Genomic DNA, 60,948 nt, shown 5'->3' with positions numbered 1-60,948 from the left:
CCTACCAATATGATCAGATGGCCGATATCTATGTCCGGGAAGTGGTGATACTGCACGAAGTGCCGAAGTCGATTGTGTCAGACCGTGATCCTCGGTTTACTTCGCACTTCTGGCAGAGTTTGCAGCAAGCTCTCGGTACGAAGTTACATCTGAGTACCGCATATCATCCTCAGACTGACGGGCAGTCGGAACGAACGATTCAGACACTGGAAGATATGTTGAGAGCTGTAGTGCTTGATTTTAGCACTAATTGGCAAGATGCATTGCCAATTTGCGAATTTTCGTACAACAACAGCTATCAGACAAGTATTGAGATGGCCCCATTTGAAGCGTTGTACGGAAAGAAATGCAGATCCCCATTGTATTGGGATGATATCTCTGAAATTCCTGAGACTGGACCTGACATGATCAGAGATATGACTGAGAAAGTAAAGTTGATTCAGAAGAAAATGAAGGCAGCTCAAGACCGACAAGCCAAATATGCCAACCTTCGACGACTGTGGGGACCCGGACGCTAATCATCTTTGGGATTTAAATTATCAATTAAGATAAAACAGGGTCTAAAAATTTTTCGTTTTAAGATATAACTGCGGAAGGTAATGGAATCTAAATACTATACATGTCTGTATAAATACATTTCAGTATTAAAGTACAACAAGCTAATTTCAGGTTCAACTACTAAAGTCCAGTAATAAAACCAAGTCTACTGTAAGTCCGGAATCACCACGCTACACTCGTCTTCTCTCATCATCATCTTGACCCTGATCCAGCCCCACCTGTTGTCATGCACACATACAAAACAAGACAACAGCCGGATAACTCCGATGAGAAATAAATCCCAGTATAAAACATGGTAAACATGTATATACATAAAATAATTCATGAAACATGCTGTCACGAATAAAATCAAAACATTAGATTTCATAAGCTATGAAATCTAATCACAACAAGCATGCACTTCAAATCAGCTAAACATGCATATAAACAATCTAAATCATACAAATATGCTATCATAACTGAAAGTAATAATGATGGGTCCCATGATCTAGGAGCCACATCCATATGAGCATGCAGTCCTAATCAAATCATGTCTAGACTCGACTCAACTATAACTCTAGGGATCCCGGGGTGAATAAGACGTCACTGGCTGTCACCTACCCAACCAATCGTGGTGCTGTACGTCTTATTCCTAGACTTCGGCCTGATCTGTATCTACATCTACAATAGGGGAGGTGATCTTACCCTAAGCTGAGATATCGCCGAACGTCTAGAGTCTGCCTGATCTCCAGACTGTCCTATCTTAATGCATGAATAACAATTTATCATCATAACATAATCATATAAAACATAACAAGAGTATAGTATGTGATTTAGTGGGCAACTCAACGCGATCTCAATTGAGTTGTTCTTCCCGGATATCACATGAATTATACCTTTATCTTCCCCGTCTGAGGAAGACGAAGTCTCGAAGTCCAGTCTGTCCATATCCGATCTGAAATGACAATAACAAATATACTGTATCAATGTATAATTCAATTCACAATCTGTTCTGGTCAATACTCGACTCAGTACATAATCTGATCAATATCTGAACAAAATACCATCTGATTCATATCAACAATCTCTCGATATAATCTAAATCATATCTGAATCTGATCAATCTAATTTAACTGATGTTTCAACGGTACAACAATACAGTCTTGTTACCCCCGTCAACCTCAACATCACAGATATAATATAAGAATTTATAATCAATATCGATACAACTCAAACTCTGAATGATAATACAATTCTGATACGAAACCTCAGTCCAATCGACTCTGAAAATCATAGCAATTATATAAACACTCTGTTTCTCAATCTGACTTCGATTCTATGATGTCTAACATGACCAGAACATCATATATGAATCCTATTCAATTCTGACAGCATCATAAATTCAAAACATGTCTAAACGTAATAAAAATTACGTCCAGATGTAGCCTGCTCTGACAGGAACACAGTACTGTGTTCGGAACCCTTTTCTCGATCTTCCCTTCCTCGATTTCTGAGGAATTCCAAAGGATACATACATATATATATATATATATATACATATACGATGCATGCAATGAGCCAAGTGGCTCCCTCTAGTTTTGCATGACTCGCGCTCGAGCGGTCAATCTTTACCGCTCGAGCGCGGAACCTTCTGTCCATGCTTCGGCGGTCTACACGCTGGCGCTCGAGCGGTAACTTTTTGCCGCTCGGGCGCCAGGCATTCTGTCCAAATTCTCCATTTATGATTCATTGGCGCTCGAGCGGTGCTTTTCTACCGCTCGGGCACCATAGGTTCTGTCCGAAATCTTGACTTGTTATGCACCAACGCCAGGCTTCCTGATTCACGTTTTATTTAGCCCCTGTGATATTTGCCAATCACAATTATGACAATTAATCAGCGTCTGATTACAATGATTTAATCTCGAGCATTACAACGACGACCATTGGTATTTGAGACAGGAGACCGAGTTTTCCTGAAGATTTCTCCTTTCAGAGGTGTTGTCAGATTTGGCAAGAAAGGGAAATTGTCTCCACGATATGTCGGTCCATACGAGATCCTCGAAAAGATAAGAGATCGTGCCTATCGACTCGCATTACCGCCTTCATTATCTGGAATACATGATGCATTTCATGTATCGATGCTGAGGAAATATCTCCTTGATGATTCTCACGTGATTCGGCCAGACGAGACCGAGCTGGATGAGACATTGAATTATGTCGAGAAACCGATCCGGATTATCGATCGTAAAGAAAAACAGCTCAGAACAAAGATGATTCCTCTTGTGAAAGTTCAATGGACTCGTCATGGCGTTGAAGAAGCCACTTGGGAGACTGAATCTGATATGAGGCAGGAATTCCCAGCATTATTTCACTGATTTAAATTTCGAATACATTTCTGTATATACTCCTTGTTGATATGATAGATTGCTTGTGATTTCGAGGACGAAATCGTATCTTAGGGGGGAGGAATGTAATGCCCGGAAATTTAATCCTAGTAATCGGTAATTATTGATTTATAATTTGATATGATTACAAAAGGATTAATCGGGACACGAAATAAGATTTTATAAGAAGGGCGTAAACGTTGGACAGAACTAGTGGCGCCCGAGCGGTAAGAAATGACCGCCCGAGCGCCAAAGTCCAATAGGAAAACATCTTGGACAGAAGATGTGGCACCCGAGCGGTAGTTTTTGACCGCCCGAGCGCCAAGGAGTAAGGGGGAGGCAGAGAGTTCCGCGCCCGAGCGGTAAGATATCACCGCCCGAGCGCCAGTGCGTGACCAGCCGAGTATTTGGACAGAATGTTCGGCGCCCGAGCGATAGTTTGTGACCGCTCGAGCGCCGCCTGAATTGGATAAAAGAGTGACGCGTATCATTAACCGAGCACCTGAGTATATATATATGTTAATCCCTTAGAATTCAGTAGAAATCGAGAAAGAAGCTCGGGGAAAATTCACCGAAAATCCTTACGCCTTTTCTGAGAAATCCGTCCGTCAGAATTGTAATTCGACTTCGGTACCGAGTTCCTAGCGACGTAGGCTACAACTGGACGTAAGTTTTGCTACATTTTGACATGCTTTGAAATTATGCTATTTTCAGAATTGAATAGGATTCATATATGATGTTCTTGATATGTTAGACATCATAGAATCGAAGTCAGATTGAGAAACGGACTGATTATGGAATTGTTAGGAATTGTTAGGGTATATTGATTTATACCGGACAGATTTGAATGGTGATTGGATTACGGATTGTATTGGATATGGGTTATGGATTGTAACTATTATCCGATGATATGGTATTGACGGGGGTACTGAAATTGTACCGTTATACCATTGATTTTGAATTAAATCCAAATTGATCAGATTGTTATTGATTTGAAAAGTATATTGATATGAGATTATTGATATTGTCATTGCCAGACAGGTTGTGAGTTCAGGACTTCGACTGAGCCAGAAACCGACGAAAGAAAGGTATAAGTCAATGTGGTATTGGGAGATCGACTTGAGTCGGTTTAGACTTGAGTTTCCCTAAATCACATACTTTATTTATTGCATTGACATCTGCATCAAACGGACTGATGTACTTGTTTTCTTGAATTATAGATGACAGGTATTAGACGAGTTATCTTGTGACAGAAGTGCCGGATAGTGGTGGTATCGCCACGGCACATTGCACGATGTCTCAAGATAGGATATTAGCAATAGTGCTATCGTCCATGACGGTTAGGTCAGGACACCGGATGTTTGGTTATATCGAGTAATAGGATTGGAATTCTTCTATTACGGAATTCGATATAGGAACACCATATTTGGTTATATCGAGTAATAGGAACAGAGTTCCCGCTATTACGGAATTCGATATAGGAACACCACATCTGGAAACCGGGATCTCTAGACTAGGATTGAGTCTAGTCTGAAACGTGGAGTCACGTATGTGTCGACAGGCTAAGATTGTTTATGTTTCAGATCTGGATACATATATCTGTTACCTGATTACATGCTTTATATTTGTTTATATGATTGCATGTTTCGTTGATTTATACTGTGATTAATTCTCACCGGAGTTATCCGGCTGTTGTCTTGTCTGTATGTGTACATGACAACAGGTGGGACAGGATCAGGGTCCAAGAGATGAGGAGAGATCGTGATAGAGTGGAGACTTCGGACTTGGATGTATATAGGGTTTTGACACTTGATATTTAGATGTTGAACCTTATTTTATTTTGAATGCATGCAGTACATGACTTGTATTGTATTTTATACTGATATGTATATTAGTTTGATTTCACTACATTCCGCATTTTAAAAAAAATTAGACCCTGTTTTATAAGTTGATTAATTAGTCCCAATGATGATTAAGAACTTGATTAGCGTCCGGGTCCCCACAAGTGAGCCAGCTTGGGTCGGCAGTAGTGGCACCCGAGGACCTCATTTACAGCACTTACCTCTTTATGCAAACATTTTTATCACTAGTTGGATATTCTTAAATTGTTATTTTTGCAAACAAATATTTCCTTCCGCTGCCATTTTTGAATATCAAACTTTGTTTATCGGTTTAGTTATGAATGAGACATTTTTATTATTTAAAAAGAAAATTTTTAATTTTCCGCAAATTTTCAAGCACAAATTTTCGGGCATTTACATAAAGTCTTCGCAATTAGCGCTTTATTCAGCGCTTTGAGGTCTTTGAGCCCCAGACTTCCATCATCTAAAGGTTTGCATACTGTAATCCAAGCAATCGGTGGGTGCTTCGTCCAGATTGAATGGATGGAGTCAATCACACAAGAAGGTACTGGCAGTATAGAAAGCCAGAAGCATTCAATCCCTTGGACAACTGATCGAATCAATTACAATTTTCCTGCATACGATAAAGAATGTCTGGCCAAGAATTAACCTTCCTCGCAATAGAATCAACAATTAAGTTGTATTCCGCTGCTTTCAACCGAGAGGCTGCTAAAGGAACCCCTAAGTATCTGAACGACATTGTACCACTGAAAAAACCTGATCCCCAAGATATCCTGCTTCACAACATCATACACACTAGCCAGAAAAATGTTAGATTTCTCTGCATTAATTCGAAGCCCTGCCATATCTCCAAAGTCAAGCAAACACTGCATAATCATAGAAACACTACACACATCTCCACGGGACAAGAGTAGCAAATCATCGGCATAAGCTAAATGAGTGATCTTAATATTCCCACATTTCGGGTGAAAACCAAAGGAAGGATACGTGGACATAAGCTTCAGGGATCTAGATAGTACCTCAAGGCATAGTGTGAACAACAACTGTGAAAGTGGATCCCCATGTCTCAACCCACACTTACCATTAAAGAAACCATGCATTTGGCCATTAACAACCACCGAATAAGACGCAGTTGTCACACACTCCAGAATCCAATCACGGAAAAAGCAAGGGAAGTTAAGAGAATAGTGTACCTCACGAAGGAAGTCCCAGTCACCTGTGTCATAAGCTTTCCGAATGTCTATCTTCAGCATACATCTAGGCATCCCACGCTTCCTAGCGTACTTCCTCAACAACTCTTGTGCCAGATGAATATTATCCACAATTGAGCGCCCTTTAATGAAGGCAGCTTGTGCTCCATCAACTAAGCCTCCCATCAGCTCACATAACTTGTTAAGAAGAATTTTGGAGATAATTTTGTAAAATACCGTACAACAAGAAATCGATCGGTAATCATAAACAGATGTTGCATTCGTTGTTTTTGGCACTAGAGCAATTGTGGAGTGGTTCCACTGTCAGAGCATGTCCAAATAATTAAATAAATTAAAGTGTTGAATTAATTAAATAACATTGGGTCTTGTAGAGTCCAATTAGAAATAATTATTCAACTAGTGAGCTTGAGTAAATTCAAGTAAAATTTAATTGGTCTCATATTTTTTTGGGACATTTAAATAAAAATCCATGGGCTTTGTAATTGTTACAAGCTTAAATAATATGCATGGGGAGGTGAAGAGTTGGGAGACAAATTTTTCAATAAACAAGGCATGTGTCTCACATGCACATTAATTTTTTCCAAGCACCAAGAAAATTTCTTCTCCCTCTTTTCTCCCTCATGTTGGCCGAAATTTTACTCCACATTCTCACTATTTTTGCTTTCTTCAATTGTTTAGGAAAGCCTACACTTTTCAAAGAAAAATCCTCTAATTTTTCTAGTGCAAAATTAGAGGGGATCTTCCTTGTTAGTGGTGGACATAATTTGAAGGAAAAAACTCATTTGAGCAACGTGTGTTCTTGGAAGCTTGTAGATTGGGCCAACCCTTCAAGAGCTAAGTTGTTTACAACTTGGTTGGAGCCAAACATCAATCCTTGTGATTGATAGGTAAAAATTCTTAGCACACTATGTATGAAATTTTTGTGTTCTTGTTATTTGCTACACACACTAGTGGATGCTCGGTTTTTCTTGCTTGAAAAATATGATTTTTCGAAAATTCCGTTGCGTATCCGGGCACCACGACCGATCTCCTTTCTCTAGGACCCTAAATCAAACCCACCAAGGCCTGAACCATGGCCTGGAACAACCTGTGCACTGCTGCCCTAACCCCTAAGCCCGTTTGAACCAAAACCGAGCCAAAACATGGAGTCCCGATCGGCCACCTACAAGGAATTGTTCCGAATCTAATCTTATCATCTAAACCCTCTTTAAACCTCTAGTAGATCATCTCCTCACCATCAAACAAGGCAGCCCCTTCATCCATGACAAAACGTGAGCCAAAAACAAGTTCTTTTTTTTTAAAAATATATTCATGAAAAAACCGTGTAAATCAATTTCATGATCAGAAAATCGATAATATGGCATGCAAGATCAACCAAATTTTCATAGTATGATGTGAATGATGAGAAACAATTTTTCAAGCGTGCCTTTGATCAAATGCTCAAAAAAATCCAACAACCGGGGCAAGGGACGAACACCGGAGAGACAGGACAATTCTACTACTTATTTCCCCTTGAAAACGAGGCAAGAATGCGGCTGGTGTGCGTGTGTTAGGGTGCGGCCGAGAGGGAGAGGGGGAGGCTAGGGTTTGGGGAGAAATAAAATGGAATGGTGATTTGGTAATGGGCCTAGGTTTTAAAATAAAAAGTAGAGATCTTGATCCAAAATCCTACTAAAACAAATTAGGCCCAATAACATGTATATAAAATATTTCTTTTGGTAAATTTTCAAAAATATTACCCGAACCCTCAAAAGTCCCCCATTTTGCTAAAAATCGACTACTGGTTTAAAATATGGCTTGATGTGTAAAAATATCCTAAAAATACTCATTTTCGAAAATCACCTAATAAATACATCATATATTAAATAATTAAAAATAATTATTTAATAAAAACATTTTCCTTAAACTGTCCTCGGTATCCATCCCTCATTCGAGCATTGAATACTGCAAAAGCCCTATCTTATGCAATCAAATAAACCATGTCATATGATCATAAAATCATGTTATAAACATACATTAAGTGCATTTAAACATTTAAATAAGCATATTTAATAATACCCTAGATTTACATGCAGTTAGGTTAAGTCGCTTGAATTTCTAGACCTTACATAAACTCTTTGAATTAACTGATTTATTGTATCTTCTTGAAAAAGCCTTCTTTGAATGAAACTGATAAAAGCAAAGCACACGCCAATAAGATATTATCTGATCATTGAAGGATCAATTCATGCTTAGAATTTCTATGTGAAATCTATGAAATTGAGAGTGATAAGTCTTACTGCTCATTTTGATTAAGATTGAAGTTTAGTAAGAGTTTAAGTTAGGAAGTGTTAAGTTTTGCTCAAGTAAGTCATTTAAAATTTCTTGTAATTACAAAAGTATTTTAGTGAAATCATTTTGTGAGGAAGAAGAGGTCAACATAGGAGTATTGAAGTCTCCAATCATCCAAAGACAAACTCGTGCCAATTTAATTTTCATTTTCCTTCTTCACCTCTCATTTGCTAACCAAAATGAGGTTTGATAAGTCATTTTGTTCGAACAGTTTCAATTAGTCTATTTTCGCGTAATACTAACTGTTGACTTACTGATAACCCAACAAACGAGGAATTAATTATTATGGATGTTGATCATTCAATTTGGGAGAAAATAATGAAGTTATGTTGTCCTCACGTGCGATGCGTCGTGTTTAACTATTTGTAGGAATGAAAGTGTGACACAGTCGAAAATTTGAAAGATATAATTAGCGCCAATGTTTTTAAAACTGAACCTATTCGAACAGAGCCGGTCCGGACTAAGTTTAATAACCACTGTTGTGGGGACACGGGCTCTAAATCAAATTATATCTGGGATTAAATGGATCTGTGAGAAAATATGGGTCAAATTTTCGCTTTTTAACATTAAATCAAATGTTATTACTAAGCATAATCTTTCTTTATTAATTTACCACACACATAATGTACAAACATGATAAACGTGTCTCGTCCTAATACATCAATTCAACTAGTGTATAGTTTAATACAAACCATAAATGCAAATACTACAAGTCTAGTAAGAGCCACTAGTCATCTTCTGCGCCCGTAGTCACCACGCTATCTCGTACTCATCTCTGTCGTGACCCAGATCCTGCCCCACCTGTTGTTATGCACACATACAGACATAACAACAGCCGGAAACTCCGGTGAGAACACATCCCAGTATAAAACATGTATACGTGCATATGCATAATAAAATCATAAAACACAATATCATGCATGTGATCTAAATCATAGGTTCCATAGTCTATGAAACCAACATATATAAGCATGCAATGCAAATCATCTCATGTCTTGACTCTACTCTAGGGATCCCGGGGTGAATAAGACGTCACTGTCTGTTACTTACCCTCCCAATCGGGGTAACTGTACGTCTTACTCCTAGACTTCGGTCGTGTCTGTATCGAATGTCTACAATCGGAGGAAGTCTGCTCCTATGCGTCGATACACCGAACGTCTAGTTTTGACAAATCTGTCAATGACTCTCCTATTTCAATGCTTGAATATAAATCTATAAACACATGAATTATACCTTCTTGTCGTACAATCTGTCGTAGTCGAAGTCTCGCTATCAAAGTTGCCAATACAAATCTGAAATGGCAATGTTGAATGTTCAGTATCAATCTCTATTCAATTCCACACATTCACAATCTAAAATCAATCTTGACGGTATAACGGCGTGTTCTCGCGGTACCAACCAATCCAAATCTCAACATTTATCAATGCATCATAATCTTTGATTCATAATCCATATATTCTACTCATTAGTATCACAAAATCTGTAGAAATTCCTATACACATATGCTGGAAATTCCTAGCAATAGCGTATGATACCCTATAATCATTCCGTTTACGGTTCTATGACATGTATAATCTCAAGAACATATAACCATAAACATATCACAATTTCTTCAACATCTAAACTTCAAACCATACTGGAATTTAAAGAAACTTACATCCTTTGATAGCCCTTGATGCAAGGAGCCCAAATCTCTACTTGGATCAAAGTTTAGATGTATATTTCTTGTACAAGCTCAAGTATAAAATAGAAGAATTCAAGTTCTTCTCTCGGTTCCTTCTGCTGGAATGGAAAGAGAATGAGTCAAGTTCGAACTATATATATATATATCATGCCATGTGCCAGCTGAAGAAAAGATGGTGGATTTCTCGCATGCAGCACCGCGGGTGCGGTCACTCTAGCACCGCGGGTGCGCTCAAGCTTCGGCATGCTTTTCATTTTTCAAAAATGACGACCGCGGGTGCGGTACATATCAGACCGCGGGTGCGGTAACACCACCGCGGGTGCGGTCCTTCTCGCACCGCGGGTGCGGTCTTGCTTCGAATAAAATTTCCTACCCTACTGGACATCGACCGCGGGTGCGATCCTGTTCTTACCGCAGGTGCGGTATTGCTTCGTAAAAATGTGCAACTTTCTGTCCATGCTACCGCGGGTGCGGTGTCTTCCCTTACCGCGGGTGCGGTGTGGTTTCGTCCTCACCTTATTCAAAACTCTCATTTCATGCCATGCATTCTCATATATTCCGAGTCTCACGTCAATGAAGATTAATAAATCAAATCTCAAGCCCTATATCATGCATACTCATATCTTCCGAGTGTTTTGTCAATGAAGACTATTAATCTCGAGCCTTACATTAACTGTCAAACTGGCCGAGGATCGGTCATAAAGTATGAACCAGTTAAAAACCAGTCTGCGCGGTTCAACTTTTTTTAAAAAAATTATTCGTTTCGAATTTGATCATTGTCTTATATTCAAAAAAAAAAAATTCTTATATTTTAAATTTTTTTTAGTTATATATATATATACCATGTGCTTGTTGGTTCTCAATGTAGGGATTAAACACATCTTAGAGGTAAACTATAGGGATTAAATATGTACTCAACAATATTGATACTTATCTACTCTCATGTAAAAACGGTTTTTATAACTAAATTCAATATTATTTTATGCACTAGAGTACAAAATCAAACTATTACAACTAATATGCATGTGTTAATGATTAAGGAATCTATGAAAATTGAGTTATAGATAAAAGGAATCATAGTGAGCACAAACCAGTGTCAGTGTTATTGGAAATCCAATCACTAAAACCACAGATATAATGAAAATATGAATTGCATAAAGATAACAATGAAGTAGGAAAACTAAGATATTGAAAGATATGATATAACTTTAGTTTTTATTAGCTATTGAGATAATGTCACAAAATATATATATATATATATATATATATATATATATATATATATATATATATATATAGTTACAAAATAGAAATTCAACACAATCTTAAAATTCTCTAGAAAAACTAACAAAATAATCATGAATTTTGTTTTAAACTACAAAAACTGTTGAATTACATAGTAAAACGTAATTACCGTGACTGAAATATTTGAGGAACAATTTATGATTGTCCCAAAAGTATAAAAAAAAAAAAAAAAAGGGTAAACACCTTAGAACATCGAATGCCACATTACCAAATTGAAAAATTAGACTGAATTGAGGAACTCAAGTAAAAGTTGTAGGACAGATCGATGGAAAAGAATTGAAAAAATAAAAAAGATAATAACAAAAAATGCGTAGACCATCGATGATCAGAATATATACAAACATTGAGATTGAATATGATGAGAAAATATTTATATTCATTCAGAGAAATAGGAAAATACCAAAAAAGAGTGGTAATAAAAAAAGTATATTAAAAGAGTTTTAAAGAGAAAATTAAAATCATACGATTTTTTTTAAAGCAAGTTACATACCGATGATATCGATACTAAAATACGCAATCATCATTTTCATTTATTGAATTTTCTAATTTTATTTTAATCAATTTATTCTGATGTGCAACACACGAACATTTTTTTAGTAATATAATATATATATATATATATATATATATATATATATATATATATATATATATATATAATGTATTGTAATTTCTTATAAGAAAATTTTGTACCTAACTTTGTATTTGAGTTCACAAGGTCAAGCTTACGAGTAAGTTCAAAAATCCATCTACGTACTTCCGAAAAATCGAGTGGTTTCAAAGTTTCCAATCAGTTTTCTTGCTAGCTAGAATCAAGATGAATCACATAATAGCAAACAAATTCAGATGTCAAAATTGCCTAAAGTAGTCAAATTATTGTAGTGGTGGTAATGAAATGTCTCTTTTTATTTTTATTTTAATGGCCATCCCTTATTTATGCTAAAACAAATCATTGGTTCACTCTTTTTTCCCTCCAAACCTCATTTTTATAACTGAATTAACTATCTTTTAAATTCACTACCGTTTTCCATTTCTAAATCACATTTACAACATTAATTTTCCCCAAAGCTTGAATAGCGAAGGGGAGAGGGTCTGATCAGTTGCCCTTCTCCGCTTCATTGTCTGTTCTTCTATCGTTTCGTGATATTTTTATAATTCAATATGGCGGACGATCGGAAGAAAAAGATCGCAGTTGTTAGTGTTTGTTCTTTAATCCTTGTTGCTATGGTCGTAGCTCTTACCATAGGCTTTGAAGATAACGATAAATCCGACGTCCAAGTTTCGGCCTCACAGAAGGCTATCAAAGCCATTTGCCAGTCCACAGATTATCAAGAAGCTTGCGTCAATTCCCTTGAATCCGCTGGGAACAACACCAGCGATCCCAAAAAGCTCATCGAGATAGGCTTCGAGGCCGCCATCAAGTACATGAACGAGGCAGCCGAGAATTCAACCCTTTTAGAAGAACTTGAGAGTGATCCTCGGGCAAAAGAGGCCCTCGAAAACTGTCGGGAACTTGCCAATCGTGCTGTTAATGACCTCAGGAGGTCCTACGCGAGGTTCGATGACATGGACTTCATTAATGTGGATGACGTACTCGCCGACTTGAAGGTATGGCTCAGTGGTGCCATCACATACCAAGAAACATGCCTCGATGGATTTGAAGACATCCCCGGGGATTCCGGACAGAAAATGAGGGAATTTTTGACTCAGTCTATGCAAATGAGCAGCAATGGCCTGGCCATGGTGGTAGACATCTCGTCAGTGCTCGATTCGATGGGTGTTCAAGGGTTCAGCACGAGTACTAGCCGCCGTCTCCTGTCGGAGGAACTTCCCGTGTTGGGACATGGTGACGAGCTTCCAGATTGGCTTGATTTCAATGGAAGGAAGCTACTCAATTCTTCACTCGATGAGATTAAACCCGACCTGGTTGTGGCCAAGGACGGGAGTGGTAAATATACGACCATTAACGAAGCTCTAGAATATGTACCTAAAAACAGTGATAAAAGGTTTGTTTTGTATATCAAAGAGGGAGTTTATGTAGAACAAGTGAAGATTAATAGCAGCATGACAAATGTGATGATCATTGGAGATGGCCCGATCAAAACTAAAATTACTGGGAATTTGAACTTCATTGATGGAACCAGCACTTACCACACAGCAACTGTTGGTATGTATTCTTCTCTGCTCTTGTACTATTTTCATGTTAATTGACAAAACTACCGTCTCGCGCTTTTCATGAACCCGATCTTTGATAGAATCCTGTTTTAACTTGGCATCAATAATGGGATTCCGTAATTTATTCGCAGCCGTACAAGGAGACAACTTCATCGCAAAAGACATCGGGTTCGAAAACTCAGCTGGTCCGGAGAAGCACCAAGCCGTGGCATTGCGAGTCAGCGCCGATAAAGTGATCTTCTACAACTGCCAAATGGATGGATACCAAGACACCCTCTATGCCCACACATACCGCCAGTTCTACCGAGATTGCGTGATCTCCGGCACCATTGACTTCATCTTCGGGGACAGCGCCGCTGTTTTCCAGGGCTGCACGTTGCTCGTCCGGAAACCACTCGACAATCAGCAAAATATCGTCACAGCACAAGGCCGAAAGGACCTACGTCAGCCGACAGGCCTCGTCCTACAGAACTGCTCGTTCGTGGCCGATGCAGCCTATCACCCCTTCAGGCACAAGCTCAAGTCTTACCTCGCCAGGCCCTGGAAAGAATACTCAAGAACCATTATCATGGAATCTTTCCTGGATGATTTGATCCAGCCTGAGGGATGGCTACCCTGGAATGGAGATTACGCCCTGAAAACACTTTTCTACACTGAATTCAACAACCGTGGCCCTGGGGCTGACAAATCGCATCGGGTGACCTGGCCTGGTGTTAAGGAACTTCCCGCAAGCAGGATTCGACGATTCACGGCTTCGAAGTTCATCGAGGGAAATAAATGGGTAAAGAAAAGCAAAGTCCCGTATGCTCCCGAGTTCATTTTCCCTTTGCCTAAGGATGATGACAATGTTAAATATTCGAAAGTGACACTCGAAGAAGTCAAGGATTTAGGCAAAAAAAAACATGACAAATCATCGTATGTGGCTAATAGCAACCCAAGCCCCAGCCCGAAAAAGGAGTCACATGATCATTTGGGTTCGGTTCCAGAATCGAGAATAGCAGCTCCTCCAACAGCAGACTCATATGCTACGGCTCCAGCTCCTAGCCCAGTTTCGCAACCTCAAAATAAGTCATTTTCTTCCCTGAAACTGTTGTTTTATAGGGGGCAGTAATTATTCTCAGGAATGGTGTTCTTATTTGTAGACACGTGATCATGTTTCCTCGTTCTGTTACTATGATTTCACAATAGGTGAAATTTGGAGTTTGTATTTTATGTTTATTTTTTCTTTTTAATTTCCCTAATGTCCAATTTTGATATTATTATTATTATTATGCTACGTTGGCATATTTGATCTCTTTTGCTTATTAAAATTAAGTAATTTTCGGTAGGCTATTGCTGCTAATTCAACTCATTGTATGAAAAAAATCTTTCTTTATCAAAAAATATTTCTCAAAAAAAAAACTTTCCAAAACATGAATATTAAAACTAATTACTGCATTAGTTTTTGAAAATTTTGATTTTTCGGTATTAAAAATTATAAAAAGATAAATAAGATACTAGTGAAAATGTTTAAGATACCAATTTTTGTTTAAGTGGTTGTATAAAAATCTCTAAAAATTATATATATAAATCATGGAATAAAACTTAAGAAAATATGATGTTAAATTTAAATAAAAAGATAAATTGTTTTCAAGACATTAATGATTTAAATTTAAAACCTATTGTTAATTTCCTAATATAGTGTCTAGCCTGAAAGCAATCAAAGAGATATATGTTTTTGGATTAACCACTTAGGAGTAAGTCTCTTGTGAAACGATATCATGAATCAATATTATTGGAATATTATAGGTTTCAGAGTTTGAAAAATTAATCTTAAAGAAACTGAAGAATTCAACTGATTGAACAGATGCAACTGAAGACTTCGGTTTGAGCTGAACTGAAAAACCTTATCAACTGAAGGTTTCGTAACTGATATGAGATCAGCTACTGATAGAGGTCATATTTACGTATTTTAATACATTGTGTGTGTCATAGTTTGCATCGTTTTGGATTACATGGGGTCTGCATTTTGTCTATGTTTTTCTTATTTTGTTACATTTGATCACCGCTTACTGAAGTTTTGTGAATGTGCAGAAAAATGGAGAAAAACAAATTAAAAGAGGACTAAGGGCAGAATGTATCACATTAGGGCGGTGAAACTTGACCGCCCCAGACCGAGTGCAGCAAGAAAACGAGTGCCAAGCAGAAGGTGTCGCGCTAGGGCGGTAAAACTTGATCGCCCCAGCGTGTGAGACTGAAGAAAAAAAATAACAAAAGACTTCGCGCTAGGGCGGTGAAACTTGAACGCCCCAGCGCGAGAGGTTGCGAAGCACACAGCAGGGCAGAAGACCTCGCGCTAGGGCGGTGAAACTTGATCGCCCCAGCGCGACTCAACATGGAAAGATTCCTATTTTATCTTTTCTTCAACTTGGAAGGTAGTGGGGGCTGAAAAAGAAAAGAGAGGCACGAAATTAAGGAGGATTCGAGACTTCATTGATAGCAGCCACAAGCTTTGGAGAGACTTTTGCACTTGGATTGAAGATTCGAGGATTTCCGTGTACCGTTCTTCGCGTTTTTCGTCAATTCTCGTATTTCTAATTCAGTTTTCATCTTTTAAACATTGTCGTGTTTATTTTCATTATGAATTCTAGTAGCTAACTTTTATAATTTGTTGGGATTTAAGGGGATCCTACCCCAAACTTTGTTTTAATTAATTTATATCTCAATAGTTGGTTTATTCTTGATTATACTATTGTTTTATCGTGTTGTTAGAGCGTAGCTAATTAACGTCTTTATATTGCGAGTGTAGTTCGAGAGAATAACTTGTGATAGGAACGAGTAGTATAATCCGTGGATCTACAATTTGCATAGATATATGAAATTGGATACGCGCCGATAGTCATAGTCCTGAGAGTCGAAAACTAGGGGATTTCATAGATCGACATGCAATTCACTCTTGATAAATAATTAAAGACATTTAATTACTTCATTGAGTAGAATTAGTTTGGCATAACTCGAGAGAGCGTGCTCAATTGAATAGGAAATCCTGTCGGAAGCATATAATCACTATCGAACGAAGTAATTAAGTAACGAGGGGTAGGTGAACCGATATTCCGACAAACTCATTTCTCATTGAATTTTACTCAACCATTTTAGATATTAATTCTCATTATTTACTTATTGAATCATTTTATTTGCATGTTTAATTAAGTACAGTAGTAATAATCAACCAATCAATTTTCGTTGCTAAAGATTTAATAACTGAAAATAATAATTGTTAAATACAGTCTTCAGTGGAACGATACTCGTACTCACGTACATTATACTATTACTTGACATCGTGCACTTGCGATAAATTTTGAGCTTACAAAACCATATTTTTATTAAGGGTTTAACAGTGCAAGTTTTGCTCGATCAAGTTTTTGGCGCCGTTGCCGGGGACTGTTAATCTACAATTTTACTTTTAGTTATTTTCTTTAGCATTATTTTACTTCTCTTGAGCTAACACTCCATATTTTATTCCAGATATCTTGTCTAGTTCATGCCAAAGTCACTTGACGTGGAGCTTGAGTTTGACCCTGAAATTGAAAGAACTTTCCGAAGGCGAAGACAACAACAGAGACTTAAAGAACTGATGGAGAGACACGAGCAAGAACGTGAGGAGGAACAGCGTGAAGTTAGACAAGTTGAGATGCCACGCCGCATACCGATGCTAGAGTATGCCCAGCCTTCTTTGGAGGGAGCACGCCCCAGCATTGTGAGGCCTATGGTGCGGGCAAACCAGTTCGAAATCAAACCAGCTATAATTCAGATGATTCAGAACACAGTCTAGTTTGGAGGATCTGCAGTAGATGACCCAAACACGCACATCGCAGATTTTCTTGAAATTTGCGATACGTTAAATTCAATGGAGTTTCTGATGATGCTGTTAGATTATGTTTGCTTCCTTTCTCCTTGTGTGATAAAGCTAAAGCTTGGTTAAATTGTTTTCCTGTAGGTTGAATCAGCACATGGGAGGATATGGCGAAAGCGTTTCTCATCAAATATTTTCCTCCATTGAAGATCATGAAGCTTCGGGCAGACATCACCACCTTTGCTCAATTCGAGCAGGAGTCGTTGTATGAGGCATGGGAGCGCTTCAAAGATCTCTTGCGTAGATGCCCACATCACGAGTTGCCACTTGGGTTAGTCGTTCAAACATTTTATTATAGTTTTCTTATTCCTAACCATACTAAGATAGATGATGCTGCTTGTGGAAACTTGTTGAGAAAAACAACGGAAGAAGGATATGAGTTGTTGGAGGAGATGGCTGCTAGCAGCTATCATCCTCAATCTGAAAGAAACAACCAGCGGAGGAGTGCAGGAGTTCATCAGGTAAGCGATTTTTCTGCTATTACTGCACAACTTGATGCTTTAAACAGGAAACTAGACAGCTTGAATGTGGGTGGCACGGCTATGCGTCTTCAAGAGATATTCTGTGAAAAGTGTGGAGGGGAACACTATGTGAAGGACTGTCAAGATGACAATCCATTTTATGTCCAAGAAGGGGCACCAATAAATCAAGTGGGAGTCCAAAACCGCCCAAGGAATGACCCTTATTCGAACACATACAATCCTGGGTGGAGGCAACATCCAAACTTCTCATGGGGTGGTCAAAAAGCCAGAATCGACCACAAGGAGGACAATCATATGGGAAACAACCGATGTACAGATCTGATCCTCCTAGAGAAGAGAAGTCCAATTTGGAGCAGATGATGTCTAAGATCATCTCGTCTACCGAGACAAGACTACAGAATCAGGATGCATCAATAAAGGGGCTTGAAAATCAGATTGGGCAATTAGCGAAGACTGATAGCAAGTAGAGAGCCAGGCACCTTGCCAAATAACATAGAGACAAATCCAAAAGAGCAAGTGAAGGCCATCGAGTTGAAGAGTGAGAAAATTTTAGAGTCGAGAGAAAAGGAAAAAAATCAAGTGCTGGATGAACTGACTGAGACATCTAAAGGTAAGTCTTCTAACACTGCACCAGCACCCACTGCACAATCAAAAATTGTTATTCCTCCACCTTTCCCTGCAGCATTGAAAAAAGCAAAACTAGATGCACAATTCGGTAAGTTTCTTGAGGTATTTAAAAATTGCATATCAATATTCCCTTCGCCGATGCTTTAATGTAAATTCCTAGTTATGTTAAATTTTTGAAGGATATCTTAGCAAACAAGAGAAAATTGGAGGATCACATGACGGTAAATCTAAATGAAAATTGCTCTGCTTTAGTGCAAAACAAAATTCCACCGAAACTTAAAGATCCAGGGAGTTTTCCCATTCCTTGCATGATTGGTGATGTTGTTTTTCATAAAGCCTTGTGTGATCTTGGTGCAAGTATTAATCTTATGCCGTTGTCTGTGTTTAGGAAACTGGGGTTGGGAGAACCTAAGCCAACGAGGATGTCTTTACAACTTGCTAACAAATCTGTCAAGTACCCCCGCGGAGTGATTGAGGATGTGCTAGTGAAAGTGGACAAATTTATTTTCCCCGCGGACTTTGTGGTACTTGACATGGAGGAAGACATAGAGATGCCTTTGATTCTTGGGAGACCATTCCTTGCGACTGGCAAGGCCCTGATTGATGTTCAAGAAGGGAAGTTGAGATTGAGAGTGGGCGAGGAAGAAATTACTTTTAACGTCTTTAATGCTCTTAAGCACACATTGCACACTGATGACTGTTTTAGAATTGATGCTGTGGATTCACTTGTGTGTAATTTTGTTCAGGACGCCATGAAAGACCCATTGGAAGCCACTCTAACAACTGAAGTGAAAGAAGATGAATTGGATGACAAAAAAGCTGAAATAGTGGCATACTTTAATGCCAACCATCCATGGAGAAGCCTGATGAGGATGAGACTGGAAGAGCTAGGAGAGCACAGAGATTTGACCCCTCCAAAGTCAAGCATCGAGGAACCACCGATGCTTGAGCTCAAACCATTGCCTCCGCACCTAAAGTACGTGTACCTAGGTGAGAATAACACTTTACCTGTCATTAATTCTGCTGCTTTGACAGATGGGATGGAGGACAAACTGTTGAAAGTCTTGAAAGCGCACAAGAGTTCATTTGCGTGGAAAGTGGCGGATATTAAAGGGATCAATCCATCAGTCTGCATGCACTAGATATTGATGGAATAAAAGTACTCACCTCTCGTGAAACCTCAGATAAGATTGAATCCTAAGATGCAAGAGGTAGTAAAGGCAGAAGCTATCAAACTACTTGATGCAGGTATTATCTATCCTATATCTGATAGTACATGGGTAAGTCCTGTTCAGTGTGTGCCGAAAAAAGGTGAGATTACTGTGATCACAAATGAAAATAATGAATTAATACCCACTAGGACTGTTACGGGATGGCGTGTGTGCATTGATTATAGGAAATTAAATGATGTCACCCGTAAAGACCACTTTCCCCTTCTCTTTATTGATCAAATGCTTGAGAGGTTAGCGGGTCATGAGTTTTATTGCTTTTTGGATGGGTATTCTGGGTATAACCAAATCATGATTGCGCCCGAGGACTAAGAGAAAACCACTTTCACTTGTCCTTATGGCACATTTGCTTTTAGACGGATGCCTTTTGGTTTGTGTAATGCCCCTGTCACTTTTCAGCGATGCATGACCGCGATATTTTATGACATGATAAAAACTTTTCTTGAAATTTTTATGGATGACTTCTCGATTTTTGGTCCTTCTTTTGATGACTGTTTGTAGAACTTGAAGGTGGTGTTGATGAGATGTGAGGAGACGAATTTGGTGCTCAATTGGGAAAAGTGTCATTTTATGGTGCAAGAAGAGATATTATTTGGGCACAAGATATCAGAGCATGGAATAGAGGTGGATAAGGAAAAAGTCGAAGTTATCAAGAACTTACCACCTCCGACATCCATAAAGGGAGTCAGAAGTTTTCTAGGCCAAGCCTGTTTTTATCGACGTTTTATCAAAGATTTTCTAAAATTGCCAAACCTCTATCTTCCTTACTTATGAAATATGTGCCCTTTGATTTTAATTCTGACTGTTTATAGGGATACGAGGATTTGAAGGAGCGCTTGGTGACGGCTCCTGTCTTGGTGGCACCAGATTGGGATCGACCTTTCGAGATCATGTGTGACGCCAGTGAAAGGGGATCGGTTACGGTGACCGGAAGCGCAACGGAAGTTAAAAAATCATATTTTTCATGTAAATTTTCGGCCACCCCTCATTTCATATAGCAAATACAAAAACACAACTATGTCATACATAGGGTGTAAGAAAATCGTTACCTATCAACCTCTTGAGGTTGATGATGGCTCCAACCAAGTTGTAAACAATCTTGGCTCTTGAAAGGAAGACAAATCTACAAGCCTCCTTCTTTCCTTTGAACACTCCTTGTTCGAAAATCAAGCCCACCACCAACTAGGTAGATCCCCTCATATTTTGCACTAGAAAAATATGAGGATTTTTCAAAGAGAATATAGTGTTTTCTTCAACAAATTGAAGAACACAAAAATGAAGAAAAATTGAGAGAAAATGCCTTGAAGATTTCGGCCATAGTGAGGTTGAGAGAATGGGAGGGAGACTTGTCTTGGTCTTGGAAAAAGTTGAGGCATAAAGTTGCATGCCATGCCTTGAAAACTCAAAGAGTAGTCTCCCAACCTTTCACCTCCCATGCATGCATATTATATGGTTTTTAACAAATTAAAAACCATGGAATAAATTTAATTATCTCAAACATATTTGAGACTAATTAAACATTACTTGAATTTACCCAAGTCTCACTAGTTAAATAATTAATTTAAATTGAGCTCTACAAGACTCAATATAATTTAATTAGTTCAACACTTGAATTAATTTAATTATTTGGACTCTACTAGGTCCACTAGTGTTTAATTAATTCAACACTTGAATTAATTTAATTTAGTCCATAATAATGTTTATGAAAATCACAATTTTCAAATACATTATTCACTTGGCCAACTTTTAATTTAGGAACACTTCCATAAATCAAAATTTACATTTTTCTCATAGAAGTCATACTTCTATTTTTCCTTTACGCTTATAAACTCATTTATAAGCCGTTCAACACATTGAACTAATTTTCTCCTTTATAGAAGTCATACTTCTAATTTTCCTTACGCTTATAAATTCCTTTATAAGCCGTTCAACACATTGAACTATTTTTACTTCTCAACGGGATCTAGAAAGCTAGTACTTGTGTGGCCCTCAATGGTTCATTGATACAACTAGCCGTGGGTTCACATCTCCATGTGATTCGGACTAAACATGTCCTTATATGAGCATACCTCAATTGCTCCATTCATACTTATCAACTCCTTGATAATAAGAACGTCAGAACTCAAGTCTGATAGTACCCAACCAATCATGTTAAACGCCTAGCAGCATCGCTTACATGATTCCCTAGGTATCAAATGATAGTGCCTGCAAGAACCATTCAATTATGCTTAGCGTACAGTACGGTCCCTTCAACTCATATATCCCGACAGATTCGACAATCATTGGTTTATCGAGAGTTGTCAATGAATCGATACTATGTGTCATGTCGTAGTTGCATCGATGGTGTAATCTATGAAACCCCTTCCATAATTACCACCATACTCTGGCCAGAGATTTCAACCTACATACACATGATAACACATAGGTTATCCATACCCGAAGGTAAGCGGTGAATCCCCGACTACAATGCATCGACTCCTATGTGTTTCGACAGAACACCCAACCTTGCCACCTGATGACACCATGAGAGTCGGTAAACAAGTCAAAGTGTAATTCTAGCAAATAGAGTCTCAATGTTGTCCCGGGTCATAAGGACTAATGGTGTACAACCATAAACTAGGACGTTTCAACTCGATAAGTGAGAACCACTTGGAAAGTCCTTTTATGGAGGGTTGTTCAGTGCACTCAACAAGGAGCACCTATCTGCATGTTCGGACATCACAATGTCCCCTACCAATGAAACATGTTACTCGCATCGCAGATACTAGTCTCGAACTCGAGCGGCCTATATCCTTCTTAGTGGCGGTTGAATCGACTAGGAACCGTTTAGAATATACAGTATTACAAATATGAGTTTCATGATACTCATCATATGAGCATCTCATATTCTTTCTACCATTTGTATATTCAAGGGCTTTATCTATGCAACTAGCATGGGTATACAGATAAAGATGTGCCAAAATAATAATATCAAATATTACTAAAATAAAGATTTCTTATACATAGAGTTTCATTGTGAACACTCGGCCAACACTTGGCTCGACGGGCACCTACTCTAACAATCTCCCACTTGCACTAGAGCCAATTACCCATATGCTTTAAACCCATTGATTCGCGCGATGCATCTCGAATAATGGTCCAGGTAAAGGCTTAGCTAGTGGATCAGCAACATTATCTGCGGAGACGACTATGTCAAAAGACACTTCTTCCTCTTTCCACAATCTCTCCGAGGATGTGGTACTTACTCAATACATGTTTGGACTTCTGATGAGATCTTGTCTCCTTTGCTTGAGCTAAAGCTCCCGTGTTGTCACACAACACTGGGATAGGAGCAACTCAATTAGGAATGACGTCCAACTCTTGGACAAAATTCCTTATCCAAACAGCCTCCCTTGCTGCATCTGATGCAGCAATGTATTCGGCCTCTGTGCTGGAGTCCGCAGTATTGTCTTGCTTGGAACTCTTCCAAGAGACAGCAGCACCATTGAGCATGAATACAAATCCAGAGGTTGACTTTGAGTCATCGATATCGCTTTGGAAGCTAGAGTCGGTATAGCCTTCCAATTTCAGTTCTCCACCCCATAGACCAAGAACAATTTATTGGTCCTTCTCAACTACTTGAGGATGTCTTTCACAGCTTTCCAATGTGGAAGACCGGGGTTCGATTGATATCTACTCACTACACTTAGTGCGAAAGCCACGTCATGACGTGTAGATATCATCTCATACATGATGCTACCAATCGCATATGCATAAGGAATGCTTGTCATCGCCGCTATCTCTGCATCAGTCTTGGGAGACAGACTTGGATAGGGACACGCCATGACACATTGGTAGATGTCCTCTCTTGGACTCATCCATCAAGAACCGCTTCACGATGGTATCAATGTATGTGGACTGGGTGAGACCAAGCAATCTTCTCGATCTATCTCTATAGACCTGTATTCCCAATACAAAAGATGCTTCACCCAAGTCTTGCATCGAGAACTTACTCACTAACCATATCTTAGTTGATTGCAACATTCCTACATCATTCCCAATGAGTAGAATGTCATCAACATAAAGCACCAGGAATGTCACAACACTCCCACTGACCTTCTTATACACACAGGGTTCCTCAGGATTCTTAGTAAATCAACTCTTTGATTGTACTATCGAATCTAAGGTTCCAACTCCTAGATGCCTGCTTTAGACCATAAATAGATCTCTGAATTTTGCATACCATATGCTCACTTCCGATAGATGTAAACCCTCCAGGTTTGAGACAATTAAATCTCTTCCTTAATATCCCCATTAAGAAAGGCTGTCTTGACATCCATCTGCCATATCTCATAGTCATACCATGCAGCTATGGCTAGCAAAATCCTTATGGACTTGAACATTGCAACTGGTGAAAAGGTTTCCTCAAAGTCAACTCCTTGTCTTTGAGTATATCCTATTGCCACCAATCGCGCCTTGAAGGTCAATACCTTCCCATCCATCCCAAGTCCCTATGGGAACCTTTCCCTCAGGTGGATCTATAAGATCCCACACTTGGTTCGAATGCATAGAATTCATCTCAGATTCCATTGCTTCAAGCCACTTGGATGAATCGGCATCAGATAACGCTTCCTTGAAGGTCCTTGGATCGCATTCAAGGTTAGGCTCATCATGGCCCTCTTCAAGAAGCTGACCATACCTCATAGGTGGTCTCGAGACTTTCTCGGATCTTTTAGGAGCTTGCATCTCCTCCCTTGGCTCTTCGGGTGTGGGTTCTATAATTGTGGGTGTCTCTCAAACCTCTTCGAGTTCTATCATCTCCCCTTTTCTATCCAATAGAAAATTCCCTTTCCAAAAAGGTTGCATTCATAGAAACAAACACCTTTGTTTCTTGGGGATGATAGAAGTAGTATCCAACCGAATTCATTGGATATCCCACAAAGTAGCATAAAATAGATCGACTATCCAATTTATCTCCCACTACCTGCTTCATAAGCAGGGCAACCCCATATTCTAAGATAAGAATATTTGGGAGGCTTACCCATCCATATCTCATATGGTGTCTGCCTTTGAATGGACATTTAATGGAATATCTTTTAATTTTAAGTTATAGAGATCGTTTTCAAGTTCTCAAGTACCAATTAAACATTCATTCTTGTAAGCAAACACCTTTGCTAAATAGACAAGAATATCCATCTTTATCACAATAGAAATGGAAACAATGTTTTTCACCAAAAAGGTACAAACAAAACATCCCTTAAAATTAACTTAAAAATCATTGTTCAACAATAAGTAAACATTTCTTAAGGTCTTGGCAGCAACTCTTGCTCCATTGCTCATCCTCAAGAAGGTCACCTTCCCTAAGCTTCCTACTTCTTCCCATCACCTGCAACATATTACAGAGATGTGATCAACATTTGGTATCCAATACCCAAGAAGTAGAGTTAATTGAAATGTTTACTTCAATGTAGAACATACCATTTCCAGAACTTTTCTGGGCAATATACTCTCTGCAGTTACGCCTCCAATGTCCAGGCTTCTTGCAGTGATGACATACATCATCAGTCTTGTCAGCCTTAACTGGTCTGGCTGCCTCAACAGGATTCGGAGATTGCCTCATCAAGGGCACGTTCTTCTTGGGACGTTGGAAAGAACTTTTCTTTCCCTTCCCATGTGGATCAATCTTCGTACCAGATGAAGAACCCACATAAAGAACCAACTTCTATTTCTTGATGGTGGATTCAAACGTAACAAGCATGTTCACCAACTGGGTCGGCTTCATCTTGTTCATGTTGAAGTTCACCACAAAAGGATCAAATGAGCTAGGCAGCGATAAGAGCAACACGTCGGTGGTCAACTCCGAAGGCAAGATCAGATCCATGCCAAAGAGCTTGTCCACGAGCCCGATCATCTTTAAGCCATGCTCATGGACCGAGGCCCCATCTCGCATGCGCATAGTGATCAGCTCCTTGACGGTAGCATGCCTAAGAGGCCGAGTCTGCTCACCAAAGAGCTCTTTGAGGTGCTTATGAATGTCAGCAGCATTCTTTGCATCCTCAAAACGCCTCTGCAGCTCATCATTCATATAAGTCAGCATATAACACCTGGCTATCAAGTCATGGTCACACCATTCCTTGTAAGCCTGCAATTCCTTAGGATTGCCGTCAGTCGGAGCCTCAACAGGGGGCGACTCAGTCAGTGTATATGCTACCCTTTCCGAATTCAAGACGATTTTCAGGTTTCGTAGCCAAGTGAGGTAATTAGGTCCAGTTAATATGTGTTTGTCGAGTATTATGGATATCGGATTGCGAATCGAAGACATTGTCAATTTGTACTGAAAAGTAAAAACAGATAAATGTTGATGACTGTTTTAAAATATTTAGTAAGATATGAAGTTTGGACTTTTACTTCATAAATATTTGCTCCCACTGTTTTGACATCTTTCACTACCCTCTAGTGAAAACGAGAAACTCCTTTCCTCAGTAGGTACGTAAGGTCCAATTAGCGAATTATGATCCCGAATAATATCAGCCAATCACAATTCCGAAAAGGTAGTTTCCAATAGCATCACAATGCAACCCTCTACGTAAACTTTTGTCTCACGTTTGATTAGGACCCAATAATATGACGTCGTTCATCTTCACGTGTCAAGCCTTACCCATCGATGTTGAACCTTAATGGACGGTCGCCATGAGTTCCCTCAATAATATGAGCCGAAATCATGGGAGTTCCACGTAGTTCACATCACCATGTCAATGGATGTCACAGCTTTCCGGCACCCAAAGCTCCCCCAATAATATGAGCCGAGCCCCGAGTACGGGTAGCGTTCATCATGCACCCATTGTCGATGGAAGACAAGGAAATTATAAACAAATTATAATTCCCCTTATCGGTCTTGATAATAATTTTGAATCTTATTCAAAATGAGGGTTTTTAATTTTGAAAGGTCTCATCATTAATTTTATTTTAAAAGCTCGCCATGTTTGATCGTATGTTTGCCGGATTCATGCAACTTTGTTATTATCATAATAATAACGCACATACTCATTATTTATAACATATCATGCATATATTATAAACAGTAAACAAACAAGGATGATCAATCGCCCCAATACTAATGGCCTGTGTGAGCTAACCACGGACCTAGGTCCAATCCTAGGGTAAATGCACGGGATGCAATGCAACTATTACATTAGCTTCCAATATTTACATGTCTTCGATCTTCATAATCATCATGGCCACCATCTTCCAATCTTGATCATCCACTATACTAATATTTACAAATAAATATCCATGGCTAATAGGGATACATCTCATGGGGTGGGAACGGGCCATAAACCAAGCCCACTTGAAATTTGATAATTATTACAATCATTCAACACAAAATATCCTAGCATACACCTAGCAAATTGGGCTTGGGCTTTTGATCATCCTTCATGCATAATATCACATATCATACACCATCAATTAATTATCACAATAATTAATTGATCCAATATTATATATCTTGATCCAATCACTAACCGCCACAATTATAAACTAAATTAACAAAGTATACAAACACCTTTGTCTACTTTCCAATTAATTTATTTATAACCGAATTTCTTATAAATCACAATTTACTATAAATAATTAAAGTCCAACTTCAATTATTTATTTTATGAGAAAAATTTGCAACTTTTGTAATTTTAAACTTAAGGACCCAAAAACTTATTTTTCACCAAAAACATTTTTGGCCCTTTTAAAATTCACAAACATGTTAGCCATCCAATGGCCCAACAACTCAAGGTCCATGACACTTTGATATTCCAAAACACTTTTGGAAACCCTAGTCGTCATCGCTGTCGTCGGAGCTCCGTCGCCGGATTGTAGCAAATACAAAAACACAACTATGTCATACATAGGGTGTAAGAAAATCGTTACCTATCAACCTCTTGAGGTTGATGATGGCTCCAACCAAGTTGTAAACAATCTTGGCTCTTGAAAGGAAGACAAATCTACAAGCCTCCTTCTTTCCTTTGAACACTCCTTGTTCGAAAATCAAGCCCACCACCAACTAGGTAGATCCCCTCATATTTTGCACTAGAAAAATATGAGGATTTTTCAAAGAGAAGATAGTGTTTTCTTCAACAAATTGAAGAACACAAAAATGAAGAAAAATGGAGAGAAAATGCCTTGAAGATTTCGGCCATAGTGAGATTGAGAGAATGGGAGGGAGACTTGTCTTGGTCTTGGAAAAAGTTGAGGCATAAAGTTGCATGCCATGCCTTGAAAACTCAAAGAGTAGTCTCCCAACCTTTCACCTCCCATGCATGCATATTATATGGTTTTTAACAAATTAAAAACCATGGAATAAATTTAATTATCTCAAACATATTTGAGACTAATTAAACATTACTTGAATTTACCCAAGTCCCACTAGTTAAATAATTAATTTAAATTGAGCTCTACAAGACTCAATATAATTTAATTAGTTCAACACTTGAATTAATTTAATTATTTGGACTCTACTAGGTCCACTAGTGTTTAATTAGTTCAACACTTGAATTAATTTAATTTAGTCCATAATAATGTTTATGAAAATCACAATTTTCAAATACATTATTCACTTGGCCAACTTTTAATTTAGGAACACTTCCATAAATCAAAATTTACATTTTTCTAATAGAAGTCATACTTCTATTTTTCCTTTACGCTTATAAACTCATTTATAAGCCGTTCAACACATTGAACTAATTTTCTCCTTTATAGAAGTCATACTTCTAATTTTCCTTACGCTTATAAATTCCTTTATAAGCCGTTCAACACATTGAACTATTTTTACTTCTCAACGGGATCTAGAAAGCTAGTACTTGTGTGGCTCTCAATGGTTCATTGATACAACTAGCCGTGGGTTCACATCTCCATGCGATTCGGACTAAACATGTCCTTATATGAGCATACCCCAATTGCTCCATTCTTACTTATCAACTCCTTGATAATAAGAACGTCAGAACTCAAGTCTGATAGTACCCAACCAATCATGTTAAACGCCTAGCAGCATCGCTTACATGATTCCCTAGGTATCAAATGATAGTGCCTGCAAGAACCATTCAATTATGGTTAGCGTACAGTACGGTCCCTTCAACTCATATATCCCGACCGATTCGAAAACCATTGGTTTATCGAGAGTTGTCAATGAATCGATACTATGTGTCATATCGTAGTTGCATCGATGGTGTAATCTATGAAACCCCTTTCATAATTACCACCATACTCTGGCCAGAGATTTCAACCTACATACACATGATAACACATAGGATATCCATACCCGAAGGTAAGCGGTGAATCCCCGACTACAATGCATCGACTCCTATGTGTTTCGACAGAACACCCAACCTTGCCACTTGATGACCCCATGAGAGTCGGTAAACAAGTCAAAGTGTAATTCTAGCACATAAAGTCTCAATGTTGTCCCGGATCATAAGGACTAATGGTGTACAACCATAAACTAGGACGTTTCCACTCGATAAGTGAGAACCACTTGGAAAGTCCTTTTATGGAGGGTTGTTCAGTGCACTCAACAAGGAGCACCTATCTGCATGTTCGGACATCACAATGTCCCCTACCAATGAAACATGATACTCGCATCGCAGATACTAGTCTCGAACTCGAGCGGCCTATATCCTTCTTAGTGGCGGCTGAATCGACTAGGAACCGTTTAGAATATACAGTATTACAAATATGAGTTTCATGATACTCATCATATGAGCATCTCATATTCTTTCCACCATTTGTATATTCAAGGGCTTTATCTATGCAACTAGCATGGGTATACAGATAAAGATGTGCCAAAATAATAATATCAAATATTACTAAAATAAAGATTGTTTATACATAGAGTTTCATTGTGAACACTCGGCCAACACTTGGCTCGACGGGCACCTACTCTAACAGTCAGTGACACTGCGGTGGGAACAGTGCTTGGCCAGCGGCAAAACAAGGTATTTCATACAATTTACTATGCAAGTAAGACCTTAGATGAGGCTCAATTTAATTATGCAACAACTGAAAAGGAATTACTTGCAGTAGTATTTGCGCTTGACAAATTTCATTCCTATCTTGTTCTATCTAAAGCCATCGTTTACACAGACCACTCTGCACTAAAATATTTACTAACTAAGAAAGATGTGAAGCCAAGACTACTTAGGTTGATTTTACTGTTGCAAGAGTTCGATTTAGAAATAAAGGATAAGAAGGGTGTTGAAAATGTGGTAGCTGATCATCTTTCTAGGCTAGAGCACGTTAGTAAAAATGGTGAAAATGATGAAATAGATGATTGGTTTCCGGATGAACAGCTTTTGGCGGTAACAAATTGTCCTTGGTTTGCAAACTTTGAGAATTTTCTTGTTACAGGCTCACCCCCTCCAAATTTAACATTTCACCAAAGAAAGAAATTTTTTTCGGACGTGAACTATTATTTTTGGGAAGAACCCTTCTTGTTCAAAATATGTGTAGATTCTATGATCAGAAGGTGTGTTGCAGAGGAAGAGTTTGGTCAAATTTTCAATCATTGCCATGACCGTGAGGTAGGTGGTCACTTTGGACCAACGAGGACGGCATCTAAGGTACTCGAATGTGTCTTTTATTGGCCAACCCTATTTAAAGATGCTCGTTCTTATGTGCTAGCCTGTGATAAATGCCAGCGGATAGGTAACATCTCTAACCGTCATGAAATTCCATTGAATAACATCATTGAGTGTGAGGTTTTTGATGTGTGGGGGATAGACTTCATGGGACCGTTTCCCAATTCATTAACGAAAAAATATATTTTGGTGGCGGTTGACTATATGTCTAAATGGGTAGAGGCAGAAGCATATGCCACTAATGATGCTCAGGTGGTCTTGAAATTTTTGAAGAAAAACATTTTTAACATATTTGGAACAGCGAGAACAATCATTAGTGATGGTGGCACCCATTTTTGCAACAAACTCTTTGAAAAACTTTTGAGCAAATACGGTGTCACACACAAGATCTCTACCCCATATCACCCCCAAACGAGCGGTCAAGTGGAAGTGTCGAACCGAGAGATCAAGCGAATTTTGGAGAAAGTTGTAGGTGTTAGTAGGAAAGACTGGTCAGTGAGATTAGATGATGCTCTTTGGGCATATAAGACTGCTTTTAAAACACCTATAGGCACTACACCATATAGGTTGTTGTTTGGTAAAGCATATCATTTACCTGTAGAGTTGGAACATCGAGCATACTGGGCCACTAAAGCATTGAACTTTAATTTTACTGACGCAGGTGAACGACGTCTGTTGCAACTGGATCAGTTAGAGGAACTCCGAAACCTGGCATATGATCTTGCACTGTCTTACAAGGAGAAGACGAAGAAGACCCATGAAAAGCGGATCATCGAGAGGGAATTCATGGAAGGTGACAATGTTCTACTCTACAACTCCCGGTTGCGACTGTTTCCTGGAAAATTGAAGTCACGATGGTCTGGACCATTCATGATTTCTAAAGTGTACCCGTCTGGAGCCATGGAACTGCACGATGGGAAGGATGGGACATTCACGGTCAATGCCCAACGACTGAAGCACTACATGGGTGGCATAATTGAGCCACAACTTGGAATCACCCGGTTCCAAGACAATTAAAACTGAGACTGACTGACAGTCATGCTCTCGACTATAAATTGAGAACTACCTCTCTTTCCCTTATCTTGCGTTTATTTCGATTTTTTTATGTTAGTTATGTTTTAATTATGTTTATTGTGTTGTTTTCTTAAAATAAAAAAAAATAAAATTTTTTGCCAAAACAAACATGACCGCCCCAGCGAACTATCGTGGCACGTTGGGGACCGAGGGTCTCGGGCTAGGGCGGCCAAACGTTGCCGCCCTAGCGCCAACCCTTTTGATTTTCACCCTTACGCTTCGCGATAGGGCGGCCAAACTTGACCGCCCCAGCGCGTCGCGTTATTTAAACGCGACCTCCCCTTTCCCTTTTCATTCTGCACGCCCCAATTTCCCCTCCCACACTGAACACTCTACAAAATCGCCCCTCACCTTCAAATTTTTCCTTGAATTGCAGATTCTTGGATTCTTACACTCCCAGAGCACTCAATCAGTTGGTGACTCCATTCTTCACTCAAATTCGGGACAACCACACGGATTAACTTGGCAACTCTCCACACACACATTCATTCATGGCCCCAAAGAAATCCAAGGTAACACACGCCTCTTCCTCCTCATCATCTGGTATTCGAGATAAATTTGTCACCGAGGAAGCCCGACATAGATATGAACATGCCAAAGTTCATAGGCCCCCATTCCGGAGCGGGGGTTTGAATTATCTTTGGGGTCATTAGGTTTGATGCGTGCTATTGCGAACCGGGGATGGGAATCTTTTTGTGCGCCACCTAAGGCCACGGTGGTTCCGCTTGTGCGAGAATTCTATGCCAACGCCGCCGAGAAAACTGATGGAGCGTCTATGGTACGGGGTAAGCTAGTTTCTTTCGACTCAACCACGATAAATGCATTATTAGCTACCCCTGTAGTTGATGATTCTGATTTAGAGGCACTAATCGCCAATCCGAATATCAAAGTCATTTTGCAATCTATATGTTACCCGGGGGCCAGGTGGGAGACTCCGAGTTGCTTTCAGGAAAAAAATTTGTTGTTCAAACCCGCGATGTGGTATGCATTCCTATCAAAACGATTGATGCCAGTGTCACATACCAGTGATTTTTAGAAGTACCGCGCCATCATGGTGTACGCATTAGTAGAGAGGATTCCCATTAATGTGGGATGGGTGATCTTTTCGCAGATCCAGCAGTCCATACACAGCTCGAGCATCGCCCTATTCTTTCCTACTATTATTACCGAGCTGTGTGTGCAAGCCGGGGCAGTCGTTAATGTGGAAGACGAATGGCTACAACCGATGAGGCCCATTGACGCCTCGTGGGTGAAGACAAAGAGAGGAAAGCATGCTATTGACTTCCCAGAGGTACCTGAGGAGGAGGAGGAGGCCGCCAACCACCCACCACTACCCCCACAGCCCCGCCCCCGGTCCATTATTAATAGAGTGGACGAGTTGTGTGCCTTTGCAGTCCATCAAGATCAGTATAACACTGTCCATAGCACACACATGACATCGATGGAGTCTCTGGTACGTGGGATGGCATTGCACATGGGCCTTGACACCGTAGCTTACCCGCAACCACCGGCATACCCGCCCCCTTTCCCCTTCCAGTATGCTTATCCTTAGGCCGAAGATGGGGAGCATGGAGTTGTACCACCCGATGATGAGGAGGTTGACCAGTGATCAGGGGAGTCTTCCCGTTCCCCTTTATTTTGCGTTTACTTTCTGCTTTTATTAGATTGCATTTTGTCTGCATTTGTAGTTAGTGGTCGGATCGTTTGCATCTTTGTTTTCGTAAGTGTTGTGCACTGGGGACAGTGCACGTTTCTAATTGGTGGGTGGGCATATAATCCGGTTATGTCGTGTGTAGGTTGGTTGTTTAGTTCATTTTGATTTCGTATTGCATTTGTCCCGTGTTTGTTGTTGTCATCTGAGAAGTGAGTTATTGTTGGTGCTCGAGTGATATATGGTAGCCAATGATGATGTTGAATGAGATACACATTCCCATGTCGATTTTTTTTTTGCACAGCACTAGTCTAGAATACACGGGGAATTGACACATGAAAATCTGAAAGAGATAATGAAATTTTCGACACGAATGTTGGCCAAATCAAAATGCACGACATAGTAAACTTGGACATTGTCTGTGGGGAATTTGAAATGCAGTAGGTGACTTGAACTTGAACTCATCCTTTGACATGAACACTGCCCAGCAGGATGAGAATGCGTAGGCACACATCTGCTAAAATATTTCATTAAACTGAGCTTACTGATAATAAGTGTGTTGCGATAGATGCACCCTTATACCTATCATTGTCAAATCCTACTGATGCACCCTTGAGATTGGAAAACACCACATGCCCATATTTTTGCTCCTATCTGAGGGAGAACAGAAAATGACAGATTGCTGAACACAAAAAAAAAAGTGAAAAATGGAGATGTAAGGTGTGGGGGAGCCAAATAAAGGAATGAAATTCTATTCCTAGGCTAAAAGAATGGAGATGTATGGAGTTGAAGGAAATCAGACGCAAAGTCTGAATGTGCGCAAATATTACACCACTACACCTCCCTCAGTATCCGTTCCAGCCTAGTCGAGCCACCCCTGTCCTACACTGATTTTTTTTCCTTTTCATACCAAGTGCTACCCATCTGTGGTGTGTATCGGTGACTAGTGAAGAGGGATGAGGGAAAGGGAGTGTACACTGATGTGTTGATTAAAGTCCCTGACGGCGGTGAAATTTTTACTGTGAGAATGCATGATGGCTGAGCCAACAGTGCACACACACACACGTTCTTTTAACAAATCCATGAAAGAATGTAATGTCGAAACTTAGTAGTGAAATTTGAAACTAGTGTCTTGTGTTAATGGATTGGTGGATAAAAGATGTGCTCATATTCGCTGAGGCAAACCAGAACCATGAATGCACCGACGTACTAATTCTCAAGTTGATTTTATCTTGTAATCTATTTTGCTCGAGGGCGAGCAAAAGATTAGTATAGGGGGGTTGATAGAAATCATATTTAAGTATTTTAATGCATTGTATGTGTCATAGTTTGCATCGTTTTGGATTACATGGGGTCTGCATTTTGTCTATGTTTTTCTCATTTTGTTACATGTGATCACCGCTCACTGAATTTTTGTGAATGTGCAGAAAAATGGAGAAAAACAAATTAAAAGAGGACTGAGGGCAGAATGTATCACGTTAGGGCGGTGAAACTTGACCGCCCCAACGCGAGTGCAGCAAGAAAACGAGTGCCAAGCAGAAGGTGTCGCGCTAGGGCGGTAAAACTTGATCGCCCCAGCGCGTGAGACTGAAGAAAAAAATAACAGAAGACCTCGCGCTAGGGCGGTGAAACTTGACCGCCCCAGCGCGAGAGGTTGTGAAGCACACAGCAGCGCAGAAGACCTCGCGCTAGGGTGATGAAACTTGACCGCCCCAGCGCGACTCAACATGGAAAGATTCCTATTTATTTTTTCTTCAACATGGAAGGTAGTGGGGGCTGAGAAAGAAAATAGAGGCACCAAATTAAGGAGGATTCGAGACTTCATTGATAGCCGCCCCAAGTTTTGGAGAGACTTTTGCACTTGGATTGAAGATTTGAGGATTTCCGGGTACCGTTCTTCACGTTTTTCGTCAATTCTCGTATTTCTAATTCAGTTTTCATCTTTTAAACATTGTCGTGTTTATTTTCAATATGAATTCTAGTAGCTAACTTTTATAATTTTTTGGGAGTTTAGGGGATCCTACCCCAAACTTTGTTTTAATTAATTTATATCTCAATAGTTGGTTTATTCTTGATTATACTATTGTTTTATCGTGTTGTTAGAGAGTAGCTAAATTTAACAACGTCTTTATATTGCGAGTGTATTCGAGAGAATAACTTGTGATAGGAACGAGTAGTATAATCCGTGGATCTACAATTTGCATAGATATATGAAATTGGATACGCGCCGATAGTCATAGTCCTGAGAGTCGAAAACTAGGGGATTTCATAGATCGACATGAAATTCACTCTTGATAAATAATTAAAGACATTTAATTACTTCATTGAGTAGAATTAGTTTGGCTTAGCTCGAGAGAGTGTGTTCGATTGAATAGGAAATCCTGTCGGAAGCATATAATCACTATCGAACGAAGTAATTAAGTAACGAGGGGTTCGTGAACCGATATTCCCAACAAACTCATTTCTCATTGAATTTTACTCAACCATTTTAGATATTAATTCTCATTATTTACTTATTGAATCATTTTATTTTCATGTTTAATTAAGTACAATAGTAATAATCAACCAATCAATTTTCGTTGCTAAAGAATTAATAACTGAAAAAAATAATTGTTAAATACAGTCTTCAGGGAACGATATTCGTACTCACGTACATTATACTATTACTTGACATCGTGTGATAAGTGCAAGAATTGCACTTAATTTATATGTTGAACTCAATTGAATTATGTTAGTTTCGAACAGAATTATGGTTTGTTTTTGTTGTTTTTGTTGTGTGCAGGGGATAACAACTATTGGTTGTTTTGGAGCTATTTAGAGGAAGTTTGGAGCGAGAAAGGGCGAAAAGAAGAGAGCCGCAGCGCCAGAAATCAGCGCCGCAGCGCCAGAATTGCCGAGACATCAGCGCCTAGGCGCTAAAAGACGAACGCCGCGGCGCTACTGCAAAGAATTGACGGGCGCCTAGGCGCTACATAACTAGCGCCGCGGCGCTAGCGGCGGCGAGAAGAAACATCATGGGCCTCGACTTGAGGCCCGGTGGCGGACATAAAAGAACTAGAAGAGGTCAGTCTAGGGGATCGCCGTTTTGGTAGAGAAAACACCTCGGAGAGCTGGAGAAATCAAGAGACAAAGATCCGGAACGCGAAGATCGATCGCAGATACGAAGAACGACGGATCTGGACACAGAGACGATACTTCGGATTTGTCTTTTATCTTTTGTTTTTATATTTTCGTGTAACTCAATGTCTGAATCTTCAAACATGCATTGTGTTTATTTATATTTCGTCATGAACTAATCTTCCAGTCTAGAGAATGACGTAGCTTTGTGGATACGATAATTTGAATCGGTGTTTTTACATAATTGAATTCTTTCTCGTTTATTTGTGTTTCTTCGTGTTTATTATACTGCAATTTACTGGCCATAAATTGTGTGTGATTAGATTAATTCTACAACTCGGGAGAGGGAATAGGATTATAGATCATTAGAAACACATCGTTAAATGTTTATAGCATTCGGAAGGCGTATAACTTTAGCGAGGCTTAGGTAAGAACATTGTTTGCATCTACCTATTAAACTTAGATTCTGATTAGGAATAATAAAATCGAAGTTTGATCGGTACATTTTATTCGTCACTTGAGAAAGGAGGAATGGAACAATTAAGTGTTCTTGGCCATTAAATAATTGGAATTCGAAATTGTAATTGCATCCGAGAATTATTATCGTTGATACTCAGTGAAATCATTTCTCTAGATACTCTCTCTCAGTATATTTTCTCATTCGGTGTTTAATTTAATTGGGTAATCGTAATTGAGTTGTTAGACAATACACAAAACTCATCTTTATTTTCTAAATAAAGTTTAGACTATTTTAATTACAAGAATTGATATAAATTTAGTATACACTCCTCGTGGGATCGACACTCGTACTTAAAAATACATTTTACTATAACTTGACGTCGTGCGCTTGCGAGCAATCAAGAAAACACGCAACATCGTGCACTTGCGATAAATTTTGAGCATACAAAACCATATTTTTATTAAGGGTTTAACATTGCAAGTTTTGCTCGATCAGCTACAACTAAAAAATGTCCAGCTGAACTGATCGGCAGATAAGTTGACTACAAATCAGTTGGCCTCGACATCAGTTAGAAGATCAGCAGAACAATCTGATTGGTCATACCGATGCAGAACAACTGTATCAGAATAGAACAAAACACCTAGTATTATTGTCAGATAAAGCTATTAAACGACGAATCAACAGATATTTTTCGTTAAATGAACATTAAATGCATTCAATGTGACCATTGAGTTGGAAGACTATATGTAGCTGATCAAAACAGTGAATAAGGTTGGTAAAAAGAACAAGCGAATATACTAACCAATCAATAATTGTGATGCACTTCACGATCATACTCTCAAGTTTTCAGATCGAATATCTAAGCTCTACACTAATTGTATTTATCAGCAGCATTCAGGCTACAAATTAGAGCATATTTCAGTTATACAAACTGTGTAAGAAGTGTTAGACTAAGAGTTTCAGTTTGACAGTGTGTAAGACCAACTAAAGTGGGTTACATAATTTGTATTAATATATCAAAGTCCTTTAATGAAATCATATCCTCGTGATAGAAGGGGTGTCGTAGGAGAATTTGAAGTCTCTGAACATCCAGACATGTTCATTTCAGTTTATTTTAAGTATTCAATCTTTATTTTAGTCTTGTTCCACACTTGTATAAGTTGAATGATTTATATCGACACACAAGAATCTCGGATCAATTCCTCAAAAAACTGATTCACATTTCCAAAAAAGAAGTTAAAAAAGGTGATATGTTTATTCAACCCCCCTTTCTAAATACCTTATTCATCCAACCGATCCTAACAAGCGGTATCAGAGCGGTTAATCTTGTTTTGAATACTTTCAAATGCTCAAATTGATATAGAAAACCATGTCTTCTTTCAATAAAATTCCCATGTTTTTCATAGAAAAATTTGATGACTGGAAGATAAGAATGCATGCTCATCTAGCTACTCAGGATGATGACATATGGTACGTCATCATAGATGAACCAATGAAAATCATGAAAGCCAACACAGCTGTTGCTCTGACTGATGAAGCACCACACAGAATAGAGAATCCACGAGATGAGTGGACTTCTAAAGACAAAAGAAAAACTATCTTGGATAATGTAGCTAAAGACATCCTATACAAAAATCTAGACAAGAACACGTTCAAAAAGATAAAAAGGTACAAATCAGCTAAAGAAATATGGGAGAAGCTGATTCAACTATGTGAAGGAAACGAGCAAACAAATGAAAATAAATTTTCTGTTGTTGTTCAAAAGTTTGAAAATATAAAAATGAAAGCTGGAGAATCTATGATTGATTTTGATGAAAGTGTTAGCAGCATAGTAAATGAACTGAATGCACTTGGAATAGTGCACTCAAATAAAGAGATTGCTCTGAAGGTGATGCAAGGTCTTTTGAAGTAATGAGATGTTAAGACCATGGCAATGAGGGAATCTAAGGATTTGAACAAGGTGGAATTGCACGATCTATTTGCAGATTTAAAATCCTACGAAGTTGAAATGCAAACTAGAGAAGGCGAGCCAACTATTCCACCAGTTACAACTGCTTTAAGTGCAATGAAACTGGAACTATAAATTTCAACTTAAAAGTCAGCAGAACAGTTAAGCAATGATGTTATGTCATTGCCTGTAAGAAAATTTGGGAAGTTAATGAGAAAGAACCAGGGCTCCTATCAAAGAAACTATCAAGAATGAACCCAAGGAGGAACCGAATACATGTTTCAACTGTGGAAAAACTGGTCACTTTATTGCTGACTGTCCAAAGTCCCAAAAGGACAATATGAGATCAGTTGAAAAGGGTAAAAAGCCCTTCAAGCACAAAAGAAGGTTCTAGGATGAAAAGAAGTCATCCAAGAAGAAGCACAAAGCTTTGGTAGCGGAAGAAAACAAGTCAAAATGGGCTGATTCAGATAGTGAAGCATATGAAATTGAAGGTTATAATAGTTCAAGTGATGAAGAAGAGGTCAAATTCCTCATGGCTGATGATGCTGAGATGGAGTCCTGCAATGATCGAGAATTTGATTTTAGCTCAACTGACTTTACGCAAGAAGAGCTTACCTCTACATTGCATGAAATGGTAAATGAGTACCGCAAACTAGCTATCTCCCTTGAGGAAGCTAAAGTAAAGCAAGATGATCCCTCAACTGACACAACTGATAGTATTAAATCAGTTGAAAGATTAAATATCAAAGAAGAGATTGTTGAGCTAAAAAAAAAAAAAAAAAAAAAGAAAGCGATCTGTTGATTCAGCAGCTAAGAGCTGAAAACACTAAACTGATGGAAGCAATTCAAGATTGGAACAAGTCATCAGTTACACTGACTGAATTGCAGGGGTTACAGAAACAAGTTGGAGAAAAAACTGGTTTCGGCTTTGGTAGCCAAGATGAACCCTCAACTAGTGGTACAATGCCAAAACATAATTCAAGCAAATAGAAATATATTCACTTTGTCAAATCAGTTATGATACATGAAAATTCTGAGTTCAAGAATACGATAGAAATACCAACTGAAATATCAGTTGAAAATAAGAACAAGTCAAGGCGACGTGGAATTGGGTACAGTCCCAAAAGTACAGCTAAATCAAATAACTGGTCACCCAAAAGGTCCATTTATGCCAAAAGAAGGTCAGCCAGAAGCTATTACTACAATTATTATAATAACAAGCCTGTTCAGAAGCAATGCCGAATGAACAACAAGGATAAAAGATCACAAACCCATGTTGTGTCAACTTCAACGCATTCAAAACTCAAACACAAACCAGGAAAGGTTATTTGGAACACAGAAACTGGTAGATCAGTTCGAATAATCTAAATCTGGGTTCCTAAAGGACTAATCAGTTCTGGACCCAAATAGATTCAGGTACAAAATTTACTTATTATTTGTGATTGCAGGTTACAGATAAACTGATCAAAGACTCTGAAAAGTCTACTACTTAAAATAACTGGTTAAATATTTGTTTTTTTATAAGCTAATTTTCAAAAATTTCAAATTTATAAATGCATGCAATAACAACTGAAACTTACACATTTTAAAATAAACGAACTCAACTAATGTGGCGCCCCAAACCTGGCCACGTAATCATACAACATGTGATGTCATATGCATAAAAATTTTCTTTTCGACGACGTAATAATATAATGCATATACGGCAAAATAGTGCAATCACCACACTATCTACATCAGTGTAGCAGAAACAGTATAATAAATACACACATACAACTCAAATAAGACAATGAACCATGCAGTCTCTATGTACTATCAACTACAGGACTGTTTGACTAGACACACCTAGTCCTTCACCTCTATCATGTCTCACAGCATAGTCCTATAACCTGCCCAACAGAAACAACCCCCAAAGAGTGAGCATATACAACAATCATCATCGTAATACATAACAGTTATATTAACAACAACATAAGATATAACTGAAATGATAACAGAAATACCCCCTTTGCCGTTTCTGGACAATCAGCCATCAACAACCTCAACAACATCACACTTCAACAATAACATCGACGATACGTCGCACACCAACTCCGGCGACAGCAATATCGTCGAACGAACAACAACATCGACGATACGTCGCACACCAACACCGGCGACAGCAATATCGTCGAACGAATAACATCAACGATACATCGCACCCCAACTCCGGCGACAACAATATCGTTGAACGAACAACATCAACGTGACAACATCAACGAGACGTCTCCCAACAACGATAGTCAACAATATCAACAATAATAAACAACAACAAATATAATATCAAATCACCCAATTCCGGTGATTTATCATCGTTCAACGCAATAGTATTCATCAATACTAAACAATAACAACATATGCTCGTACGTCAACACGTACCTGATAATCGAGTATATATATCAAATCTGGCTACTTCTTTGATCCTGAAGCTTGTGATGTATCTAAATAATTCAACAATAATTATCAGATCATCGTCACCGTATCAACACAATCATAACAGCCTCAATATACAACATCAAATAGCCCAACCACAATTAATTCAACAAAATATAAAACTCGATTATAAATTCGTATTGTTCAACAATTTAATATTTTGATATATTTAATTCACAATACTACCATCAAATACAACCTAATTAATTAACTTCAAATAATAGGCTATTTTACAACATTCATCAAATTACGAAAACTTTATATCAACGTGTAGCCTATACTTCGTAGACTCCGAATATATAATCAGATTTAATAACAACTGCAAAATAACTCTCCAATCTACATCCAACGATTAAAAATCCTTAATTATAATAAATTAGGAATAATTCAAAACAACAACACAATAATCTTCTCTACTTCATTAAAATCATACACTATTCAATAATCTTCAATTTCAATATGATTTAATAATTTATCATGTTTATTCCAGAAAACGACGAATTTCAAACATCACCAAAACTATAAAAATTATACCTCAAATCGAAGACCTCGTGTCAACGATCCCAGAACTGAAGTCGGTTCGTCGATTGGATAAACCGATAAGTCACAAGATCAAAAAAGAAATTCGAAACACTATATCACCTCATATCTGCTCTCACCTCTCTGTCTCGTTTATCACATATGAGTTTGGTGGAATTACACCGACTCCAATAATTTTTTAATTTTTCTAATATTAAATTATATTATATTAATTAAATAATATAATATAATATAATATATATAATATTTAACATTTTAACACCGGTATATCTATTTGGACCAGTCAAACGACCAAATTTCTCAAAACTCAAAACATGGAATTTCTATATCTTTGAGTATTCTATGGTATATCCAAATTTCAAATCATTTGGACTTCATATGACCCAAAATATGTGTGGGGCCCTTAGCTCCTAATCATTATTACAATACAATTCAGATTATGGTTAATTAATTACAGCGGAAAACGAGTTTAAAATTTCTTTAGAATGAGCCCAAATCTTTTTATTTGAATACTAAAAATAGTATCTAATCTCACGTCATAAACATGCCCACACGTAATCAAAAACCAATCACATACAAACATCTCATATTCTCGGGACATGCCCCGGTATATAGATACATATACATATATACTGGGAACAAGATATTAACATAAAACCTCAGCCCAAGCTGTGGCTCCCTCCAGAAGTACCCTCTCCAGTCTCCTGATATCCTGGAGTACCTGCCATTGTCCACACACAAAGACAACAACAGCCCCCCTTGGGGGTGGGCAAAGCTCCGTATGGAACAACCAATCATATATACCACAGATATCTAAACAATGATATATGATATGCAATGCATGTATGTCGTGGAGGTATCAGGTCAAATGCTCATCCATTGAGCACATGTCAGAATCAAACGAATCGCTATCAAATCAATGCACGAGCTGGCACACCAGCCTCAATAAGGGATACTCGTATGTTAGCGTCGACGAAGCGCCATCAAATCCCAAATCTCATATCCAATCATCGGGGCCACAATTGTCTATGCCTTACGGGTCATATAATATCAGCATAGCAATTGTGTTCACAAACCCCAGAATCCAATCAAATCATATCAGGGTATCCAAGGATCATAGCTCAACGTGCATGTCATGTATCGATGTATGCATCAAATGATGTGTGTTAACAAAACATTTATTTTATACATCGATATCTCAATCTCATTGTCATGTATGCCACATCAAATCAACAAATAAGCATATAGACACATAATCTCATCCCGATCAATCCAATCAGTCCAACATATATCATATAATACAGATACTTGTCGTATGTTACCCGGTCGCAACATACCTCAATTCTTCGTTTCCAGTTGATGTAGCTAGAAGATAGCGGTATAATACTTTATCTATATCAATAACATACTCATTCCAATCAATAACATAATCCAAAATCATTAATATGAGTTTCAAATATAATTTGAAACTTCAAAAATTCATATCAAATCAAAATCATGTCATAATTCAATTCCGACTTCAAATCTTAGTTTCTTGTCGGTTATTCTACTACATATCAGAAATTCAACTTCAAATACATGCTATTCCAGCATTTTGATATTTAAAGCTGCTGGAACCAGAAGAAAATTACCTCAGTCAGAAGCCCTCAACGCGAAGATCACAAATATATAATTTGTTTCGGGTTTAGACAGCGTTTCGAAGTCGAATCGTAAGAAAGAAATCGATTTCTTTCTTTTTCTCTCGAAACCTCGGTAAGGAAATGAAGAAAGAATGAAACAAAATTCTCATTCTTATCCCCACCGATCTCGCGCTCGGGCGGTAGAATTCTCGTGCCCGAGCGCGAGACATTCTGCCCCCGGCTTAGAATTGCACTGCGCTCAGGCGGTCGCAAATTACCGCTCGGGCGCGGCACACTCTGTCCGAACATACATTTCATAAATCCTGGCGCTCGGGCGGTCATTTTCTACCGTCAGGACGCCACATGTTCTGTACAAATATTAACTTTTGTACTAAATTTGCGTCCGGCTTCTCCACTCGAGCGCTTACAACGTCAATTCATATTTAATATTCATTTTCTCAATTCCATTGTCATAATATACATCAAATGCGTAATCACATAATTATCGATAATCCCATAAGATTTACGATAATATGATACACGGTTCTTACATTTCTCCCCCTCTTAAAAGATTTCGTCCTCGAAATCTCAAACATCTCTATATACATAACATTGGTAAACATACATATGTCACAAGTTATAGTACATATCAAAACTAAAATCAGTGGAACAGATGGACTAGCATCAAATAAATGCGGATATGATTCTCGCATCTTGCTTTCCAATTCCCACGTCGACTCTTCCACACCATGCCGTGTCCATTGTACTCGAACTAGAGGAATCGATTTGTTTCTCAATATCTTTTCCTTTCGATTCATAATGCGAACAGGTTGTTCAACATAGGAAAGAGAAGGATCCAGTTCAACCTCATCAGGTGCAAGCACATGTGATGGATCTGGTTCATATTTTCTCAGCATAGAAACATGAAACACATCGTGAATAGCGGATAGAGCTGGTGGCAATGCCAATCAATACGCAAGATCACCAACTGGGTCGAGAATCTCGTATGGACCAACATATCGAGGAGATAACTTCACTCGCATGCCAAATCGAACAGTGCCTCTAAAGGGAGATATTTTCAAAAACACTCTGTCACCTTTCTGGAATTCCAAAGGTCGTCTTCGTTTATTCGCATAACTCGTTTGACGATCCTGAGCAGCTTTCATCCGCTGCCGAATTAACTGAACCTTATCATTCATTTCTTGTATCATTTAAGGTCCAGTCAATTGTCTCTCACCAATCTCATCCCAGAATAACGGTGATCTACATCGTCTCCCATACAGAGCTTCAAACGGTGCCATACCGATACTCGTCTGAAAGCTATTATTATAAGAAAATTCAACCAATGGTAAGGCGTCTTGCCATCCCATCCTGAAGTCCATCACAATTGCACGCAACATATCCTTTAGAGTCTGAATCATACGCTCAGTTTGGTCATCAGTTTGAGGGTGATAAGCAGTACTCATAGCCAAACGCGTACCCATCGCTTCCTGAAAACTACCCTAGAATTTAGAAGCAAACCTGGGATCACGATCTGATACAATCGAGACTGGCACACCATGCAGTCTCACAATATTCTCAATGTATAAACGGGCCATTCTCTTATAAGGATAAGTCCGTTCATACGGAATAAAATGCTCCGATTTCGAAAGCCGATCAATAATCACCCAAATAGCATCACAGCCCTTGGGCGAACGAGGCAAATGAGTCACAAAATCTGTAGTAGCCCGAATTCCAAATTGGGTAATTAACGGATTAATGGTGATTAAGAAGGTTTAATGTGTAATTTTGACCGAGTCATGATCGGACGGACCGAAGATGGTTCGGAAGCACCGAAGAGTTCGTAAGGTCCGAAGTGGGTTCGGTGGATCCGACCATTAGGTGTCAAGAGTTGATCGACACGTGGGAGTTCGGACGTTCCGAAGTGTAGGTTCGGTGGATCCGATCATGAGGTGTCAAGAGCAGCTGGACACGTGCATGTTCGGACGGTCCGAAGTGTATGATCGGAGGATCCGATCATGAGCTGTCAAGAGCCAATGGACACGTAGCGTTCGGACGTTCCGAAGTGGTGTTCGGAGGATCCGAACATGGCCTATAAATAGTGGTCGGATTTCCTCATTTTGACTCGCCAATTCAGAGAATTCCATAGCATTTCAGTCGTTTCTGACAGGTTCTAGTCTTGTTCCGAGATTTGGGCACTAGCGGGGAGCTGCTGGTCTTGTAGCAGAGCTGTGCTCTAGTTGGGAGCTAGCGGCATCAGCGGGCTAGCGACGGACGAAGGTTTGGAATTTTATCAGTATTTATCTCAGGATTATCTAGTTAAGTCTGGTAGATAAGTTTAGTGATGGTTTTCACTTGATGAATAGGCTTGGATTAGACCTGTTGTCTGGTTGTTCCAGTGAATTAGGATTGCTGTGATAGAGGTACGAAAGTACTATCCGAGATATCCTGGTTGAGTATACATTCATATATGTGTTGCATGATTATCTGTTGCATTGTTATATGTCATATGATGCATGCTATTATGTCACGAGTTATGATGCATATTGCATTTCACGTTGAGCCGTATTCTCCTTTGAGATAGCCTTTACTGTTGAGCTGTATCTCTTTCGAGATAAGCTATATCTTGGGGCCGCTCAGCCCTGTCTTGTGGACGCATGGACACCGAGAGTACACAGTGGCCGACGGGTCGGGAGGGCTTCGGTGGTCCGGGACATTTTAGGTCCACGTCTGTCTTGTAGTGGATGCAGTGACCCAGAGGTTGGACCGCGCGGCACTATCCACTTGGCGCCTCTAGACTGAGCATTGTTGAGATCCTTTTGTGACTCCTGTTTCTTGACTACCCCGGTATCATGATCATAGCATGTGCATTTCATATAGGTCTGTATACTCATACTTTTGTACTGGGCGTTCTTATCGCTCACGTCCTCGGTTTTGTTTATTCTTGGACACCCCATTCCCACGGGGCAGGTCTCAGGTTGGACAGCTCAGGAGGAGCAAGAGGAGGACGTTGAGTAGCCGGTTGGTTTAGTTTTCAGTACTTTTCTATTCGATATGGTTGTACCAGATATTCTTTACCTTATTTTGAGTTGTTTTAGAGTTCGTTTGGGTTGTATAACTATCATTTGTTGGTATTTTCCGCTGTTATCTCTGATTATTGTTATTAGGTTAATTGCATGCTTAGTTCTTGCCTAGTAGGTGATTCTGGAACGGGTCACTACATTTATGGTATCAGAGCATGCATGCGATTTTGGGATATAGATTTCTGTTTTGGGATTTCCGTTGACCAATTTACTAGTTTCCCCATTCTATTGTTGTAGCAATGGCTGACCACTTTGGTGACGGGAGTAGTCAGGGGAGTGTAGGTCGATGGGGTGACCAGGACGATCGTAGACGTCATCGTGAGCATCGTCATCGTCGGGATGGTCCTAGGCGTTTTGATATGCATCGTTTCATTCAGATGGGGCCTAAGCCTCTAGTTGGTGGAGAGACTCCCGATGATGCGGAGGATTGGTTAGAGCGCATGGAGAGTTGTTTTGTTTTGTTCATCCTCTAAGCTTGATTTCGAGGACGAAATCGTTTTTAAGGGGGGGAGAATGTAGTAGCCCGAATTCCAAATTGGGTAATTAACGGATTAATGGTGATTAAGAAGGTTTAATGTGTAATTTTGACCGAGTCATGATCGGACGGACCGAAGATGGTTCGGAAGCACCGAAGAGTTCGTAAGGTCCGAAGTGGGTTCGGTGGATCCGACCATTAGGTGTCAAGAGTTGATCGACACGTGGGAGTTCGGACGTTCCGAAGTGTAGGTTCGGTGGATCCGATCATGAGGTGTCAAGAGCAGCTGGACACGTGCATGTTCGGACGGTCCGAAGTGTATGATCGGAGGATCCGATCATGAGCTGTCAAGAGCCAATGGACACGTAGCGTTCGGACGTTCCGAAGTGGTGTTCGGAGGATCCGAACATGGCCTATAAATAGTGGTCGGATTTCCTCATTTTGACTCGCCAATTCAGAGAATTCCATAGCATTTCAGTCGTTTCTGACAGGTTCTAGTCTTGTTCCGAGATTTGGGCACTAGCGGGGAGCTGCTGGTCTTGTAGCAGAGCTGTGCTCTAGTTGGGAGCTAGCGGCATCAGCGGGCTAGCGACGGACGAAGGTTTGGAATTTTATCAGTATTTATCTCAGGATTATCTAGTTAAGTCTGGTAGATAAGTTTAGTGATGGTTTTCACTTGATGAATAGGCTTGGATTAGACCTGTTGTCTGGTTGTTCCAGTGAATTAGGATTGCTGTGATAGAGGTACGAAAGTACTATCCGAGATATCCTGGTTGAGTATACATTCATATATGTGTTGCATGATTATCTGTTGCATTGTTATATGTCATATGATGCATGCTATTATGTCACGAGTTATGATGCATATTGCATTTCACGTTGAGCCGTATTCTCCTTTGAGATAGCCTTTACTGTTGAGCTGTATCTCTTTCGAGATAAGCTATATCTTGGGGCCGCTCAGCCCTGTCTTGTGGACGCATGGACACCGAGAGTACACAGTGGTCGACGGGTCGGGAGGGCTTCGGTGGTCCGGGACATTTTAGGTCCACGTCTGTCTTGTAGTGGATGCAGTGACCCAGAGGTTGGACCGCGCGGCACTATCCACTTGGCGCCTCTAGACTGAGCATTGTTGAGATCCTTTTGTGACTCCTGTTTCTTGACTACCCCGGTATCATGATCATAGCATGTGCATTTCATATAGGTCTGTATACTCATACTTTTGTACTGGGCGTTCTTATCGCTCACGTCCTCGGTTTTGTTTATTCTTGGACACCCCATTCCCACGGGGCAGGTCTCAGGTTGGACAGCTCAGGAGGAGCAAGAGGAGGACGTTGAGTAGCCGGTTGGTTTAGTTTTCAGTACTTTTCTATTCGATATGGTTGTACCAGATATTCTTTACCTTATTTTGAGTTGTTTTAGAGTTCGTTTGGGTTGTATAACTATCATTTGTTGGTATTTTCCGCTGTTATCTCTGATTATTGTTATTAGGTTAATTGCATGCTTAGTTCTTGCCTAGTAGGTGATTCTGGAACGGGTCACTACAAAATCCATAGCAATATGTTCCCAATTCCATTTCGGGATTTCAAGACTATGGAGTAATCCTCCCGGTTTCATTCTCCCGGCTTTCACTTGATGGCAGACCAAGCATTTAGAAATAAACTATAACGGCCCGAAAATTCGTGTTTGAAAATTTGCGGAAAAATTTAAAATTTACTTTTTAAAATAATTAAGGTGCCTCATTCATGAAATAGACCGTTAACTAAAGTCTAAATGATTAAAAATAGCAGCGGAAGAAATTATTTGTTTGCAAAAGAACAATTTAAGACTAATCCGACAACGGATAAACTGTTTGAGCATAAAATAGTAAGTGCTAAAATGAGGTCCTCGGGTTCCACTACTGCCGACCCAAGCCAGCTCACTAGCCCCCGCCCTCGGCCCCGGCATCATCAGAACCTACAACAATCAAGTCTAGTGAGTCTAAAGACTCAACATGCATATATCGTAAATAACAAGTAAATAAATAGTAACATTTCATGCAAGTGAAAATATCATGTCATGAGGTATATCGTAAAAATGTCGTGGCACAATTAATTATAATACGTGCATAACTGAACTGAAAATCAAAGTGAAAATGTTTGCTCCTTGGAGCTCTGTACTGAAATAGCCTCTAATAATTTTTCTGGTGAGATTATGGTCTACGCAAGTGGCCCCTGCACTGAAACTGACCAGTAAGTGGCGACCGGATAATAAAATGCTCCCATGACCGGTAACTGGCGACCGGGTAAAATAATAAACGTCTGATCAGACTATGCCTCAGTATACTGGGTGGTACAAACTCAACTGACCGGTAACTGGTGACCGGACCGGTAACTGGCGACCGGATTTAGCAATAATCCCATGATAGTGATATGGCCACAAGCAATATCGCATAATCTCAAAAATGAACATTTTAGCACGTAATATAATTAATTCCCGCAATTAAATATCCTCTAATAATTTTACTGAGTGGATTGGATCGCTCCTAGGCTCGCTGCAACCTAAATATGTCATGAAAATATGCAATTGATTTACGGGACCAAACTATGCAATACCATTCAAAAATGTGACAATTACACCGAACAACTTCGTATTTAATCATGACTCCGAACCAACCCGAGCCAACACTGAAACGTCATATAGTCATGATTAAAATACGCTTAAAATGATGAATTAATTCTCCTAAAATAGTTAGGGCCGAAATCTAGGTGGATGGAGGCCAAAACATGAAACGCTCTTTCGAGAGTCAATTTGGCACATCGCACCGTAAATTCTCGTACGGCCTCAAAAATTATCCGAATCATGAACGGCCAAAAATATGAACTTCCTAACTCGATGAGGCACTGTCTAGTTCAAGGCCATGGGCTAAAAGCCGACCAAGAACTCGAACAAGCCACTGAACCGTCACAGCAAGTTGCTGTCCAAAAATACAGCAGCTATGCTTTGGTTTCCTTGCGTCGTTTGCGAGGTTAATGGCCATTGGGGCTTGAACCACCGACCAGAACCTCTTACCAACATCCTAAGGAATGATTTGAACCATGGCTAAGGGACCTAGGCCAGCCACAATTAGCACCATTCCAGCAACCATCAGAAAACTCCAACCGAAAACAAATTCTGCACGTAGGATGCATTGCTTTTGTTTTGCTGTCACGAATCGTTCCAATTGCCATTTGATTGACCATGACACGATCTAGACATCTAGGGGCATGGTGTAAACCATGGCTAAGGGCCATAGGCCAACCAAGATAAACATCATTCCACCATTTTCGAAATACACATGCTGTACCAAGAGAAAGCCGAAAGGGGGAAGGGGTTGTTCTTGTTGTTTTATTTGAAAACCGATTCACCATGGACCAAGTCACCAAAAGGATGACTTAGTCACGTCTTAGACATGCTAGGGAAGTGATCTAACCATCGCTATAATCCTTGGGACAGCCATTATCAGATTCATATCCCTTTGACTGCAAAAACTGAATTTTCGAAGACTCAAGTGGCAAGAATGGAACCTTGCTGTCATTTTCGTGTTTTACAGCATGCATGGGGTTGAATGAGTGGTCCAACATGATCCTAATGCATCCTATTACATGTCTAGATGTTGCCTTGGGAGCCTGGAATCGAACCAATACCTGAAACCACGGAAACAAAAGAAACCGTGAAGCTTGTCATGGAACCGAAAATTCTGCATGTTTAATTTTCTGAAAATTGTTGGTACATTTCGGTTTTAGAATGAAAGTGATGATCATGAAATGTAAAAATAATGATAATATGACTTGATTGAAGAGTCAAGGAAAAATATATGCATGCCTGGTTTCGTTTGAATGTAAAACGAAAGAACGAGACAATCCGGCGCGGAGGAGGTGGAGCGCTTTCTTATCTTGCTTCTTGCTCGATTTTTCTCTCTTATTTTCTCTAGTGCTAGCCACGATTTTTCTCTCAAAAATACTCTGAATTTCGTGAATGGGGAGGGGGAATAATGGTTAGGAGAGATGGAGATCCAATAATAAAGGGATACCAAGGATATGACCAAGTCTCCTCTTTTTAAATTTTGAATTTGGTTTGCTATCAAATCTTCTTGGGGGGAAAAGAGATGACCGATTCTTACATGCTAGATGTAGGTTGATTATGATCTAATATTAATTAATTAAGGGTGATTAATAAATGAAAAGATTATTAAGTTAAGGGGTGGCAAGGAAAGGGTCAAAGGTGAGTTGGCATAGACTTGTTGTCTCACTAAGGGGGGTGGCCGAAATTCACAATAAAATGAAGGGAAATTGTTGTTTAGTTACTAAATTTATACCCCTTAAAAGCCTCACCTATCCTTTAAATAATTCAGTGAACTAACTTCTTAATTAAGGAACTTAAATGAATTTATTTTCTACTCACCTCAAATAATTAAATTAAATCCTCAAACCTCCTTTTTAACTTAAACGATAAATGAACTTACTTGCTAACTAAAAATAAATTCTGGAAATGATTTCTAAATCTTAAATTTTATCTCTAAACTCCAACTCCACTCCGGACTCACTGAATTAACTGAAATGATAAAAATTCAAACTACTAAGATAAAATAATTAAATTAAAGAAAAGCATTTAAATACTCATGCAATAAAAATCATTTTAATTTAAATACTAGAATTATGCATGGCTTATATGTAATCCAATTTACGGGTTTTACATAAACTCAGCAATGTCCTTCTTCATACGTCTCCACCAGAATTGAGGTCTCAATGTCAAATACATCTTCCGGCCTCCAGGGTGAATACTGTATTTGCTACAATGGGCTTCTCGAAGAAGGGCAGATTTCAAATCAGAGTCGTAAGGAACTACCAACCGACCATTAAGTCGTAAAGAACCATCAGAAGAAATCTGGAATCCAAAATGATGTCCAGCAGATACAAGTTCTTTCGACTTTTGGATCTGAGCATCACTTCGTTGGGCCTTTCGTATTTTCGATATCAAATTCGGCTCATTTGCAATGCTGAGACAGTGACAGAATTCCAATTCGAGTGAAAAGTCCAGCCTGAAATACATATATTCTCGTGTACTTTGGCGACACTGACAGAAGCTAACACAGAATCATGAACTTTATGGCGCAGTAACATTCACCGATCCAGGGTGATATTGAATCTCACAATCAAAGTCCTTTAGGAGATCCATCCGCCTTGCGTTGCCTCATATTCAAATCAGATTGAGAAAAGAGATATTGATATTTCAGACTTTTATTATCTTAATAAATAATAAATTTTCTCCGTACAAGTAATGGCGCCAGATCTTCAAAGCAAACACAATGGCAGCCAGTTCGAGATCATGAACAGGATAATGTGTTTCATGAGATTTCAATTGACGAGATGCATAAGCAACCACTTTGCCATGTTGCATCAAAACACAGCGCAAATCTTTACCAGACGCATCTGTATACACCACAAATCATCCGGTACCTGAAGGAATAGTAAGCACAGTTGCTGTGGTCAATCTCGTCTTCAACTCAAGAAAACTAGCTTCACATTCATCTGACCAAATGAATCGCTGATTCTTCTCTGTCAGTTGAGTAATAGGTTTAGCTATCTTCGAAAATCCTTCAATAAAGCGACGATAATATCAAGCCAAACCCATGAAGCTACGGATCTCAGGAACATTCGTAGGTCTTGGCCAATTCAATACAGCTTCGACCTTTGCAGGATCAACAGATATGCCATGTCTCGAAATGACGTGGCCCAAAAATACCACTTTGTCCATCCAGAATTCACATTTGGACAATTTAGCATATAAGTGACTAGTACGAAGAGTTTGAAGTACCAGTCTCAGATGTTCAGCATGCTCCTTTTTCGATTTCGAATATACAAGAATATCATCAACAAAGACGATAACGAATCGGTCAAGATAATCTCGAAAGGACACGATTCATTAAATCCATAAAGATAGCAGGAGCATTCGTAAGATCAAAAGGCATAACCAAGAATTCATAATGGCCATACCTCGTACGAAAAGCAGTTTTAGGCACATCTTCTTCTCGAACACGTACTTGATGATACCCAGATCGAATATCAATCTTCGAGTATACAGTAGTACCCTGAAGCTGATCAAACAAATCATCAATACGAGGAAGTGGGTACTTGTTCTTCACAGTAGCCCGATTCAACTGCCTATAGAAGATACACATTCACATCGTACCATCTTTCTTTCGAACAAATAAAACTGGAGCTCCCCAAGGCGATACACTCGGTCGAATATATCCCTTGTCAAGAAGATCCTGTAATTGTTCTTTCAGTTCCAGAGGTGCCATGCGATAGGGAGCTTTCGAAATAGGTGCAGTCCCCGGCACAAGATCAATACTAAACTCAACTTCTCGATGAGGAGGAAAATCAGGAATCTCATCGAGAAATACATCCGGGAATTCTTTCGCAACAGGAATCTCAGATAAAGAAGACTCCTTCTTCGAAATATCAATAGCGTAGATAAGATAACCTTCATCTCCGCTACTCAACAATCGGGACATTTCCAAGGAAGATACCAATGGAATTTTGGCTTGGGAACCCTTGCCATAAAAATTCCACTTGGATCCATCAATCGGTCGAAATCGAACCACTCCATGACAACAATCAACAGTAGCTCGATTTGTCGTCAAGATATACATGCCAACAATACAATCAAAGTTGTGCATTGAGAGGACAATCAAATTCAAAAATACCATATTATCCTCATATATCAATACACAATTATGCACAACTTTCTCAGACAAAATAATCTTCCCTGCTGGAGTGGCTATCGACAAAGTATCATATAACGGGGTACACTCAATTTCGTGAGATGCAACAAATGCATGAGATATGAATGAATGAGATGCTCATGTATCAAATAAAACACGTGCAGGATAATCGCAAAGCGTGCAAATACCTGCAATCATGCCACCGGGAGTTTCTCTCACCTGATCTTCAGTCATGGCGTATACTCTCACTTGAGGAGGAACTTGGGCACTCTGACCACCCTGGTCCTCGATATCGTGGGGCATTCGACTGCTGAAAAGAAGGAACAGGAACAGCAAGTCTCGTCATACCAGGGCCACCTCTAAATCCTGGCTGGGGTTGAGCAGAAGTCGTACCCTTGTTCGGACATACCCGAGATAAATGGCCTTCCTGCCCACACTGATAACAAGTACCAAACATACCTCGACACTATTCGATAGTATGTTTACCCCCACAATGGCTACAGTAAGGAGCAATCACAGGACTTCCTCTCTTTGATCCACTCGAACTCGAAGAAGACGAGGAACCAGAAACAGTCTTCTTGAACTTCTACCTCTCGGTCGCAAAGTAGGCTGCTGAGCTGACACTGGAGGTGGAGGAGTATACTGTGGACTTCATCTCCTAAGTCCAACCTTGGCTGCCTTGGCTCGTTCAACTGCCTCTGCGTAGCTGGTAGGCAATCCAGAAACAACATATGTATACAAAGCAGGATGTAAACCATAAACAAACCTGTTATATTTTGCCCTCGCATTCCCAGCCACGTGAGGTGCATACTTCAACAGAGTAGAAAATTTCGAAGCATACTCTGCAACAGACATCGTTCCCTGCTGCAGATTATTGAATTCATTCTCCTGAGCAGTATAATAAAAAGGAGGGGAATACTGCTCCAAAAACTGGGCCTTGAAGACATCCCAGGCGACTTCAATCCCGGCTTCTTTCAATCCAATCTCAGCGGCTTCCCACCAAGATTTAGCTCGGTCTTTCAACTGGTAAAGCGCCAGTTTCAGTCTCCGAGCCTTGGAATACTCCACAATATTAAACAAATGCTCGATATCCTTCAACCAGGCCTCAGCTCTTTCAGCACTCTCAGTGCCAAAGAACCTTGGTGGTTTCAGATCCTGGAATCGAGCCATCACAACATCCATGGACAATCCTTCAAATTGACCAGCTATCCTCTCAGTACTACTACTCGCAGTTTCATTTGTGTGATCCTTCTACAAATCAATGATGAATATCATAATTCAATACCAATTTCATAACATCGTCATCTCATATCATCAATCTCATCATATACTTACTCAAATCAAATCAAGTAGGAGCAAGTAATACAAATAAGTCAAACACATACGCAAATTCATTTGTGCATATTCAAGTGTACACAAGACTCAATCGAGCATTCTCAGCTATGCTCTGATACCATCTAGTGTGGGGCCCTTAGCTCCTAATCATTATTACAATACAATTCAGATTAGGGTTAACTAATTACAGCGGAAAACGAGTTTAAAATTTATTTACAATGAGCCCAAATTTTTTTATTTGAATACTAAAAATAGTATCTAATCTCACGTCATAAACATGCCCACACGTAATCAAAACCAATCACATACAAACATCTCATATTCTCGGGACATGCTCCGGTATATAGATATATATACATATATACTGGGAACAACACATAAACATAAAACCTCAGCCCAAGATGCGGCTCCCTCCAGAAGTACCCTCTCCGGTCTCCTGATATCCTGGAGTACCTGCCATTGTCCGCACACAAAGACAACAACAGCCCCCCTTGGGGGTGAGCAAAGCTCCGTATGGAACAACCAATCATATATACCACAGATATCTAAACAATGATATATGATATGCAATGCATGTATGTCGTGGAGGTATCAGGTCAAAAGCCCATCCACTGAGCAAATGTCAGAATCAAACGAATCGCTATCAAATCAATGCTCGAGCTAGCACACCGGCCTCAATAAGAGATACTTGTATGATAGCGTCGACGAAGCGCCATCAAATCCCAAATCTCATATCCAATCATCGGGGCCACAATTTTCTATGCCTTACGGGTCATATAATACCAGCATACCAATGTGTTCACAAACCCCAGAATCCAATCAAATCATATCAGGGTATCCAAGGATCATAGCTCAACGTTCATGTCATGTATCGATGTATGCATCAAACGATGTGTGTTAACAAAAAATTTATTTTATACATTTATATCTCAATCTCAATGTCATGTATGCCACATCAAATCAACAAATAGGCATATAGACACATAATCTCATCTCAATCAATCCAATCAATCCAACATATATCATATAATACAGATACCTGTCGTATGTTACCCAGTCGCAACATACCTCAATTCTTCGTTTCCAGTTGATGTAGCCTGAAGATATCGGTATAATACTTTATCTATATCAATAGCATACTCATTCCAATCAATAACATAATCCAAAATCATTAATATGAGTTTCAAATATCATTTGAAACTTCAAAAATTCATATCAAATCAATATCATAATTCAATTCCGACTTCAAAACTTAGTTTCTTGTCGGTTATTCTACTACATATCAGAAATTCAACTTCAAATACATGATATTCCAGCACTTTGATATTTAAAGCTGCTGTAACCAGAAGAAAATTACCTCAGTCAGAAGCCCTCAACGCGAAGATCACAAATATATAATTTGTTTCGTGTTTAGACAGCGTTTCGAAGTCGAATCGGACGAAAGAAATCGATTTCTTTCTTTTCTCTCGAAACCTCGGTAAGGAAATGAAGAAAGAATGAAACAAAATTCTCATTCTTATCCCCACCGATCTCGCGCTCGGGCGGTAGAATTCTCGTGCCCGAGCGCGAGACATTCTGCCCCCGGCTTACAATTGCACCGCGCTCGAGCAGTCACAAATTACCGCTCGGGCGCGGCATTCTGCCCGAACATACATTTCATAAATCCTGGCGCTCGGGCGGTCATTTTCTACCGCTCGGGCGCCACATCTTCTGTACAAATATTAACTTTTGTACTAAAATTGGCGTCCGGCTTCTGCACTCGAGCTCTTACAACGTCAATTCATATTCAATATTCATTGTCTCAATTCCATTGTCATAATATAAATCAAATGCATAATCACATATCAAATTCATGAATTATCGATTAGTCCCATAAGATTTACGATAATATGATACACGGTCCATACAATATGTCATATTTCATTCTTTAAAATCGTTACTTATTTAGTAATCTCACATTATTAAATCAACAAATTGTGACATTTACTTCAGGCATTACAACTAACAGTAAAAACACTGCAGTTAAAAATGAGACACACACCAAACACTAAACTATCGTTTAAAATAATTTAGAAATGAAACCTGCAAAAATCCTGACCTGAGTCTATAGGAAAATATCTATGAACGCTCCTAACTCATGGACATAATGTGCGGAAAAAGTATGGTCATCGGGTTAACATGCCCACACCCAGCTCCGCCTACTCAGTCTTCAGCACCTCCAGTCTCCACAACATCATGCTCACCTACATCAATCACACCTAGTGAGTCTAAAGACTCAACACACCTGAACCCTTATAACAAGTATATATGCATAACATGCAACAGTGAAAAGTACTGTAATTAACATACATTTTGTTGGAACTTTTCAAGTTCGCAATCTTGATTTTGATGATAAAAAAACCTATTAATTGTGTTACTAATGATCTACCTTAGTGTGCAGCATCTAGGATCACTCACGAGATGTTTACATCGCAAAACTGAAAACCCAACTGATCGCACAAAATGAATCAGTCTAACTGGTTACGTCAATTGAGCAGTCCAGCTGATTGTCCAGTTGATAGGTGATTTAGCAGGAAAACCTCAGAATCTTGGCCAGCCGAAGGAGTGTTCAACTGATGAAGAAACCCAGCTGATCAGTCCAACTGAACGAGTGTGAAATCAGTTCCACTCACGAGTCAACTGATTTCACCAGCCCAATTGAAATATCAGTTAAACTGACCAGTTCGAAGCATCAGTTAGAATCTTTCAGTTATGGATGAAGAAAAACTCTTTCAAGTGGATTCCAGTTGTGCGAGAAGTTACAAAGCCATTATCCAGTCAAAGGACAATAATGGACGTTGCATCAGAGCATTAAAGACAAAACGCTTCAGAAGGGCAGTCAAAAAGACGAGACACAAAGTCCAAGAAGCCGATTCAAATGCAGCGGATAAAATAAATGAGTCTCACTGTACGATCAGCTTTTCCAGCCTATATAAAGAGAAGATCGATGAAGACTCAAATAAGATATACAACTCAAGAGAGAAAGAGTGTAGGGCACACTTCAAAGTCAAATCAGCTTATAGAACCATTCAAGCCCAGAGGGAACTCGTTATCATTGTATCTGCTTAGTTTAGAAGCCATTGTCCATCAGTGTGTGAGAACACTTTTGTTCAGTTCTCACATACACACTCACTCTCAAAAACACTCAAAAACAGTCTTGCACAAAGACGTTAAACTTGTGTATGTATTCTTTGACACATAGACGTTAAAGAAGTGTTGGCTAGAAGGTGCTGCCTTCAGTCGTAGCTAGGAGTTTAGTTTAGGCAGTGTGTAAGTCCTAGCTGAGTGGGTTTGTACAAGTAGTTGTATAAATCAAAGTCTTCTTGTGGATCCTATCCGTAGAGATAGAAGGGGTGACGTAGGAGCAGTTGAAGTCTCTGAACATCCATAAACATATCTTGTGTATTTAACTGATTAACTATTGTTTTCAAACTGTTTTGATCAGTTGTAGTATTCGTCAGTTCAGTTGTCACCTTAACTGAACTAAAAATGAAAAAATTAATCCGTCTTATTTCAGTTAGTCAGTTTACGTAAGTTAAAACGTTTTCTAAATATAACAGTATTCTTTACGAAGGATTACTTCGAGTTTTTTCCGCTTGGTTTTTAACCAAACTCGATTTAATTCATCGGTGTTAATATTCTTAGAACACGAGCTATTGAAGCTCACTGGAGACTGTTGTGTGCAAAATTCCTTCGAAGGCACTAGCACACACGATCCTTCCGTTGGTATCAGAGCAGGTTGTTCTAAGAAGAACATTCGATATAGGAATACCAACATCTGGAAACCGGAATCCCTAGACTAGGATTGAGTCTAGTCTGAGACGTGGAGTTACGAGTATGATTGAAATTTCGTATTGATTGTGTTTTCAGATTTGATACATACTACTGATATTTGTTACATGCTTCTACATTGTTTATATGATTGCATGTTTCATTGGCTTATACTGGGATTTTATTCTCACCGGAGTTATCCGGATGTTGTCGTGTTTGTATGTTTGCATGACAACAGGTGGGACAGGTTCAGGGTTGAGGAGATGAAAAGAGATCAGTGATTAGAGTAGAGACTACGGACTTTGATCTGAGATAGGGTTTCGAACACTTGATATGTAGTTGTTAAACCTTAGCTCGAATGATTGTATATAGTACCAGACTTGTACTTTTAATACTGATATGTATATTTGCATGTATTCATTTCGTTCCGCAATTTAAAAAAAAAATTAGACCATGTTTATTATAATTGATTAAATTGTTCAAGGATGATTAAGAACTTGATTAGCGTCCGGGTCCCTCACATAAAGAGTTGAGAGGATTAGTCCTGCAATTTTCGTTATGGCCACTTCTCCAATTTCTTAACTTTGAGTTTTTAATCAGGCTGCAAGGAACTGAGGAACATATGCAAAGATGCACAGCTAAATTGCTCACTGAACAAGAAATTAGTTGCAAACCTACCAAGTCAGTTGTTCTTCAGATGAAACTCATCTATGTTGGGATGTTGGTTGATTTAATCACCAGCTGAACTCCACGTGAGCCTAATCAGAGCCTCCTCGACCAGTTGAGTGAGCACAGAGGACAAGTCCAAAGCAGTTTAACTCGTTTCTCTAGCAAATGGAACTCACAACTGATGCAGAAGTTCAAGCTATTAAGACTAGCTGATGGTATATCCAGTTCTATCTGATATCGATGATGTTCAAAATATGCTATTGTTATAGCAATTTTCCTTTTTCAACTGATATATAAACTCAGATGTAAATTCTTGAAAAACTTATTTAAATAAAAAATCATGCTTATTCAATTGTGTTCCGTTGGTATTGAACAGATATTCTCAGTTATCTTGATTACAATGCTTGAATGATTAATTGACTAATTTAAATATTTCTCAAATACGGGTTTTATTCAGTTTCTGAGGGGAGAGATTTCCTTTGTAACAAATATTAGCTTAAAATCTAGTTACTCTCTCAGTCAACTGAAAAGTTCTGTTTTAAATTTCTTTAATTCAGTTTTTAAGGGGGAGCTTTCGATAATTTGAATGTACTAACTCTTAACCTAAATATATTGCGCTTAACTGCTCAAGTTTTGTAACCATAAAAAAGGGGAGATTTTTGGAACTTTTTCAAGTTTGCAATCTTGATTTTGATGATAACAAAACTTGTTAATTGTGTTACTAATGATCTACCTTAGTGTGCAACATCTAGGATCACTAATGAGATGTTTACATCGCAAAACTGAAGACCCAACTAATCGCACAAAATGAATCAGTCTAACTGGTTACGTCAATTGAGCAGTCCAGCTGATTGTCCAGTTGATAGGTGATTCAGCAGAAAAACCTCAGAAGCCTGGCCAGCCAAAGGAGTGTTAAACTGATGAAGAAACCCAGCTGATCAGTCCAACTGAACGAGTGTGAAATCAGTTCCACTGGCGAGTCAACTAATTTCACCAGCCCAATTGAAATATCAGTTAAACTGACCAGTTCGAAGCATCAGTTAGAATCTTTCAGTTATGGATGAAGACAAACTCTTTCAAGTGGATTCCAGCTGTGCGAGAAGGTACAAAGCCATTATCCAGTCAAAGGACAATAATGGACGTTGCATCAGAGCATTAAAGACAAAACGCTTCAGAAGGGCAGTCAAAAAGAAGAGACACAAAGTCCAAGAAGTCGGTTCAAATTCAACGGATACAATAAAGGAGTCTCACTGTACGATCAGCTTTTCCCGCCTATATAAAAAGAAAATCGATGAAGACTCAAATAAGATATACAACTCAAGATAGAAAGAGAGTAGGGCACACTTCAAAGTCAAATCAGCTTATAGAAGCATTCAAGACCAGAGGGAACTCGTTATCGTTGTATCTGCTTAGTTTAGAAGCCATTGTCCCTCAGTGTGTGAGAACACTTTTGTTCAGTTCTCACATACACACTCACTCTCAAAAACACTCAAAAAAAGTCTTGCACAAAGACGTTAAACTCGTGTATATAGTCTTTGACACATAGACGTTAAAAAAGTGTTGGCTGGAAGGTGCTGCCTTCAGTCGTAGCTAGTAGTTCAGTTTAGGCAATGTGTAAGTCCTAGCT

General features: G+C 39.1%; 1 protein-coding gene and 1 non-coding gene across 2 annotated transcripts; one reads left to right on the top strand and one right to left on the bottom strand.

The window, feature by feature from the left end:
• Window positions 1-12,343: 12,343 nt before the first annotated feature.
• Window positions 12,344-14,707, top strand: LOC140830016 (probable pectinesterase/pectinesterase inhibitor 58). The gene is made up of 2 exons (XM_073193296.1): window positions 12,344-13,481; window positions 13,621-14,707. The coding sequence occupies exons 1-2, from the start codon at window positions 12,476-12,478 to the stop codon at window positions 14,598-14,600; spliced, it is 1,986 nt and encodes a 661-aa protein (XP_073049397.1). The 5' UTR covers window positions 12,344-12,475; the 3' UTR covers window positions 14,601-14,707.
• A 2,830-nt stretch (window positions 14,708-17,537) lies between these two features.
• LOC140815026 (small nucleolar RNA R71) lies at window positions 17,538-17,643 on the bottom strand. The gene has a single exon (XR_012114241.1). It is a non-coding gene; the product is annotated as a small nucleolar RNA R71 (small nucleolar RNA).
• Between the last annotated feature and the right edge of the window lie 43,305 nt (window positions 17,644-60,948).

This window comes from Primulina eburnea, chromosome 1, assembly GCF_022965805.1.
Source record: "Primulina eburnea isolate SZY01 chromosome 1, ASM2296580v1, whole genome shotgun sequence".
In the NCBI taxonomy this organism is placed as follows: domain Eukaryota; kingdom Viridiplantae; phylum Streptophyta; class Magnoliopsida; order Lamiales; family Gesneriaceae; genus Primulina; species Primulina eburnea.
Note: the sequence above shows the minus strand (reverse complement) of the source record. Positions and strands in the feature narration are given on the sequence as shown.

Excerpts from the sequence above, each read along its gene's own strand:
- LOC140830016 (XM_073193296.1), top strand. The coding sequence starts at position 12,476 with ATGGCGGACGATCGGAAGAAAAAGATCGCAGTTGTTAGTGTTTGTTCT. Across the intron at positions 13,482-13,620 it reads TTACCACACAGCAACTGTTG|CCGTACAAGGAGACAACTTC; the intron begins GTATGTATTCTT and ends ATTTATTCGCAG.